The 72089-nt window shown below is 47.9% G+C and overlaps 1 protein-coding gene across 6 annotated transcripts; it reads left to right on the forward strand.

The window, feature by feature from the left end:
* Positions 1 to 22997: 22997 nt before the first annotated feature.
* On the forward strand, positions 22998 to 51242 carry WT1 (WT1 transcription factor). Of its 6 annotated transcripts, none has more exons than XM_085884135.1 (9): positions 22998 to 23711; positions 30752 to 30889; positions 32601 to 32712; positions 33308 to 33394; positions 35883 to 35967; positions 45142 to 45268; positions 46920 to 47009; positions 49154 to 49246; positions 49585 to 51242. In XM_085884135.1, the coding sequence occupies exons 1-9, from the start codon at positions 23222 to 23224 to the stop codon at positions 49704 to 49706; spliced, it is 1344 nt and encodes a 447-aa protein (XP_085740261.1). In that variant the 5' UTR covers positions 22998 to 23221; the 3' UTR covers positions 49707 to 51242. The 6 variants fall into 6 exon arrangements, with proteins under 6 accessions (XP_085740261.1, XP_085740263.1, XP_085740262.1 ...); XM_085884137.1 differs by having other exon boundaries at positions 23407 to 23711; positions 33308 to 33388; XM_085884136.1 differs by having other exon boundaries at positions 23407 to 23711; positions 33311 to 33394.
* The last annotated feature ends 20847 nt before the right edge of the window (positions 51243 to 72089 follow it).

Raw genomic sequence — 72089 nt, forward strand, 5'->3', positions numbered from 1 at the left:
GTATCCAGTGTCCCTTGAGAGACAAAATTCTTCTTTGCCCTGCGGTGAGTTCCAAGACATCCACCGGCAACATCAAGGACGGTGGTCTTGAAGGTAATCCATAACTCTTCAGGACCCCCCAAAGCACCCAGACACCCCAAATGTCCACTCAGCCTGTTCGCAAACTCCTCAGCTACTCTCTCATCCTTGAGCTTGCCAACATCCAGCCTAGGCTGGGATGGTACCATTCTCCAGGATTTAAGGTGCGGCTTTGGAGTTGCTACAACAAGCCGGTGGTCAGTATTGAGGAACTGACCACTCTGGTAGACCCTTCAGTTCTGGATCATCCTCCAGCGACCGTCAACGAGGACATGGTCAATCTCCTTTGCCACACCGCCAGCGTTGGAATACCAAGTCCAGCGATGAGCTTGTGAGCACTGAAACCATGAACCAGCCACCCTCAGTCAATGACTTCTTGCAAAGTCAAGGAACTTCGTGCTATTCTGATTCATAGTTCCTGACACATGGGGACCAACACTTGTCTCAATCATCCCTATCAGTTCCAGTCGATGCATTGAAATCCCCCAAGACTCGAAGTATATCTCGTCTGGGGCACTGATCAACCACAGACTCGAGTGTGGCGTAGAATGCGTCCTTCACGGTGAGGTCACTCGCCTCAGTCGGAGCATAGACAGAGACCAGGGAAATGACACCTAAGGAGTGACGAATCCTTAGTCTCATTATGCGCTCCTTGACCGGTGTTACCTCAATTATCATTGGGGTCAGCTTATTGCACACAGCTACAGCAACTCCTTGAGTATGGTAACCATCAGAGCGACCAGACGAATAGTTGGTGTAACCACCCACCATTATCTCGCCGCAATCCGGTCTCCGAACCTCAGAGAGAGCTGCAATACCGATGTCCAAACGCTTGAGCTCAGATGATAACAGAGGCAGGTGATCATCCTCTCTTAGGGATAGGACATTCCAGGCACCCACCCGAAGGGACCGCCTCAGGTTAACCCAAGGAGACCGCCGTCTGGTGGATGACACCTCAGCACCACTCTGACACACTCTACTGCAATCTGACCCAGGGAGGTTACCCCATGGTTTCCCTCCTTTCATCAAAGATTGAGGGTCCCGAAGGCTTTGCCCCAATCCCGTCATCTGGTGAGCTGCCCTGCGAAGGGAAGCTGCACAGGAGGTACTCCCACGGAGTTGGTTTTCAGATTTTTTTGCGTTTGTGTGTTTTGAGGAATGAATTGTTTTACGGTGGCCGGAGTGCAAATCCTGCCCCCAACCTCCTAATAAAAAAGTAACCCAACTGCAGGAGGACGTCCGCAGACACAGTTGGGCACTAGATATGGATGGCCGTTGGCTCACAAGGAGCTCCTCCGCCCTTTGACAGGTTTTGATTTTAATCCTGCTGGGTGTCCATATCCAAACACCCTCCTCACCAGAAAACCTGGTGGGGGAGACGGTTTCGTCGCCGACAACCCGACCATGGAACAGGTTAGTACAGGTTTACATGGTACCTGTAGCAGGTCACAGATCTGACCTGACCTGACAGTAGAATCTGTTGGGTACGGTAGCAGGTCGTAAGTAAGTCAACCCCCGATAAGCATCTGCTCTTTGTCTCTTTCCTGGCATTTTGATTGATTTTCTTTGAAATTTATTCTTTCATTTACCTCAGAAAATAAAAAGTTATATCCATTTTATTAATTTTATTATTAATAAATCATCTGTCGATTTCCAACCTGTCCATGTTTGTTCTTTCCTTCCATTTGTCTGGCATTGTCCGAACCTAGAAAGACTGGGAGGTAATTCCCACAGATTTGATCAAAAATCGTCCGCACGCACAAGCGGTTAAAACACTCGGCCACCCTAATTAAAATCTAATCAGATAACATTGGTGCTTTGCAGAGGGCGCGCTCCCCGCTTCGGTAACCACGAGACCTCTAGTTAAACGGAATAATTAGACCGTGGACACTGGAACTCGTGGTTAGCTGGGTGGCGTTCGTGGTTTTGAAACAACACTCCGTACCACAACATTAATATACATATATATATATATATATATATATATATATATATATACACACATATACATATATATATATATACATATATATACATACACATATACATATATATACATATATATATACATGCACATACACATATACATACACATATATATATATATATATATATATATATATATATATATATATATATATATATATATATATATATACATATACATATATATATATATATACATATACATATATATATATATATACATATATATATTGTTGCGGTTCTCGGAACCGTATGCATACAACAGATAGTTGTCCTGAGTCAGTTATTCCATTAATATACGGGCAGATAGATCCCTACCTTTTGTGTAGTGGGACAGCAGGGAGTGCGTTGCGATGGGCTATTAGCTCGGATTAATAAATCATTTTTCCCCTTTTATTTTATTCCCTCCTTTTTCTGAGGTAAATTAATCTCGCTTGCTACCCTCGTTTTGCTGGCCACAGCGTACCACAGTCTACCCGCTGTATTCGGAGTCTCGTTTTCAGAGGCAAAATCCCGCTATAGAAGCCGCATCGGCATACACCTTCCCAAACCTTGACACGCGCGCCGTGGGCAGGCCAAACTAGCGTCTGGCCGAACCCCGCCCAGAAAGGTGGACTACTGAAGGCCCGGTCCAATCGGGATGCTCGGATCGGACGATGACGTCAGTTTCGCCATGGCTTCGCCCCGAACTCCGTGATCTATAAAGTACGGAGCAATCCTTAGAGTTGGGGCGAAGTTGGTTGTTGTAGATCGAAAGGAAGAAGTCGGTGGGAGTTGGTTAAAAGAAGGTCGAAGGCGTGAGAAGTCGGTTGTGAAGTAGAGAATTGAAGGAATTGTTGTGAAAGTGTTCCTGCTGCTTGGCTCTGCGTACGTCTCTCCTCGATGGCCCACCTCCTGTTCTGGTCCCCATCGACACGACCTCGACCAAACCTCTTACCTGGTCCTGTCTGCTGCTCCATTCCTGGCCTTGGACACCGCTCTTCTCCACTCAAGCTCCTGCTGCAGATACGATCACCACACGTGCGGCTGCGGACCGAACTGCACAGCTTTTTCAGGTGCCGCATGACGGAGCATCCCTTCCCCCGGAATGCTCAGATACCAAAAACTGTGTCCTCAACTCCCTCCATCCCTGGCTACAAAAGTCCTTTGCCTTTCATTGGGTTTATATTGTCTGAGTGTGTGTCTGAATGTGTTGGCGCCTGTCCGTTAGATAAGCCTGTATAAGATCTTCATTGTTGTGATTGTTATTGCTTTTATTAATCTCGCATCATGTCTGCACTGTCTGCTTTTGTAAGTTGCTTGTATAATTGTCGCACCTCACGCCTCCCTCATCTTTCCATGCATTACATCCCAAAAAACCTTTTGTTGTTCCACATGCTTTTCCTCGACTTATTGTGAATAAATAATGATTGTAGAAATGTTCCCAGCTCGTCTTTGTCTTTTCCTCCATTGGTCCAGCATGGTTCGGATCTAAGTTTAGCCGGGTCTTTATTCCCGATAATCCGTTCCTTCTCGCCGGTACATCCTTGGCAGTGCCGCTCGGCATACATCCAATCCGGAAAGGTAGTCGGTAGTTGGTAGAGTGATCCGGTTCGGGCAAGGCGTACTGAGGGCGTGGTTCCCCGGTAGTTGAAACCGTGTGGTTAATTAGGTAACTTGATTCTAGACAGGAGGACCCTACGCCACGCGGTCGAGATATTGGCGTCCATGGTCGGTTAAGTGACCCGCCGCGTCACGGAATTAGCCGTGAGCGACGGCCTACAATTCCGGGGCGTCTGGTGGGAATTGACGTAGTTTCCCATACCTCGTGGTCTTCTCACCCGACCCCGCCGGCCTGCAACAATATATATATATATATATATATATATATATATATATATATATATATATATATATATATATATATATATATATATATATACACACGAGGTCCGTCTAAAAAGTAACTGGACTGAGCCTGCTGTGTGCTCCACTTACACAACTTGAATGAACGGGTTGCGTCACAGTCTTTCGCAACATTCCAGCAATATATATGATTGATGATGCTTGACCGCTCATTTTGTGATTTTTTTTTTTACTGATCGTGCTTTAAACGTTGTCTAGTCTGAGTCATCGCGCTATGAGTCGTGAGCAGAGAGCCAATCTGAAGTTTCTTGCCAAGTTTGGCAAAACACCTTCTGAATCCTTCGCAATGCTGCAGCAAGTCTACGGGGAAGAAACGATGTCACGTACACGTGCATTTGAATGGCACAAGAGGTTCAAAGAGGGATGGGAGAAGGTTGAAGACGATCGATGGTCTGGAAGACCTTCAACGAGCAGAATGGTGGACAACATCGAGCGTGTGAAGCAGATGGTGCGCGCAGATCGTCGACTCACGGTGCAGATAATTGCTGAGGAACCTTCCATCAACAAGGACACTGTCTGGAGCATCATCACTGAAAATCTCGAAATGCGCAAAGATGGTCCCCAAGCTGTTGTCTGAGGACCAGAAACAGCAAAGAGTCTGTAAAGACATTATAGAGCGCCTCGAGGAAGATGCAGACCTACTCAGGAGAGTCATTACTGGTGATGAATCATGGATTTTCAAATACGATCCCAAGACAAAACGGGAGAGTCGTCAGTGGAAAAGTCCAGCATCACCAAGAGCAAAGAAAGCAAGGATGTCAAAGTCGAAGGTCAAGGTGATGCTCATCGCGTTTTTTGATATCAAGGGCATCGTCCACTTCGAGTTTCTATCACAGGGTCAAACAGTGAATCAATACGTGTGCAAGGAAATCCTCCGGTGCCTCATGAGATCAGTCCGGACAAGAGGAGGGATCTGTGGGAGAACAACGCCTGGGTGCTCCACCATGACAACGCCCCTCCTCACAGTGCCCTGAGTATCCGACAGTTCCTGGCGGTAAGGAACGTGCCAACTCTGGAGCAACCCCCGTATACGCCAGACTTGGCCCCTTGTGATTTTTTTTCCTATTCCCCACGCTCAAGGGGGTGATCAAGGGGACCCAATTTCCTGATGTGGAGGCCATCAAAAGGGCCGTGACGACGGAGCTTCGGAGGATTCCAGAAGAAGCCTTCCGGGGGTGCATCAAAGTGTGGAAGAAGAGGATGGACAAGTTTGTGAGACTGGAGGAAAACTATTTTGAAAGGGACAAGCTGTGATTTCAATATATTTTTTGGAATAAAATTTCTGTGAAGTCAGTCCCGTTACTTTTTAGACAGACCTGGTGTATATGCAGAGACGGACCTCTGTGAATATGTATGTATGTATTGTTGTGGTTGACCAAATTCGCAAACCACCATTCAGGTCCCTTAGGTGAGATATCTCGGTAAGTATATGTGTAGTTAGGCCCAAACCCGTGGTCTAGAGGGAATAAATGTCATTTATGCGTGCTGCGACTCTTCAGGATAGCCGTTTTTCTTTTACTATCTTTATTTTGGACCAACCGCCATTATTACCACCAACAACCACGTCTCAACAGTCATCACAACATCAACCACCCACCACAACGCCGCTTCACCACAACAGCCACGACCTTTACCGTCACACCTCGCAACCGTCGCATCGCCACCGTTCTTGCGCCGCTTGTGGGTACCGGTATTGGACTCGTGCAGGGCGCGCGCCGAACAGCGTGTACAAAACCACGGACTTTCCGCAGAAAAACGGATCAAAAACGACTCATGCCCACTTTTGTTCCATCCAATCGGTGAGCGAGGGGCGATTTGGCCCCGCCTCCAGGGCGTTGGAGGGCGGTCGCTATATGCAAATTCATGGATCAAAAAGCATTCACGCCCACTTTTTCTCGGGCCAATGGGGAGCGAGGTGAAAGGACGAAGGCAGGGGGTCAAAGGCGAAGCCACGGGGCTTATATAAGCGACCGCGTTCGTCAGTCAAGTCAGTTAAGACTTCGCAGTCGGTGGAGTTGGGAAGAAGAAGCAGTAGGTGTGCGTTGGGAGGAGTGCAGTTGGGAGTTCGCGGAGTCGGAGTGAAGAGGACGGAGCTGTGGAGAGGCGGCGGCGGCGAAGGCAGACGAGGGGGTGCTCGCGTCGGTGCGGGGAGCTGCACACCAGAGAGGCCAGCAACGCGACCGAGGTGGAGGAGGAGACGCTCGCCGCGGGACCCGAGACAGCGTTAAATCCTCCTTTCCCCGAGCATCAGCAACCCCCTCCTGTTTCCCCCCCGCGCTGAGATAGTGCGACAAAAGGGGGCCCCCTTCCCACCCCCTACCAGACACTGTCCGCGAGGCCCGCGGAGTTGAGGCACCACCGCCGCTCCGCGTCTCATCACCAGACGGGTAGGCCCGACACGGTCTCGGCCCCAGGCCCGCCTACCCCCTCATCCTGGAGGGTGGTTCTCTTTTCTTTTGCTTTGGGAATGTGTGTTGTCGGCGCCGTCTGTGAAGTAAAATTGTATAAGTGTTGCTGTGTGCTCGCGTAGTCGGTATTAGATCTGCATTGTCGCATTTGCTTTTTGTCTTCTTCTTTTCTATGTGCTTTTGGTGGAATTGTATATGTGTGCTTTCCGTTCATCGCGAATAAATGTGCTTTATGTTGAACTCTTTTCCTGCTTCGCTTCGTCATTTCTTTCATTGAATCCTCATCTTGCTTCACGTAAAGGGTTGGTAGTGGGCTGAATACGCCCGATAATTAATCGAACCGTCGAGGCCGACGATAACACCGCTCGGTTATCCCGATAGTACGGAACGGGTCGCTTAAGTGGCCCGTGTCCGAAGTCGACCTGCGGCGAGGTGCGATCGCCCGGTCTACCCTCCGTGTGGGTACTTAGGTAGGTCGAATTTGGCGAGCAACCCTATCCCACGCGGGGGCCGATTGGCTCGATCGCGGTGAGACCGAAAGGTCCACCCGTGACTGGTTCTCGGCGTTAGTCCGAGAGGGTCACGACTGGATTGTCCGTCCGGTGGGCGACGTGCCGTGATTCGAGTTACGTGGCCGTCAGCACGCCGGCGGGCGCGAATCCGTAACACTGGTGTCAGGTCGTGCGATACAAATCCATCGCCCTCCTCGCGGCACTGGTATAGGAGAACAGGAAAACGGGCTCTCCTGTCTCCAGCTAAATTCACGGGAATCGGTCCAGGGGTGAGAGAAGCGACCCCCGATTCCCTCCAAATTACGAGCGAGCGAAATTAACCCTTCAAGAGAAGCAAGATGGCGTCTCAAGGCGAGCGGGAGCCGGGGGTATTAGAAATGGATGTAGAATGTGTAGGATCCATGGCCCAGGATGGAATGCCCGTGCAGGAACATGAACTCGTCCAACTGAACCCAGAGCCCGAAATAGGTGCGGCAGCGGCCGCGGTGTATGACACCTCCCCTCCCCCTCACCACCAAAACCCTTCCCCGATCCCTGCCGAAACGACTCACCCAAGCGCACCCGACATGGCCCAGCTATTCGCCATGCTGGCGGAAATGACAGCGAAGATAAATGCGAACATGAACGAAAAGATGGATACAAATACAAATGAAATGAAAAACGAAATGAAAGGCATGAACGAAAAGATGGATACAAATACAAATGAAGTGAAAACGCCGATGGATGCGAATACACAGCAAATGAGGGAAGAAATGAAAGAGCTGCGGGGTGAGACGCAGAACATGGGCCGATGCCTGCAGGCGGGCATGAAGGCCGTGACCAGGGAGCTGGGAATGGCGACTCCACGTGTGGGAGCAAACGAGCTGGAAGGGGGTGCAACGGCTGACAGGCCCGCGGTGGAGGCGGGTAAAAAAATAATTCGGGGGGCGTGTTGGGCGAGGGTCGTGACAGAAGAATCGACGGTGACCGAAAGGGAAAAATTAAATGGGGAGACCAAAACGTGTGAGACGAGACACGAGGTGACGACAACGGAAATAATAGTTGAGACTGTGGTGAATTGAGGTGAATTGAGGGACATGACGCGGGATCACATGTTGTGCGTCTCGCGTATAAGGGGAGGTCTCTGCGGCACGAGTGGTTGTCCCCGGGGCATTGCCATTTACATCGGCTGTTCACTTGATGCTCGTTAACTGAAGGTGCTCATTGACTGGTGAGAATGGAGATTATATCGAACTCCGTGCTTACGCGAATTTATTCTGCAATGATTAATCGCACATGTATACGTTACTGCTTATGTACTCCTAGCTGAACCTGTATTCCCCGGTGTGCCCGTAGAAGCGGCTCCAATCAAATGGAATAAAGCCTAAACTCTGAAGGTTCATCTCTCGCTCTCATTTCAGAGACAAGAGAGGTAAAGGGTGAAGAGTTGGCAGAGACACGGGAGATGGGAACGATAGAGGGAAGACTGCACGATGAAGACGGGGTAAGTGACGCACACACACACGGAGGTAGTGGAGGATAATGGGGGTGAGCTCGCGGAGCGTGTAGGGACCCAGTGCGAGCACCTGGATGGCCTCCTCCAGGAACGAGGGGAGGGAGTATGCCCCCTTGAGGCGAGTCACGACCAGGTGAGTTCGGTCGTGCTTTGCGAGGTTGAGAGGACGGGTGCTGTGGACGGGTGCACGGAGAGCTTGGGGGGTATAGAGGCCCCGGAGACCCTTGTGGGGACACAAATCCCCAGTATGGTTGTCCCTGTGTGTGTGGTGCAAGGTGTGAGTGCGTCCCCGTGTGTGGAAGCGACCCCGTGTGTGAGTGGTGTGGTGGCGATGGTGCCAGAGTACGTGCTTCCCAGCACGCCGTGTGTGGATGAGGCACCGTGTGTGGAAGAGGCCGTGTGTGTGAGTGAAACGGCCAGAGTGAGTGAGGCACCGCGGGTGAGTGCCCCCGCGTGTGTGAGTGAGGCACGGTGTATGGATGAGGCACCGCGGGTGAGTGCCCCCGCATGCGTGAGTGAACGGCCGTGTGCAAGGTCGCTGTGTGCAAGGGAGACCGTGTGTGTGAGAGAGCGGTATGTGAGGGAGATGTCGGTTGGCATGCGGGAGCACGCAGCCGCGTCTCCCGGTGTGAATGTAATGGAATGGAGTGTGAGCGTCGTAACACGCAGGTGTGCGTGTGTTGAATGGCGACGACGACGGCGACAGAAGAAAGAAAGCCGAGTTGCGGCTGTAGTTGTTTCGGGGACCGTGCCGGGTTCACCCAGCAGTGAGCACGAGGTCCGTGCTGTACAACGCACGAGACCACCACGTGCTCGCTTGCGAGAGTGAAGTCCCGGTCCGGAAACGCCAGCGGTGGATTTGCCGATCCCGCGGACGGACAAAGTTTAGGCAGGATAACGGATTTGGACCGGACGGGTTCTCCACGCGATCGTGTGTGTTAAGCTCCAACGGGCAAAGCACATGTGTTCGCGTGGGGAACCCCTCGAGACGTGGGGCTTGTTTTTTTTTATGCGCACGGTGACGCCATGGCTGCACGTGGGGTTGGAATCCGGCAGGAGGGGTATCCCTGCCGGATGGTGCCGTCCAAGGAGGGACGAGGAACACGTGCAGCTGCATGACGTCACGGGCAGGTGCAAAGTGCGCGAGTTGCCGCGCTGGTGATGCGCATGGAAAAAAAAAAAAAAAAAGCAAGCCTCACTTTCGGGTGCACAGGATTCCTGGGCAAGGGGTGGAAGACCCCCTTGACCTGGGCACAGGATGGAAACTAGTTCGGGGGAAGGGTTAGCTTAGTTAGACCGACTTCATGGGGCAGGGGTAAGTCCTCATGGAGTCCGTGGAATGGATTAGGTAGAGGGATTTAGTGAGCTTTAGGTTGGGAAATAAAATGAATGATTTGGAGACAGTGACAGACTATGAATGTGTAGGGGGGACGTAGTTTAGCTACGTAGTGTTAAATGGAACGTGCTGTAGTTTAAGGGACGACGTGGGAGCACGAGTTAGTTAGGGGATGTAGTTAGAAGGATGGCAGAGTTCAGCGGTGTGTGTGTTGAAGAGTTGGAGAGTTGTGAAGCATGTGCTTGGTGAGTGAGTGAGGCCAGCGGGTCTGTGTGAGTGGAGCGAATGGGGAATGCATGGTGCGATGAGTGATTGGGGGGGAGGAGTGACTCCCGCCCAAGGGACCCCGGGGTCAGTATAAAGTGAGTTAGCTGGGTTAGTTAAATTAAAAAATGGAGGTCGTTTTGTTGTTGGTGGGAGTGTAGGCTCGAAACCCATTTGGAGGTGTGCAGGAGCCCTGTTGACGGGCTTGGGAGCGTGGCTGCGAAAGGTGAGTATCGCTGAGTGGGTACCCCGGGCACCAGGCTAGTCGGCCGCGGTAGGCCAAGGGCCCATGGGGGGCCGGGATAGCGTAGTGGGCACGGGTGCGCCCGCTTGGTGCGGGGGCCCGGGGCGCCATTAGCCGCGTGGGCAGTGTGGTGGGCAAGGGTGACCCTCGGAAAGGGGCCTGGGAAGCCAGCCTGCCACGTGTGCATTTCAGGGGAGGTGCCATGGGGGGCACTCCCCGGTGTTAGGGAGCTGGTAGGCTCGGAGGCAGTGTAGTGCCCGGGGGTGCCATAGCGGGAGATTCGGCAGAGGGTCGTGCCTGCCAAAGGGAGCCACGTGTCCCAGCCAGGAGACAGTGTGAGGGCACGGAGAGAAAATTGGGGGGGCGAGGCCCGAAATTGTGAGGACACCAACACAGGCGACGGGAATCTGGGTTGTTAGAACCAATAGTTTAAGCGAGAGGCGCTTGTTGAAAGCCCCGGGGTAGTTTAACAGTTAAATGGTTAGGGTAGATTAGGAAGTGTACCCCTCCGCACCATCCATCCCCTCGCTGTCGTTGTGGGCCGCTGGACCCACTTTGGTTATAGATCGCCGAACTCTGGGGAGGCCATCCTGAGGCTTCGTTGGGCCTCGGCACAGGACGTTAGCTCTCCCTTATTCCCCTCCGGGAAGGGAACGTAGGGGTTGGGAGTAGGCTAGGTGACAGGATAGGTTAGCCGAACAAAGACGATAAAGGGGGTTAGGGGACGATTTATAGTGGGGAGTTTAAAAAAAAAAAAAAAGTAAAATAAAAAAATAAGTTGGGGCTAAATTGGGGTTTGACAAATTAAGGGAGTGGGTATGTACAGTGACAGGCAAAGGCGATAGGTTGGGAGGGAGACAGGTAGGTAGGTCCGAGCCCGCCTTCCAAGTGGCCAGCACCACCGCACTCCCTCCACCAACCTTCACGGAACGGCAAAGGCTGGCCAACTTCATCGGCTGGCCGTGTTTTGCTTCAAGGCGGAGGCCGGCCAACTTCATCGGCAGCTGTTGTTTTGCTGCAAGGCCTGTGCCATCGGCTGGCCGTGTTTTGCTTCAAGGCCTGTGCCGGCTGGATCGTCTGCAGCTGCTGTGCTGCAAGGCCTGTGCCGGCCCACTTCATCTGCCGGCTGGCTGTTTTTCTTCAAGGCCTGTGCCGGCCAGTTCATCTGCGGGCTGTGTTTGCCTGCTGCCTTTGCCATGCCATGCCCACTGCCCCCGTTCACCAGCCCCGTTCAATTTTTGCTTTGCCCCCCCCCCCTGTTCATTGCCATGTGTGCCAGGATCAAGGCAACAGTTTGCAAGCTGCAAGAACTGCCCTGTTGGCAGCTACAACACGGGCCTGCAGTGGCGGCCCGTGCACCATGTTGTGTTCATCCATCCATTCGTTGTGCTCATTGCGTGTGCCACTTGAGCTGGCACGGAGACTGAATTTGTGCAGCCCATGCACCGTTGTGGTTCACTGCGTTCAGTTCAAACCATTCATCCATCCACTCGTGGTGTTCATTGCGTGTGCCACTTGAGCTGGCACGGAGACAACGGTTGCGCAGCCCATGCACCGTTGTGGTTCACTGCGTTCAGTTCAAAAGGGAAGGCCTTGGACTGCGTGTGAGCAGCCAGACACGTTCCCTGTCACCTGCATTGTTTTGAGCCAGAGACTGCATGCGAGCAGCCTGGCTCCCTGCTAACTGCTTTCTTTTTGCAGAGTTCATTGATCCTGGGCCATGGTTTAGTGTAAAATTTGTAAGTTAAGGTTAAGATGTACTGTAAATATGAGTGCGCCCCCGGCATGTCTGTCCTAGCGCCGGCAATTTTATTTAAGTCGTCCGTGTGAGTGAGTTTGTTTAGGTAGTTACGCAGCCCTCAGGTTATTTATTTTGGGGACACGAATACCATGAATGTCGCACTCAGGGATCCGTAGGTAAAATGTACTAGGGGAAAACTACACATGATGGCACACGAAAATTTGACGACTCGGGACGAGTCTGTAAAAAGGGGAGGGGGTAGTGTTGTGGTTGACCAAATTCGCAAACCACCATTCAGGTCCCTTAGGTGAGATATCTCGGTAAGTATATGTGTAGTTAGGCCCAAACCCGTGGTCTAGAGAGAAGAAATGTCATTTATGCGTGCTGCGACTCTTCAGGATAGCCGTTTTTCTTTTACTATCTTTATTTTGGACCAACCGCCATTATTACCACCACCAACCACGTCTCAGTCATTACAACATCAACCACCCACCACAACGCCGCTTCACCACAACAGCCATGACCTTTACCGTCACACCTCGCAACCGTCGCATCGCCACCGTTCTTGCGCCGCTTGTGGGTACCGGTATTGGACTCGTGCAGGGCGCGCGCCGAACAGCGTGTACAAAACCACGGACTTTCCGCAGAAAAACGGATCAAAAACGACTCACGCCCACTTTTGTTCCGTCCAATCGGTGAGCGAGGGGCGATTTGGCCCCGCCTCCAGGGCGTTGGAGGGCGGTCGCTATATGCAAATTCATGGATCAAAAAGCATTCACGCCCACTTTTTCTCGGGCCAATGGGGAGCGAGGTGAAAGGTCGAAGGCAGGGGGTCAAAGGCGAAGCCACGGGGCTTATATAAGTGACCGCGTTCGTCAGTCAAGTCAGTTAAGACTTCGCAGTCAGTGGAGTTGGGAAGAAGAAGCAGTAGGTGTGCGTTGGGAGGAGTGCAGTTGGGAGTTCGCGGAGTCGGAGTGAAGAGGACGGAGCTGTGGAGAGGCGGCGGCGGCGAAGGCAGACGAGGGGGTGCTCGCGTCGGTGCCGGGAGCTGCACACCAGAGAGGCCAGCAACGCGACCGAGGTGGAGGAGGAGACGCTCGCCGCGGGACCCGAGACAGCGTTAAATCCTCCTTTCCCCGAGCATCAGCAACCCCCTCCTGTTTCCCCCCCGCGCTGAGATAGTGCGACAAAAGGGGGCCCCCTTCCCACCCCCTACCAGACACTGTCCGCGAGGCCCGCGGAGTTGAGGCACCACCGCCGCTCCGCGTCTCATCACCAGACGGGTAGGCCCGACACGGTCTCGGCCCCAGGCCCGCCTACCCCCTCATCCTGGAGGGTGGTTCTCTTTTCTTTTGCTTTGGGAATGTGTGTTGTCGGCGCCGTCTGTGAAGTAAAATTGTATAAGTGTTGCCGTGTGCTCGCGTAGTCGGTATTAGATCTGCATTGTCGCATTTGCTTTTTGTCTTCTTCTTTTCTATGTGCTTTTGGTGGAATTGTATATGTGTGCTTTCCGTTCATCACGAATAAATGTGCTTTATGTTGAACTGTTTTCCCGCTTCGCTTCGTCATTTCTTTCATTGAATCCTTCGATTCGCGATTCGAGTTACGTGGCCGTCAGCACGCCGGCGGGCGCGAATCTGTAAGAGTATATATATTGTTGCGGATTCGCGCCCGCCGGCGTGCGAACGGCCACGTAACTCGAATCACGGCACGTCGCCCACCGGACGGACAATCCAGTCGTGACCCTCTCGGACTAACGCCGGGAACCAGTCACGGGTGGACCTTTCGGTCTCACCGCGATCGAGCCAATCGGCCCCCGCGTGGGATAGGGTTGCTCGCCAAATTCGACCTACCTAAGTACCCACACGGAGGGTAGACCGGGCGATCGCACCTCGCCGCAGGTCGACTTCGGACACGGGCCACTTAAGCGACCCGTTCCGTACTATCAGGATAACCGAGCGGTGTTATTCGTCGGCCTCGACGGTTCGATTAATTATCGGGCGTCTTAGCCCACGACCAACCCTTTTACGTGAAGCAAGATGGGGATTCAATGAAAGAAATAACGAAGCGAAGCGGGAAAACAGTTCAACAATAAGCACATTTATTTCGCGATGAACGGAAAGCACACATATGCAATTCCACCAAAAGCACATGGAAAAGAAGAAGACAAAAAGCAAATGCGACAATGCAGATCTATCCGACTACCGGGCACTCGGCAACACTTATACAATTTTACTTCACAGACGGCGCCGACAACACATATTCCCAAAGCAAAAGAAAAGAGAACCACCCTCCAGGATGAGGGGGGTAGGCGGGCCTGGGGCCGAGACCGTGTCGGGCCTACCCGTCTGATGATGAGACGCGGAGCGGCGGTGGTGCCTCAACTCCACGGGCCTCGCGGACAGTGTCTGGTAGGGGGTGGGAAGGGGGCCCCCTTTTGTCGCACTATCTCAGCGCGGGGGGAAACAGGAGGGGGTTGCTGATGCTCGGGGAAAGGAGGATTTCACAAAATCTCGGGTCCCGCGACGAGCGTCTCCACCACGACCTCGGTCGCGCCACCGGCCTCTACCTCCGCAGTTCCCCGAATCCGACGCGAGCACCCCCTCAAACGGCCTTCGCCGCCGCCGCCTCTCCACAGCTCCGTCCTCTTCACTCCGACTCCGCGAACTCCCAACTGCGAACTGCTAACTGCGAACTGCCAACTGCGAACTGCCAACTGCTCCTCAACTTCCAACCGAACTCTTTCTTCTCTTCCAACTCAACTCCCTCGACTGACGAACGCAGTCGTTCTTATAAGCCCCGTGGCTTCGCTCTTTCATCTTTGACCCTCTGCCTCCGACCTTTCACCTCGCTCCCCATTGGCCCGAGGAAAAGTGGGCGTGAATGCTTTTTGATCCATGAATTTGCATATAGCGACCGCCCTCCAACGCCCTGGAGGCGGGGCCAAATCACCCCTCGCTCACCGATTGGACGGAACAAAAGTGGGCGTGAGTCGTTTTTGATCCGTTTTTCTGCGGTAAGTCCGCGATGTTTTTGAACAGGCTGCTCGGTGCGCGCCCCGCACGAGTCCAGCATCGGTGCCCACGAGTGGCGCGAGATGACGGTGATGCGATGGTGGCGAGTTGTGACGGTAAAGGTCGTGGCGGTTGTGGTGAAGCGGCGTTGTGGCTGGTGGTTGTTATTGTGAAGCGGCATTGTGGTTGGTGGTTGTTATTGTGAAGCGGCGTTGTGGTTGGTGGTTGTTGTTGTGATGGCTGTTGAGACGTGGTTGGTGGTGGTAATAATGGCGGCTGGTCCAAAATAAAGATAGTAAAAGAAAAACGGCTATCCTGAAGAGTCGCAGCCCTCATGAATGACATTTATTCCCTCTAGACAACGGGTTTGGGCCTCACTACACATATACTTACCGAGATATCTCACCTAAGGGACCTGAATGGTGGTTTGTGAATTTCGTCAACCACAACAATATATATATATATGTATATATATATATATATATATATATATATATATATATATATATATATATATATATATATATATATATATATATTGTTGTCAACTTTTTTCTCTATCGTTCCCATCGTTTTTTTTTCGGTTTCACAGACGGCGCCGACAACACATATTCCCAAAGCAAAAGAAAAGAGAACCACCCTCCAGGATGAGGGGGGTAGGCGGGCCTGGGGCCGAGACCGTGTCGGGCCTACCCGTCTGATGATCAGACGGGTAGGCGCTCGCCGCGCCATGAGCGCACAACATACAGGTCCTATAGATCAGTTATGTCGGTAAGTACATGTTGCCAGTTAGGGTCCTGTCCCTTATCCAATGGGTAATTAAATGTTCCTGCGCTGTGGAGTTATGATATATATATATATATATATTGTTGCGGGCCGGGGTCTGGCGGAGAGACGACCACAAGGTGGGGGAATTTACGTCGACTCCCACCAGACTCCCCGGAATTGTAGGCCGTCGTTCACGGATAATTCCGTGACGTGTCGGGTCGCTTAACCGACCGTGGACGCCAATACCTAAACCGCGTGGCGTAGGGTCCTCCTGTCTTGAAACTAGTTACCTAATTAACCACGCGGGGAACCACGCCCTCGGTATGCCTTGCCCGAACCGGATCACTCTACTGACTACGGTAGCGTACCAACTACCAACTCTACCCACTACCTTTCCGGATCGGATGCAGCCGAGCGGAACTGCCAAGGACTTACCGGCTTGAAGGAACGGATTATCGGGAATAAAGACCCGACTAAACTTAGATCCGAACCATGCAGGACCAATGGAGGAAAAGTCAAAAATGAGCTGGGAACATTTCTACAATGATTTATTGAAACTAGGCGAGGAAAAGCATGTGGCACAGGAACAAGGTTTATTGGGTGTGTTATGCAGGGGAAGGTGAGAGAGATGTAGTGCAACAATTATACAGCAACTTACCAAAGCGGACACAGAGCAGACTTAGGCGAGAATAATAAAAGCAAGAATTACTATAATCCAAGATCTTGTACAATTTTACTTAAAAGACAGGCGCCACACTCTCAGACACACACCCAGACAAAACAAACCCAACAAAAAGAAAAGGGGACCCTTTTGCAGCCAGGAAGGGAGGGAGTTCAGGTCGCAGTTCTCGGTACCTGAGAGTTTCGGGGGAAGGTGTGCTCCGTGGTGCGGCACCTGACAACAGTCGGACAGTTTGAACCACAGCCACCCGTGTGGAGTTCGGGTCCATGGAGGAGCTTGAGTGGAGAGCGCGGAGTCCAGGGTGGGAACGGGGCAGCAGACAGGACCCGACGAGAGATCCAGTCGAGGTCGGGTATGTGCGGACCAGCACAACAGGCGGGTCGCCGAGGTGAGACGTAGGCAGATACTCTGTAACAACGACCCCTTCAACAACTGCACACTTCCAATCCTTCTACCGCAACCTCCTTCGACCTTCCCAACCAACTAACGAACCCACCGAACACGAACCAACCAAGCACTAAGCACTTCCAAATCTATTTCCTTCCTTTCTTTCTCTCAAATCCAACCACGAACTCCTTTTCATCCCATACCACTCTACTCTGAGGATTGCTTCGTATTTTATAGATCACGGAGCGAGGGGGTGGAGCCATGGCAAAGCCGACATCATCGTTCATCCTGATTGGATCGGGCCATCATGCGGTCCGCCTTCCTTGGCGGGGTCTCGCCAGAGGCCGGCAAGGCCCGCCCACACCACGTGTCTGGGTTTGGGAAGGTGAAAGCCGAGATGGAACTGCCACAGCGAACGTCAGGATTCTGACTCGGAAAACGAGTCTCTGGGTAGGCACTCGTCACGCTGTGGTAAGCGAGGCGAGGGTGCGAGGCAAACAAGATGAAGGTACCGTGGTTCAAATAAAAGGGGAAATAAAATAAAAGGGGAAAAATTATTTATAATCCCAACTGAAAGCCCATCGCAACACACTCCCCCGTGTCTGCCCACTACACACAAGGAAGGGATCTATCTGCACGTATACTAATGGCATAACTATCTCGGGACAACTGTCTGCTGTATGCATACGGTTCCTCGAACCGTAACAATATATATATATATATATATATATATATATATATATATATATATATATATATATATATATATATATATATATATATATATATATATATATATTGTTGCCAATCTGGAAGCCATGAGCGCACAACATACAGGTCCTATAGATCAGTTATGTCGGTAAGTACATGTTGCCAGTTAGGGTCCTGTCCCTTATCCAATGGGTAATTAAATGTTCCTGCGCTGTGGAGTTATTTTAATAATCAGGTTTTATTTTCGTTTATTACACCACCAACAACTACAACAATGCCAGCATCGTTTCACCTCATCTCGCTTCTTCCCACTGATGACATCGCTCACATGCATGCCAGCACGAACGTGGGTGGAGTTCACGAAGGCCTGACGTCTCTCTTGCGAATCCTTGGAAAATCGGGGATGGGGCGGGGAATCAAAGCGCCCGACACGCCCCCTGACCAATGATGGAGAGACAACGGAGTTCCCCGGCGAATGAGGTGCGCGGAGGGGTGAGACGCGTGCCCCCCGCCCTGCCGGGGGGCGAGTAGAAATAACCGGGACAGGCGGTATAGGTGGTCTGTCTGGTCTTGGTCGTCATCTTCTTCCTCCTCCTCCACCACACGATCGAGCGCTCGAGAAACACCATCCCCCACAAGGACCGCAAGGGTTGGGCGCCGTGTCTCTATCGGCGAGCTTGAGAGACACCATCCCCCGCAAGAAACGCAAGGGTCGCTCGCCGGTGCCTGGATTCGGCTCGCCTCCCGCTGGCGCCGGACCGAGTCAGCTCAAACACCACACGGGTGGACAGGTCCAAGACAGACCCTGGTCTTCAGCCTGACTGTCCTCCGGGCTCGAGGTCCAAATAAAGACCACTTCGGTCCAATTTTTTGGGTGTGTGTCCGTGGGCCCGTCTGTTAAGTAGTGAACTGTATAAGTGCTCTTGTTGTACATACCTTGCATACCTCCATTTATTAATATTCGGTTTAACTCTGCCCTTATTTGCGCCCGTCATCCCCCATCGTAAATAAACATCCCCATTTGTGAAATGTTTCAGCTCGTTTGTGTCTATTCCTTCATTGGCTTTGCGTGCTGCGTGTTGGAAAATTAGCCAGGCCGTTGCCGTTGTAACGGGATATTTGGGACCGATGGATCTCGATGATCAAACCGCTCGGATCGCACACGGAACGATTACGCTAAGCAGCTCGTTCCGTATGAGCATCGTCGAGGGTGAATTTCACCGGTACTTTGGACCACGTGGGGATTTATGTAAATTGAAATTGCCAATCGACCCTACCCCACGTGGTCTGTCTATTGACGACCTTCGGTCCAATCAGGGACCCGTACTTTTCCGGAGTTTTCTGAAAAGGTACGATCTGAATTCCGGGCGATCGATCGAGCCAACTCTGCAGCTCCATCTACTGACTCTGCAGCTCCATCGTGCTCGCGGCCGACGCCCGGCCCCGTAACAATATTGTTACGGAAATGGCCCTTACTATGCTACTAAATATAGGATTAGCCCAGATCCCCCATTAAATGTATGTTTAGCCAGGTTGTTCGGTAAAATACAGTAGTACCTCTACTTACGAATTTAATTCGTTCTGGGAGTAGTTTCGTAACCTGGAACCTTCGTAAGTAGAACGCCTTTTGAATGTAAATGCGCTAATCCGTTCCAAGCCCCGCAAAATTCGGACATTTTTTTTTAATAAATCATAAAAATGCATCAGAACATGAAACAAATACATGTTAAAATTAGATTACCGCACAATAAACATAAAACGAGAGGCATATAATGTAAAAAACAAAGAATAAAGGAAATAATAAAAATATTCATTTACCTTTTAACTGCTATTCTCGTTACTTTTTGCCCTCTTTGTTTACTGGTCCTTATCAGCAGTGTTTTTTGCCTCGCGTTTCGTGAAGAATTGATCCAATGACGTCTGCTTTTGCCGGCTTTTAACAATCCGTCGGAAATGCGCGAGGCAGACATCGTCATAGTGCGCGATAGCCCGACTTGTGAACACTTTTTCCGGGTGATTCTTTTCAACAAATTCCGAGACTTCCTGGAATTTTCCTAAAATGTCTTTGATTTGGGCTGATGGAATAATGGCTGCCTCCTCCTCCTCCTCCTCCTCCTCCTCGTCGTCCTCTTTGAACTTCTCCTGCACCGCGGTGTGTTGCATCACCTCCAATTCCTGCAGCTCCTTCGTCGAAAGCTCCTCGTTGTGCTCCTGAATCAGCTCGTTGATGTCCTCGTCATCCACCTCAAGACCCATGCCCTTTCCCAGCGAAATAATTTCGCCATGGCGAAGAACAGAGTGAAGTCCAGTCCTCCTTTTAAACTTCTCGAACCACCCACGCGATGCCTTAAACTCCTGGTGTAGTCCTTGCGCCGAATTTCCCTCGCCTGTATCCTCCTTCACGAGGTCAGTGAAGATGGCGGTTGCCTTTGCGCAAATTATGGCCTCTGTCACTGTCACCAGCGATCTCTTTCTCCTTTATCCACACGAGTAACAACCTCTTCATCTCATCGTTCACTTCCGACCTCCTCTTGGAAATGACAGAGAGGCCTTTGGAAGGAGCCGTAGCTTTTAGGGCTTCCTTTTGTTTTATTATCGTGCCGATCGTAGATATATTACGGCCATATTTTTTTGCGAGATCAATCAAACGCATCCCCTTTTCATACCTTTCTATTATCTCTTGCTTTGTTTGTATGGCCAGAAAAACTCTCTTCTTCTTCTTCTTTTCTCCTTGTCCACTTTTCTTCATTGCTTTCTTGGGGTCCATTGTGAATAAAAGTTACTGTAATCCACACGCGTACTGTACTGTAACACTGTCCGAGCACTTCGTAGCGGGACCATAGACTGTATACAGTATAACTATATTTACAGAGCGGGACGGGGACACGAAGAGCATGCTGGGATACACGCATACGCAAAGGGTTGCCAGGCAGATTTTAGGCGATAGCCAATGGCAGAGCAGCTACAAGTTTGTTTACGTTCGGGAAACTTTGGGAGCAGCGAAAAGCAGCGCGTACTGTACTGTATTTTTGACTTCGTATCCTGAAACGCCTTCGTAACTAGAGGCAATATTTTCCCGTTCAGGCACTTCGTAACCTGAAACATTCGTATGTAGAGACATTCGTAAGTAGAGGTACCACTGTAGATGTTACATGTGTGTCGGGAGGTGTCCCAGGCTGTTATTTGTTTGTGCAGTGGTGGTGGATCGAGAGCTTCTTCTTCTTCCTTCCTCTCTCCGGACAATAGTCCCCGCCCAGCGCTGTGAGGGGGAGTGGCCAAAAAGAGGAAGTGAAACCAAGGGGAGGAGTTTGTCGGCTTCGTAAAGGGGCGCGCCCCGAAAAGAAAAGGTGGAAAGAACTGAGAGGACGGAGTTGGGCGAGGGGCTTCGAGGCGAGCAGAAAAAGGAAAGCGAGTGGTGATTCTGCCGGGAGAGAAACTGGACCGGGGTGCACCGGGTCTGCCTTCTCTGACCTGGAGAAGCGAGCCAGGGCCGAAGGAAAGCCAGGCAAAGGACTACATGAGGTCTGTCTGCCCTCGGCTGGATGAGAGACGACTGGAGGGAGTCGTGATCTGCTGTGTAGGGGACGGCTGTGTCTGTCTGCGATCTGCTTCGTGAAGGAGGCCTGGTGAACAGGCCAGGCCTGGACTTGTATGCTGGACCTTGTGAGAAACCAGCTGAAACCCATCATCGACCTGACGGTCTGGTGCAGTTGACTTCGTGGGGTCTGAATGCGTGGAGGCCGCGCGCGTGGGCGGTGCGACAAAGGAGGATGAGCGCCATCTTGCCATGCGGCGTGCTCGAGCTTGGGGCTCGAATCCGTGGACATCGGCTTGTTACGAGCAACATTCGTGCTTTGACACTTTCCTCTCGTCCATGAAACATCACCAAGTACTCTGTCTTGTCTGCATGCTGGCCGTGTCTTGTCTGCATGTCGTTTAAGGCTTATCTCGGTAGGGACCCCTTCGAAACCCGTAATCCATATCTCCCGAGTTAATAATGGGTTATAGATTAATTAAAACATTGTCGTGAATGTTTTGCTTGTGTTGCGTTCCCCGATGTTCCCCAATAAATCTGGCTCATTTGTATGAAGTTGCCGCTTTGAATTATTTTGTGTCGCGTCGAGGAACGATCCGCTCGATTGGTATATAAAACCAAAATGGTTACAGACTGGCAGAAAACGCTCAGTATCTGACAAAACCAGTCTGTAACCAGGGTCTATTTCCCCAAATGGTAAGGTCGAGGGGTACGTTGGTATCGCGATTGAAGACGCGTGACCCGAGGCCTGTGCCGAGCCAGCCAGTGTTGTAAACCCCGGAGATGGCGGTGTTGAGGGTGGCGCCGAATCTGCAACATTTAGCTATCAAGAGTCAGGTGCGAACCCCCCACCTCCAGATCTGCAACAATATATATATATATATATATATATATATATATATATATATATATATATATATATATATATATATATATTTACACGGTATATATACACACACACACATATATATATATATATATTTACACGGTATATATACACACACACATATATATATATATATTTACACGGTATATATACACACACACATATATATATATATATATATATATATATATATATATATATATATATATATATATATATATATATATATATATATATACACATACACATACATACACACACATATACTTCCACAGCATATTTACACAGGAAATATATATATAAATTTTTTACACAGTAAATATATATTTACACAGTAATGCTTAGAATGACCGCTCCGAGCTTTGGAGGTGGTTGGTGGTTCAAATCATGGCCTAGTCATAGCGAAGACCTTTTTTAAACGGTATGTGCCACTTCCTTGCGTGACGTTTAGCCTTTAAAAGGTTAGAGCACGGACAAACAACGCTGGGAAGGCAATAGCAAGCCACCGAGTGCAACCATTGGTTGGTTTGCACCAACAGCACCATCACTCTGTAAAAGGTATATGGAAAAGGAAATTAAATAAAAAAACACATGTTCTCACTCAAACCAACACACACACACACACACACACACACACACACACACACACACACACACACACACACACACACACACACACACACACACACACACACACACACACCTCTACATATGATGTTTGTTACTTTCACCTTCAATTGCAACTTCCCATGATGTTAGAACGTAATACCTTTAGCACATCCTCACAAATAGTAGATGCCGCCAACAACTTCATAAGTTATTGCTTCACCTTCAATTAACCACCACTTTGTAAAACCACCACACACACCACTTCGACAAACTCCCTCCCCCATAAATAAACTATATATGTATATATACATTGGAATGTATTTTAAAATATTGGTGAGTCATTGTCGGTCTACTCGCACTACCCCCACCCTGATACCCCCAACGAAGGTCTGACCGGCTCAAGGAGGTGCATCAGCGCTCGTGGGGTCCAGATGGGCCGCCCCGTTCGGACCGTTCGCCTCGCCCCCTCCCAGCCCCGCTCCCCGCCGATGCATCCAGGGGCCGCATTGAATATTAACGTCATCCCGGTGGACGCTCCGGCTCGCTCCCTGCGTTCATTGTGTCGGGACGACCGTCCGCACGCAGATCCGAGTCGGACGGAGGAGGGTGCAGGAGAGCCTGGAGACCTCGGGAGGGGTCCCTCGAGCAAGTGCAGTCACCATGAGTTCCGAGCTCCTGGACATTAACACTTTTCTGCCTTCTCATGCTGCGGTCCTTTCGGGTGGTGGAGGACCCGGTGCTTCCTTACCCGTCGCGAACAACCCTCAGTGGACGCCGATGTTGGACTTCCACGGGCGCTCGTACAATCCCATGGCGACGCTGGGCCACCACCACCGTCACCACCACCATCACCACCACTCGTTCATCAAGCAGGAGCCGAGCTGGGCTGCCCTTGAATTGCATGAGGAGAGCTACTGCGGAAACTTCACCGTGCACTTCACGGGACAGGTGACCGGATCCAATGGTTGTCGCTACGGACAGTTCGGGGCAACGTCACCGGTACCCCCTCCACCTCCACCGCCTCTTCCACCACCGCCGGTCGCCCCGGCGGTCGCTGCGGCTCCGCAGGTCGTGACCCAGCCCCGGATGTTCCCCGCGGGGGGCTACCTGAACTCGTGCCTGGAGGCGCAACCCTCCGTCCGTCCGCAGGGTGAGTTATCCGGATGAAATTTGAGCGCCTCCGCGAACCGTTTACCGAAGACCCTTCACCGCACGTGCACCCATCGAGTCGTGCACATGCACACACGTCACATAATTGTACCTTCAACGTTAATTGTGACGTCATCCACGCACGAAGATCGCTTCATTTAATGACAATAACACGGTGAAACAAACGGGGCAGGTAAATATTCCTCCAGATTTATACAACTTTGCAATATGGCGATAGTTTATAAAATCGCTACTAATAAATTATAAACTTATAACATCACCTTCTAATAATAATAATAATAATAACAATCAATATATTGATAACACTAAAGACAAATAAATAAATTACCGACGGGACAACGACCCCACGCATGGTCCCGGCCCCCCGCAGCCCCAGGTACTCGGACGTGTCGAAAAGTCTGTCCGACGACAATGAAACACATGAAGGTTGGGAAGTTTTATTTACTTATTTATTTATCCGTTAACTTGCCGGGTGATCCGTGACCGGTTCATGAGTTCCAGCGCAAACATGTTAACGATTTGTCGTTGGTGTCGCTGCGCTCTCACTCTCCGTTGGCTCGTTGCTTATGTATTACCTGTGTTTGTGTATGCATTACCTGTGTTTGTGTATGTATTACCTGTGTTTGTGTATGTATTACCTGTGTTTGTGTATGTATTACCTGTGTTTGTGTATCTATTACCTGTGTTTGTGTATGTATTACCTGTGTTTGTGTATGTATTACCTGTGTTTGTGTATGTATTACCTGTGTTTGTGTATGTATTACCTGTTTGTGTATGTATTACCTGTTTGTGTATGTATTACCTGTTTGTGTATGTATTACCTGTGTTTGTGTATGTATTACCTGTGTTTGTGTATGTATTACCTGTTTGTGTATGTATTACCTGTGTTTGTGTATGTATTACCTGTTTGTGTATGTATTACCTGTTTGTGTATGTATTACCTGTTTGTGTATGTATTACCCGTGTTTGTGTATGTATTACCTGTGTCTGTGTATGTATTACCTGTTTGTGTATGTATTACCTGTGTCTGTGTATGTATTACCTGTTTGTGTATGTATTACCCGTGTTTCTGTATGTATTACCCGTGTCTGTGTATGTATTACCTGTTTGTGTATGTATTACCCGTGTTTGTGTATGTATTACCCGTGTCTGTGTATGTATTACCTGTTTGTGTATGTATTACCCGTGTTTGTGTATCTATTACCCGTGTCTGTGTATGTATTACCTGTGTCTGTGTATGTATTACCTGTGTTTGTGTATGTATTACCTGTGTTTGTGTATGTATTACCTGTTTCTGTATGTATTACCTGTTTGTGTATGTATTACCTGTTTGTGTATGTATTACCTGTTTGTGTATGTATTACCTGTTTGTGTATGTATTACCTGTTTGTGTATGTATTACCTGTGTTTGTGTATGTATTACCTGTTTGTGTATGTATTACCTGTGTTTGTGTATGTATTACCTGTTTGTGTATGTATTACCTGTTTGTGTATGTATTACCTGTTTGTGTATGTATTACCCGTGTTTGTGTATGTATTACCTGTGTCTGTGTATGTATTACCTGTTTGTGTATGTATTACCTGTGTCTGTGTATGTATTACCTGTTTGTGTATGTATTACCCGTGTTTCTGTATGTATTACCCGTGTCTGTGTATGTATTACCTGTTTGTGTATGTATTACCCGTGTTTGTGTATGTATTACCCGTGTCTGTGTATGTATTACCTGTTTGTGTATGTATTACCCGTGTTTGTGTATCTATTACCCGTGTCTGTGTATGTATTACCTGTGTCTGTGTATGTATTACCTGTGTTTGTGTATGTATTACCCGTGTTTGTGTATGTATTACCTGTTTCTGTATGTATTACCTGTTTGTGTATGTATTACCTGTTTGTGTATGTATTACCTGTTTGTGTATGTATTACCTGTTTGTGTATGTATTACCTGTTTGTGTATGTATTACCTGTGTTTGTGTATGTATTACCTGTTTGTGTATGTATTACCTGTTTCTGTATGTATTACCTGTTTGTGTATGTATTACCTGTTTGTGTATGTATTACCTGTTTGTGTATGTATTACCTGTTTGTGTATGTATTACCCGTGTTTGTGTATGTATTACCTGTGTCTGTGTATGTATTACCTGTTTGTGTATGTATTACCTGTGTCTGTGTATGTATTACCTGTTTGTGTATGTATTACCCGTGTTTGTGTATGTATTACCCGTGTCTGTGTATGTATTACCTGTTTGTGTATGTATTACCCGTGTTTGTGTATCTATTACCCGTGTCTGTGTATGTATTACCTGTGTCTGTGTATGTATTACCTGTGTTTGTGTATGTATTACCTGTGTTTATGTATGTATTACCCGTGTTTGTGTATGTATTACCCGTGTTTGTGTATGTATTACCCGTGTCTGTGTATGTATTACCTGTGTTTGTGTATGTATTACCTGTGTTTGTGTATGTATTACCTGTGTTTATGTATGTATTACCCGTGTTTGTGTATGTATTATCTGTGTTTGTGTATGTATTACCCATGTTTGTGTATGTATTACCCGTGTTTGTGTATGTATTACCCGTGTTTGTCGATCTATTACCCGTGTTTGTGGATCTATTACCTGTGTTTGTGGATCTATTACCTGTGTTTGTGGATCTATTACCTGTGTTTGTGTATGTATTACCTGTGTTTGTGTATCTATTACCTGTGTTTGTGGATCTATTACCTGTGTTTGTGGATCTATTACCTGTGTTTGTGGATCTATTACCTGTGTTTGTGGATCTATTACCTGTATTTGTGGATCTATTACCTGTGTTTGTGTATGTATTGCCTGTGTTTGTGTATGTATTACCCGTGTTTGTGGATCTATTACCTGTGTTTGTGTATGTATTACCCGTGTTTGTGTATGTATTACCTGTGTTTGTGTATGTATTACCTGTGTTTGTGTATGTATTACCTGTGTTTGTGTATGTATTACCCGTGTTTGTGTATGTATTACCCGTGTTTGTGTATGTATTACCCGTGTTTGTGTATGTATTACCCGTGTCTGTGTATGTATTACCTGTTTGTGTATGTATTACCTGTTTGTGTATGTATTACCTGTGTTTGTGTATGTATTACCTGTTTGTGTATGTATTACCTGTTTCTGTATGTATTACCTGTGTTTGTGTATGTATTACCTGTTTGTGTATGTATTACCTGTGTTTGTGTATGTATTACCTGATTGTGTATGTATTACCTGTGTTTGTGTATGTATTACCCGTGTTTGTGTATGTATTACCTGTGTTTGTGTATGTATTACCTGTGTTTGTGTATGTATTACCCGTGTTTGTGTATGTATTACACGTGTTTATGTATGTTTTACCTGTGTTTGTGTATGTATTACCCGTGTTTGTGTATGTATTACCTGTGTTTGTGTATGTATTACCTGTGTTTGTGTATGTATTACCCGTGTTTGTGTATGTATTACCCGTGTTTGTGTATGTTTTACCTGTGTTTGTGTATGTATTACCTGTGTTTGTGTATGTATTACCTGTGTTTGTGTATGTATTACCTGTGTTTGTGTATGTATTACCCGTGTTTGTGTATGTTTTACCTGTGTTTGTGTATGTAATACCAGTGTTTGTGTATGTATTACCTGTGTTTGTGTATGTATTACCTGTGTTTGTGTATGTATTACCCGTGTTTGTGTATGTTTTACCTGTGTTTGTGTATGTATTACCCATGTTTGTGTATGTATTACCCGTGTTTGTGTATGTATTACCCGTGTTTGTGTATGTATTACCCGTGTTTGTGTATCTATTACCTGTGTTTGTGTATGTATTACCTGTGTTTGTGTATGTATTACCTGTGTTTGTGTATGTTTTACCTGTGTTTGTGTATCTATTACCTGTGTTTGTGTATGTATTACCTGTGTTTGTGTATCTATTACCTGTGTTTGTGTATGTATTACCTGTGTTTGTGTATCTATTACCTGTGTTTGTGGATCTATTACCTGTGTTTGTGTATGTATTGCCTGTGTTTGTGTATGTATTACCCGTGTTTGTGGATCTATTACCTGTGTTTGTGTATGTATTACCCGTGTTTGTGTATGTATTACCCGTGTTTGTGTATGTATTACCTGTGTTTGTGTATGTATTACCTGTGTTTGTGTATGTATTACCTGTGTTTGTGTATGTATTACCTGTGTTTGTGTATGTATTACCTGTGTTTGTGTATGTATTACCTGTGTTTGTGTATGTATTACCCGTGTTTGTGTATGTATTACCTGTGTTTGTGTATGTATTACCCGTGTTTGTGTATGTATTATCTGTGTTTGTGTATGTATTACCTGTGTTTGTGTATGTATTACCCGTGTTTGTGTATGTATTACCTGTGTTTGTGTATGTATTACCCGTGTTTGTGTATGTATTACCTGTGTTTGTGTATGTATTACTTGTGTTTGTGTATGTATTACCTGTGTTTGTGTATGTATTACCAGTGTTTGTGTATGTATTACCTGTGTTTGTGTATGTATTACCTGTGTTTGTGTATGTATTACCCGTGTTTGTGTATGTATTACCCGTGTTTGTGTATGTATTACCCGTGTTTGTGTATGTTTTACCTGTGTTTGTGTATGTATTACCAGTGTTTGTGTATGTATTACCTGTGTTTGTGTATGTATTACCTGTGTTTGTGTATGTATTACCTGTGTTTGTGGATCTATTACCTGTGTTTGTGTATGTATTACCCGTGTTTGTGTATGTATTACACGTGTTTATGTATGTTTTACCTGTGTTTGTGTATGTATTACCCGTGTTTGTGTATGTTTTACCTGTGTTTGTGTATGTATTACCCGTGTTTGTGTATGTTTTACCTGTGTTTGTGTATGTATTACCCGTGTTTGTGGATCTATTACCTGTGTTTGTGTATGTATTACCTGTGTTTGTGTATGTATTACCTGTGTTTGTGTTTGTGTATGTATTACCCGTGTTTGTGTTTGTGTATGTATTACCAGTGTTTGTGTTTGTGTATGTATTACCCGTGTTTGTGTTTGTGTATGTATTACCAGTGTTTGTGTTTGTGTATGTATTACCCGTGTTTGTGTTTGTGTATGTATTACCAGTGTTTGTGTTTGTGTATGTATTACCAGTGTTTGTGTTTGTGTATGTATTACCCGTGTTTGTGTTTGTGTATGTATTACCAGTGTTTGTGTTTGTGTATGTATTACCAGTGTTTGTGTTTGTGTATGTATTACCCGTGTTTGTGTTTGTGTATGTATTACCAGTGTTTGTGTTTGTGTATGTTTTACCTGTGTTTGTGTATGTATTACCAGTGTTTGTGTATGTATTACCTGTGTTTGTGTATGTATTACCTGTGTTTGTGTATGTATTACCTGTGTTTGTGTATGTATTACCTGTGTTTGTGTATGTATTACCTGTGTTTGTGTATGTATTACCCGTGTTTGTGTATGTATTACCTGTGTTTGTGTATGTATTACCCGTGTTTGTGTATGTATTACCAGTGTTTGTGTATGTATTACCTGTGTTTGTGTATGTATTACCTGTGTTTGTGTATGTATTACCCGTGTTTGTGTATGTATTACCCGTGTTTGTGTATGTATTACCTGTGTTTGTGTATGTATTACCCGTGTTTGTGTATGTATTACCTGTGTTTGTGTATGTATTACCTGTGTTTGTGTATGTATTACCTGTGTTTGTGTATGTATTACCTGTGTTTGTGTATGTATTACCTGTGTTTGTGTATGTATTACCTGTGTTTGTGTATGTATTACCTGTGTTTGTGTATGTATTACCTGTGTTTGTGTATGTATTACCTGTGTTTGTGTATGTATTACCCGTGTTTGTGTATGTATTACCTGTGTTTGTGTATGTATTACCCGTGTTTGTGTATGTATTACCAGTGTTTGTGTATGTATTACCTGTGTTTGTGTATGTATTACCTGTGTTTGTGTATGTATTACCTGTGTTTGTGTATGTATTACCCGTGTTTGTGTATGTATTACCTGTGTTTGTGTATGTATTACCCGTGTTTGTGTATGTATTACCTGTGTTTGTGTATGTATTACCTGTGTTTGTGTATGTATTACCTGTGTTTGTGTATGTATTACCTGTGTTTTCATCGAAATCGAATATTCTATGCATTTCCTACTCCGTATGGATCCCTCGGGCTGTTTCGCCAACGTCAAGCGAGTCATCACCGACACACTGAACATATCCCAAGTACACTCATCAGCTTCGGTTGACCGTCAGGCCTGACCAGCCGGTTCGTGAAAGACTTGTGCCCAAAGATTTCCCTGGCCGTCCCCACGAGAAGGTGGGAATCGTCGGGGCCGTTAAAGAGGGAGTAGAGGGGGTGCACGTCGTCCGTTGTGGACACTTGATTTTAACGATGTGTCGGCCGACTTGTAAACGCGCAAACACCACCTCCTCCCCTATATTGAATTCCCATGGTGTTTCCCAACGAGCCCGTGGACCCATTTACAAGGGGTGTGATCCAAGGCCGGCGACACCTTTCACGTCCCCATGGGGAAACGTCTTGAGAAACGAGATAATAAATATCAGCGCAAAGTAGGAAAGCGCAAGGTGTGGGGAAATTACACCAATTGCAGCTTTTCACTCTTTATCCCTCAACCCCCCCCCCCCAATTTTGCGAGCTATAACCTTCACCAGGGCTGATCAATAAGTCCGTGACCAAATATATGAAAAAATGGCCAGGAACTTGATGGCGGACTCGTTCGATGGAAACGTTTAAAGTTATTGGCGGGAAAATGAAAATCAAATTCGTTAATTGTTTATTGTCAGGATTGTCACGGCTCATGTCTGTCGGTCTTCATCGGTCTTCATGGGCTCTCAGTTCCAATCACAGGTGTCAAGGACGCAAGGTATGCGGACCGCCGTGCGAAGCGAAGAAAACCGTGTTGTTCCGACGAAGGGCTCGTGCCCGAAACGTCAGATCGCCCGCTTGTGCTTGTTTTACCGATACTTGTCTCCCCCGAACCCCTAAATTGTTCCTTCATTCCCAGTCCCTACAGGATACACTGCGGCCCTGGCGTTCGACGGCCCCTTGGGCTACGGGCAGAACACCGCGCACCAAGGAGCGCAGTTCAGTCCGCACTTCTTCAAGCACGAAGACCCCATGGAACATCATCAAATGGCCTTGGGTTTGTATATCAGTCGATCCCTCTGATTGAAGCACCACCGAGCCGTCTCTTTTGTACCTTTACCGGACAACTCGGACACACGTTTACGGGACAGTCAATTGTTCACGAGGTCCGAACAAGAAATCCTTAGCCTCACCTGTGTGAAGTCAATTGAAGGAGTTAATGAAGGTTTTCTTCTTTTTTATTTTTCCATAAAATCCCATCATTGTAAATAACAATTTCAACATTTAAACTGATCACTCCCTCAATTGCTCCCCCCCCCCTAATTTTGATTATTTTAAAATTTAATTACATCTTAGCCTCCCGACTTGTTGATCATTGCTCCAGGTACTTTTGTAATAATTGCTCGATGCATGGCATTATGATTCGAACACCGACGTTATTAATTAATTGTAATGATCTCACATGTACAGGTAGAGTAACAATGCTGTTGTAACGCTGGTTCGATGGGCTGGTAGTGATGCGTAGTAGTCGCCACCGAGCTGTCAAGTCGATCGTGGGTTTGAATGTAGACCCGGCTATAAACTGCCATCCTGGTGGTCGTATGGCAGCTTAGCTGCCAGGGTAGCTATCATTTCTTGAAGCGTGACTGTCACTGATGCAGTGCCCCTCTACCAGTACACACACTGGAACTGGTACTCATTTCGCTGACCTCGGAAGGATGACAGGCTGAGTCAACCCCACTGGTGTATTAATTCAGCGGCCGACGAGGCTTGAACTCAGGACCCTAGGATCCCAAGCCGCCACCCGAACCACTGAGCCAACACCAGGCTCTGCCATCCTGGTGTTTCACATGCAGGATGATTCATCAATGGCTGTGTCGTCCCTCGGATGGACATTAAATCGGACGACCCGTCTGCCATCACTGGCCGTTGGTGGACGTTAAAGAACCCACAGTGTGTTGTGTGAACGGGAGGCGAGTTATCGCCGGCACCCTGAACAAATTACAGGTTCCTGCTCTGAAGGCAATGGCAAACCACCCAACATATCGCTTCCCAAAAGACAGCTTGGGCAGAAGCGACGTTTTTTTTTAGAGTATGGTATCTTTATAATGATGAGGATCTGTTGTTGCGTCTTGCAGCTAGGCTGCCGGCTCGCTGTCATTTCTTGGAAGCGTGGCTGTGCCGCTAATGCTGTGCCCCTCTACCGGTACACTGGTACTTATTTTGCCGACCTCTGAAGAACGACAAGCTGAGTCAACCCCACCTGGTGTTAATTCAGCGGAAAAACGAGGCTCAAACTCAGGACCCTACAGTCCTAAGCCAGACACCCTAACCACTAACCACTAACCACTGAGCCAACACCAGGTTTATGATGAGGATGATAATACTCTATGCAGGATTCAACGTGAGCGTAAGGGTGATGTGTGAAGCTCCCTTCATGGAGGTACAGAAAGAAAGAAAGAATTTTTTTTTATTTTTCTTCCATTACTCCGATGGTGAAACAACATTTTGGATTATTTTGGTTTTGAGTTCGGTACCTACTCTGTGTATCTAAGTACGAGGCTGTTGCTATGCGACAAGGCCAACCTCGTAGCTATCCGTCGTACTCACGGTACCTTCTCATACCGTTGGGAGGAAGAATGCTCACGATGACCAGGTACAAGGTTCGCACCTGAGAACCAGTCAAATGGTGTATTTTCTCTCTGCCTTTCATCCCGACCAACTGACCCACATATCTCACCCTACCCACCCTTCTTACCCTCTCACAGCTGAACAGCAGTACTCTGTGGCTCCTCCCCCTCCCTTGTACGGTTGTCACAGCTCACCTGACGCGGTCTGCGCACCTACTCCAGCTGTGCATCTCAAAAATCCTTTCGCCAGGTGTGCTGCGCAGTACACATCACCATTGTACAAACAGCATCATTAACATGACGACTATCATCACCTCAACCACCAACGTTAACACTATAATCGTTCTAATTATTATGATTATTGGTATTATTATTATTATTATTACTATTATTATTGTTATTATGACTATTATTATTTAATTTGATTATGAGATTTGATTTTCCTTCAGGGTTCGTGGTTGCATTTTAGATTATGTGCAAAATCCGACATTCACCATAGATAGCACATTCATAACTCGCGCTACACGTTCCCTGTCGCTCTGTTATATTGTTAGACTTATAAATGACAAGTCACTGAAAAATCGTCTAAAGTTTCCGAACGACTGAAGGAAACGAACTCGGAATGATTTAATTTCCGAATGATTATTTGGTTGAAAAGTGACCACTGCCCCTCCGTGATCGGACGATCTCCCCGCTGGCGAAAATGGGGACTATGGATGATCCGAGTGAGTGTGAAGTGGATTGCTTCCCACGTTTGTAAATGCCTGCACGAGTTTACAACTTGATGACATGGATGGATGTTGGAAATGTAAATTAATTTTGTGTTCCCTCCGGCCTGGCCACAGTAGTTGCCGTGTCTGTTGGACGCTGGCGGACCCCGCCTTTGATGGTTTGCCATTGCCTTCAGAGCAGGACCCTGCCCCCAGGTGGAGGTGAACTTTGATGTACACTTAAGGGTTAGGCTGGAAGTCCCTTCTGCTTGAAATAAGAATCCATCACATGATTGGCCTTGCTTTATGTTCAAATCATCACATGATTGGCCCTGCTTTATGTTCAAATCCCATCACGTGATTGGCCCTGCTTTATGTTCAAATCACATCACGTGATTGGCCATGCTTTATGTTCAAATCATCACATGATTGGCCTTGCTTTATGTTCAAATCCCATCACGTGATTGGCCCTGCTTTATGTTCAAATCATCACGTGATTGTCTCTGCTTTATGTTCAAATCCCATCACATGATTGTCTCTGCTTTATGTTCAAATCCCATCACATGATTATCTCTGCTTTATGTTCAAATCTTCACATGATTGGCCCTGCTTTATGTTCAAATCCCATTACATTATTGTCCCTGCTTTATGTTCAAATCCCATCACGTGATTGTCTCTGCTTTATGTTCAAATCCCATCACATGATTATCTCTGCTTTATGTTCAAATCATCACATGATTGGCCTTGCTTTATGTTCAAATCCCATCACGTGATTGTCTCTACTTTATGTTCAAATCATCACATGATTGGCCTTGCTTTATGTTCAAATCCCATCACGTGATTGTCTCTACTTTATGTTCAAATCATCACATGATTGGCCTTACTTTATGTTCAAATCCCATCACGTGATTGTCTCTACTTTATGTTCAAATCATCACATGATTGGCCTTGCTTTATGTTCAAATCCCATCACGTGATTGTCTCTACTTTATGTTCAAATCCCATCACGTGATTGTCTCTACTTTATGTTCAAATCATCACATAATTGTCTCTGCTTTATGTTCAAATCATCACATGATTGTCTCTGCTTTATGTTCAAATCCCATCACATGATTATCTCTGCTTTATGTTCAAATCCCATCACATGATTGTCTCTGCTTTATGTTCAAATCCCATCACCTGATTGGCCCTGCTTTATGTTCCAATCCCATCACATGATTGTCCTTGCTTTATGTTCAAATCATCACATGATTGTTTCTGCTTTATGTTCAAATCCAATCACAAGATTGTCTCTGCTTTATGTTCAAATCCAATCACAAGATTGCTTCTTCTTTTTGTTCTAGCCCATCACGTGATGGCCTTCAATATCACGTCGCACGTTAACGCCTGATGCACAGATTGCATTCAAAAATCGAATGCGGATTCGCTGTTCCACCAACTTTCATCTGCAATTTTAAAATGATTTTTATAATAAAGATTTCAAATTAACATTTTTAAATGCATTTAATTCACCGTAATTTTAACCGAATCCGAAACCTACCCCCAAAATTAATCACCAATTTTAACTCTAATATGAAAGCTAACTCCATGACTATATGACACGACATGTCCATTTCCAAGTTTATACAGAGCATGATCAAAACAAAGCGATAGATTCAACACAAAAAAATCCAAAATATTCATTCGCCTTTAACTTCTCGAAACAAAAATGTTGTCTATTTCATTGTTGTGATTACCATTGTATCACAACGGAAACGAGAGGTTTGTTTTTTTGGGGTTTTGTCTGTTATCGTTTATTTTACAATCATACAATAAAGGGAACCTCATTTCGAACTAATCCGAAAGTTTAACGACAGTTTTGGTCACGAGGTGATGAAGTTTTGACAAGGCGGTCGGGTTATGATTATGATTATGACGACACACAGATTATGACGATTAACACAATTCACGTTTCACACTTGATGTTAAATGCACAAAAAAAAAAAACGATCCACGAAGGATTCGCTATTGGTTTTGTTCTCTCAGCTCAATTTTAACGATTTTGTGATGATTTGTGGACACAGAATGAACATATAATGGGGGAAATCAGAACGACACTCATTGAGCGCGTACCTCCTCCAAGCTGAGCAGTTTACGTTTTGTATCCGACTGAAAGGCCGAATCATCTGAATCCGGACCCGAACCAATATCGAATCGGCTTGTTCTTGACATACACGCCGAGCTGTCCACAAAGTTTTGTCCGAATCCGTCCGTAACTCTTTGAGTTGTCCTGCTATCTATCGCTTTGGTCCGATTTTTCATTCGTGAACATTCAATGAAAAAATTCTCGTATCCGAAGCCAGGTCCGGATCTTCACCAAAATCGAAGCAATTCGTCCTTGTCACACACCCAACCTGTCCACCAAGTTTTGTCCGAATCCGTCCGTAACTTTTTGAGATATCATACTCACGGGCAGACAAACAAACAGAGGTGCAAACATAACCACCGTCCAGTTTCGGTGGTGGCGGTAAAATTACTGTGTGTCTAGTTTGTTCATGTTGATATGCTCTGGAGATATATGTATATACACACACACACACACACACACACACACACACACACACACACACACACACACACACACACACACACACACACACACACACACAACACATGTTCAGAAAGAACGGACAGGAGTGATGATCTTGTTGCCTGCCGTGTCTTCCAACAGCCACTCAGCACCTTACAACACAGACAGCACAGCCGGTCAGTTCTACTACAGCACTGAGTACCGCTTCTGGCCAAAGACCGTAAAGGTGATCATTACAAGCTTTAGTGTTGCATGCTGCACAATCAAAAACCACCCTGACTAGTTTCTACCAAAATATCGTCTGGGCAAATGTACATTATACCCGAGTATATTCTAGACTGTTCCACATTATACCGGAGTATATTCTAGACTGTTCCACATTATACCCAAGTATATTCTAGACCTGTCCACATTATACCGAGTATATTCTAGACTGTTCCACATTATACCCAAGTATATTCTAGACTGTTCCACATTATACCCAAGTATATTCTAGACCTGTCCACATTATACCGAGTATATTCTAGACTGTTCCACATTATACCCGAGTATATTATAGACTGTTCCACATTATACCCGAGTATATTCTAGACTGTTCCACATTATACCCGAGTATATTCTAGACTGTTCCACATTATACCCGAGTATATTCTAGACTGTTCCACATTATACCCGAGTATATTCTAGACTGTTCCACATTATATCCAAGTATATTCTAGACCTGTCCACATTATACCCGAGTATATTCTAGACTGTTCCACATAATAAAAAAATAAAAAAATGACCGTTTTTACAGCCATTTTTCCCTGCTGTGCAGGGGTTTGGCTTTTTCTTGAGCCAATGTTTTATGGCCGGATGGCCCTTCCTGACGCCAACCCTGGTCGCCTCTTACGACACACAGAGATATGGTACACCTATTCTAGCCGGGGCATACACCGGGACCAGTACACTGGTACTCATTTCGCCGACCTCGGAAGGATGACAGGCTGAGTCAACCCCCTGGTGTTAATTCAGCAGCCAACGGGGCTTGAACTCAGGACACTGGGATCCCAAGCCGCCACCCTAACCACTAAGCCAACACCAGGCAATACTGTTCCACATAATACCCGAGTATATTCTAGACTGTTCCACATAATACCCGAGTATATTCTAGACTGTTCCACATTATACCTGAGTATATTCTAGACTGTTCCACATAATACCCGAGTATATTCTAGACTGTTCCACATAATACCCGAGGATATTCTAGACTGTTCCACATTATACCCGAGTATATTCTAGACTGTTCCACATTATACCCGAGTATATTCTAGACTGTTCCACATTATACCCGAGTATATTCTAGACTGTTCCACATTATACCCGAGTATATTCTAGACTGTTCCACATTATACCCGAGTATATTCTAGACCTGTCCACATTATACCCGAGTATATTCTAGACTGTTCCACATTATACCCGAGTATATTCTAGACCTGTCCACATTATACCCGAGTATATTGTAGACTGTTCCACATTATACCCGAGTATATTCTAGATTGTTCCACATTATACCCGAGTATATTCTAGACTGTTCCACATTATACCCGAGTATATTCTAGACCTGTCCACATTATACCCGAGTATATTCTAGACTGTTCCACATTATACCCGAGTATATTTTAGACTGTTCCACATTATACCCGAGTATATTCTAGACTGTTCCACATTATACCCGAGTATATTTTAGACTGTTCCACATTATACCCGAGTATATTCTAGACCTGTCCACATTATACCCGAGTATATTCTAGACCTGTCCACATTATACCCGAGTATATTGTAGACTGTTCCACATTATACCCGAGTATATTCTAGACTGTTCCACATTATACCCGAGTATATTCTAGACCTGTCCACATTATACCCGAGTATATTCTAGACTGTTCCACATTATACCCGAGTATATTCTAGACCTGTCCACATTATACCCGAGTATATTGTAGACTGTTCCACATTATACCCGAGTATATTCTAGATTGTTCCACATTATACCCGAGTATATTCTAGACTGTTCCACATTATACCCGAGTATATTCTAGACCTGTCCACATTATACCCGAGTATATTCTAGACTGTTCCACATTATACCCGAGTATATTTTAGACTGTTCCACATTATACCCGAGTATATTCTAGACTGTTCCACATTATACCCGAGTATATTTTAGACTGTTCCACATTATACCCGAGTATATTCTAGACCTGTCCACATTATACCCGAGTATATTCTAGACCTGTCCACATTATACCCGAGTATATTGTAGACTGTTCCACATTATACCCGAGTATATTCTAGACTGTTCCACATAATACCCGAGTATATTCTAGACTGTTCCACATTATACCTGAGTATATTCTAGACTGTTCCACATAATACCCGAGTATATTCTAGACTGTTCCACATAATACCCGAGGATATTCTAGACTGTTCCACATTATACCCGAGTATATTCTAGACTGTTCCACATTATACCCGAGTATATTCTAGACTGTTCCACATTATACCCGAGTATATTCTAGACTGTTCCACATTATACCCGAGTATATTCTAGACTGTTCCACATTATACCCGAGTATATTCTAGACCTGTCCACATTATACCCGAGTATATTCTAGACTGTTCCACATTATACCCGAGTATATTCTAGACCTGTCCACATTATACCCGAGTATATTGTAGACTGTTCCACATTATACCCGAGTATATTCTAGATTGTTCCACATTATACCCGAGTATATTCTAGACTGTTCCACATTATACCCGAGTATATTCTAGACCTGTCCACATTATACCCGAGTATATTCTAGACTGTTCCACATTATACCCGAGTATATTTTAGACTGTTCCACATTATACCCGAGTATATTCTAGACTGTTCCACATTATACCCGAGTATATTTTAGACTGTTCCACATTATACCCGAGTATATTCTAGACCTGTCCACATTATACCCGAGTATATTCTAGACCTGTCCACATTATACCCGAGTATATTGTAGACTGTTCCACATTATACCCGAGTATATTCTAGACTGTTCCACATTATACCCGAGTATATTCTAGACCTGTCCACATTATACCCGAGTATATTCTAGACTGTTCCACATTATACCCGAGTATATTCTAGACCTGTCCACATTATACCCGAGTATATTGTAGACTGTTCCACATTATACCCGAGTATATTCTAGATTGTTCCACATTATACCCGAGTATATTCTAGACTGTTCCACATTATACCCGAGTATATTCTAGACCTGTCCACATTATACCCGAGTATATTCTAGACTGTTCCACATTATACCCGAGTATATTTTAGACTGTTCCACATTATACCCGAGTATATTCTAGACTGTTCCACATTATACCCGAGTATATTTTAGACTGTTCCACATTATACCCGAGTATATTCTAGACCTGTCCACATTATACCCGAGTATATTCTAGACCTGTCCACATTATACCCGAGTATATTGTAGACTGTTCCACATTATACCCGAGTATATTCTAGACTGTTCCACATTATACCTGAGTATATTGTAGACTGTTCCACATTATACCCGAGTATATTCTAGACTGTTCCACATTATACCCGTGTATATTCTAGACTGTTCCACATTATACCCGAGTATATTCTGGACTGTTCCACATTATACCCGAGTATATTCTGGACTGTTCCACATTATACCCGAGTATATTCTGGACTGTTCCACATTATACCCGAGTATATTCTAGACTGTTCCACATTATACCCGAGTATATTCTAGACTGTTCCACATTATACCTGAGTATATTGTAGACTGTTCCACATTATACCCGAGTATATTCTAGACTGTTCCACATTAAACCTGAGTATATTCTAGACTGTTCCACATTATACCCCAGTATATTCTAGATCTATCCACATTATACCCGAGTATATTCTAGACTGTTCCACATTATACCTGAGTATATTCTAGACTGTTCCACATTATACCCCAGTATATTCTAGATCTATCCACATTATACCTGAGTATATTTTGGACTGTTCCACATTATAACCGAGTATATTTTGGCCTGGCCCACATTATAGTTGAGTATATTCTCGACCATAATCGAAAACAGTTTTACCCCAGTTCATGCGTTACATTGGTACAAGTTTAATGTTTATATACAAGTTTCAGCTTTGTTCAGTCAATGTGGGTTTAAGGTTTATTATGTGAGTTTACAGTTAAAATGGTTACAAAGACTTGCAGTAAATAACCTCAGTGAGGTAAGTGCATCTCCGTAGAAAACATGTATGGCTGTATAACATAAAATAAAACATTCATGGTCTGTGCCACTGGACTGATTTCATCACTTGTTGGCGAGTCATCAGCGACAGCGTAAACAGAAATGTGGACCACCGAGGCCCCCAAACATGTTAACTGCCATTGCTATTGCATGTAGTACATGTTTGGTCCACATTCGGTCCACATTTTTGTTTACGGTGGCTTCGGTGGTCCACATTTTGGTTTACGCTTCTGCTGATGACTCACCAACAAGTGATGAAACCGGTCTGCTGCCTGAGAGGCGTGTAGTATTTAGATTCTCAAGTATGTGTTACTTGTCAATGTTTTGCAGCTGTAGTGGAACCCATGTAGGGGTTGAAACAGGAAAGGGCTAACCTTGTGTTGCGTTTCATTGTTACATTGTGTACCTTTCTTTGGCGGGAACAGCATGGGGGTAATTATGGAAATCCTAGCCACCTGGCAGTAATTAATTCTGTGAAATCTAATTGGTTATTCCCTCCAATTACGAGTGAGAGACATGATTGGATCTTGATATATTGTTGCGGTTGCATGCATTCAACAGATAGAGGTCGCAAGACAGTTATTCCATTAATATACGTGTAGATAGTCCCTTCCCTTTTGTCTCGCGGGAAAAAGGGGGCGTGCATTGCGAGGATCTCATAGCTAGGTTTGTTTACATCATGTATTCGTCCTTTCATTTCTAACTTCGTTCCTACTCTTCTTTGCTGGTTATTCCTGAGGTAAATCTGAGCCACGTGTGCCCTTCGCTGTGAGATGGGTCCTCAGCAAAGGGCCAGCAGGCATTACACCCAGTCCCACACCCCTCCGTAGAAAACACAGCCTGCCAAACGCACGCACCGGTCATTTCCACTCAATGGACAGGAAACACAAACAGCACGACGCCCACGCTGCACGGACCATGTACCGAGGCCGATAATAGAAAGGCAATCCCACGCCACGTTGCACAGGATGCGAGTGTGCAAGGCGCAAGCGGTGCGTTCCTTTCAACCCATTTCTGGACTAATTATATCGATCGGGTTTCGCCCTACGCACACGATAGAATCTGGCGAACATGAGTGCTGGCCATGTGCGTAATGGCAGATCAGAACGTTAGATGTTGTACGGAACGTGCTCTCAAAGGCAGACCCGTGCGCCGCTTGCGACACTTTGTTATCGTGCAGAGCGGGGTACGAATGGACACATCTTACTGTCTGTGCATGGGTTTGCCATAACATCTTACCTTCTCGCCTCTACGGCCAGCGAAGCTGCGATCGGGTGGAGGCATGTTGTACAGCTCGGGCCACGTTGGCGCAGACGGAGCGGGCATGTTGGCCAGCACTGGTCGGGGGCGCCCGAGCGGGTGTGCGGGACCGACACCACTCTCGGCCGGTTATCAGGGCATTGCCCGGGAGTTCTTGCAGGGCGATTCATGGCGCAGAGTTCGGTGTGGGTAATTCGTATCATGTCGTGAGGTCGGGGGCAAGACATTTTTACAGCTCGGGGTAACCTTGCCGGAAGTGGAATCTTGCGGTTTCTGGCTATCGCGGCTGGACCGCGCAGGGGGTCGGGGCCAATCAGAGCGCCCGATTCGGGTGACGACACCGAGTTTTGAGGTGGTCGCCCGCCCCGCGCCATGGGGCCTATAAAGGTCCGAGCGGATCTTCCTCCTCTCTCTCTGCCCTGCCTTTCCCGCTTAAGCTGGACCTCGACTCCTCCTTCTGTCATCATCACTTCGACTCCGCCTTCTGTTATCGCTGGACTCCTCCTTCTCTCTCTCTCTCTGCCCTGCGTCTCTCACTCAAGCTGGACCTCGACTCCGCCTTCCGTCGTCATCACCCCGACTCCGCCTTCTGTCGTCATCACTTCGACTCCGCCTTCTGTCGTCATCGCTTGGCTCCGCCTCCTCTTCTCCACCCACACGACTCTGACTCCACCCTCCCAACTCAAACCCCTCCTTCATGCCGACTGTCTCGACGCGAGCTGCCCGAAGCAGGAGACGACGTGCCAGCTCTCAGGGGGGTACCATGCCATGGAGCATTCCCCCCAAACATATTTATGGTGCATTCGGGGACTACATATCAATTATATAAAGGTACCGAGAGACCGTAGCCTCAACCCCTCTCCTGTCTTGCTTCCATTCCTCTTCATCGGGTTTTCTGTGTGTGCGTGTGTGTGTGTGTGCGTGTGCGTGTGCGTGTGCGTGTGCGTGTGCGTGTGCGTGTGTGTGTGTGTGTCCTGGTGCCTGTCTATACAAGTAAAACTGCAGAAGATTGTTATTATTATTTTCGGGTTAAGTCTGCTCTGCGTCCGCTTTCATAAGTTGCTTGTTTATTGCTGCACTACACCTCTCTCCCCTATCTCTGCTTGCACACCCCAATAAATCTATTGATCGTACCACATACCTTTCCTCGCCCATTGTTAATAAATTATTGTTGGAAATGTTCCCTGCTCGTTTTTGTCTTTTCCTCCATTGATCCAGCATGGTCCAAATCCTACTCTAGCCGGGACTTTGTTCCCAACGATCCGTTCCTCTTTGCCGGTACGTCCTTGGCAGTGTCGCTTGGCTGCATCCGATCCGGTAAAATGATACAGTTCAGACAAGGCTTACTGAGGGCGTGTTCCCCAGTAATTAATTAGGCAACCCGGTTAACCCATAGATGGAGGACCCTAGGTTACGTGATTGAGTTATTGGCATCCACGGTCGGTTAAGCGACCCGCTGCGTCACGGAGTTATCCGTGTGCGACGGCCTACAATTCCGGGGAGCCTGGTGGGAGCCGAGATAGCTTCCCCCTAATGGTCTTCTCACCTGACCCCTAGCCCGCAACAATATATATATATATATATATATATATATATATATATATATGTATGTATATATGTATGTATATATATATATATATATATATATATATATATATATATATATATGTGTGTGTGAACAAGAAACTGGTTTCTAACCTGCTTTTAACTCGTGCTGAAAAAGGTAATGTTCTTTGTGGGGAATGCAACTAAATATCGAAAATAATCCCCATCAAAATTATACCATTTATCTTCTTGTGTTGAAATTCAACATCAATCTGCATCCTCCTCATTCCTGTCTCTCTGTCTCTCTGTCTCTCTGTCTCTCTGTCTCTCTCTCTCTCTCTCTCTCTCTCTCTCTCTCTCTCTCTCTCTCTCTCTCTCTCTCTCTCTCTCTCTCTCTCTCTCTTAGACAATGGATCCACAGTTTAGTGAGGATATACTTTTCCAAATACATGTAATTAATTCCTTCAGCTTTTTAAATACCTGGTTCAATGACCATCCAAATCATCATCTGTGCAATCCCTCAGGTTTTGACCATTTTAGCACAGAACCTCTCCAAACAGTGAGTCCACAACCTTAGTTTTGTCTGAAGGTCATGCATTTAGGGAGGGAGGGAGAGAGAATGAGGGGGAGAGAGAGTGAGGGAGGGGGTGGGGGAGTGGAGCAGAGAGTGAGGGAGTGAGGGAGTGGGGATGGAGAATCTGAGTAATTTATTCAGTTTACTGACTGCTTGATTCAGTGATCATCAGGATCATCACCTGCAGCCATCCAGGTTTTGTCCCATCAATCCCAAAACCTCACTGACCCGTGGATCCATTGTCTATGAAGGTGAGAAAGAGAGAAGAGAGAAGAAAGAAGAGAACAGATTGATGTTGAATTTCAACACAAGAAAATAAATGGTATAATCTTGAAGGGGATTATTTTCGATATTTAGCAGCATTCCCCACAAAGAACATTACCTTTTTCAGCACGAGTTAAAAGCAGGTTAGAAACCGGTTTCTCGTCCGCATTTGACCTGAGTTAACGGCTGTCGATAAATGTCAACGTGAAATTGAGTCAAACACGGTTTAATAACCTGAATTGATTCAAATTTCGTCATGCACCACATTTTCACGACAAACATGGTATTTGTTTCATCAATGAATCGTTTATTTCCTGATGATGCATGAAATGTTCACCGTCAAAGCTCCGGATGGGACTTCAGCAGCCCATTGTTCTGTTCGGAAGGCAAGGAGGAGTGATGGCTTTTGTCGTGACGTTTTCCCATAAATCGGAAGGATTGACAAGGTAGACATGGACACAGTCTCCACATGGGCAGAACAAGTCCTGTCTGGTCGATTTGCACTGTCTGCAGGCTAACGATCATTATGTCTACCTATCCGTTATGCCTACTTAACTGGGATTCGATTATCTTAATCTGCCGATACATAAGTACTCTCACCCCAGTTGCTCCTCGTCTTGGGATGAACCGCTGATGCCACGCACCCTCTCCACATCTCCTTCCCTTTTCGGGGACCATTGACCTGCAGGGAATTTGAATCAGACCAGAGGGGGTGTACCAGCCCGAGGGTGTCTCGAAAAACGTCGTAGGATTTCAACACACAACCGTGTGCTCCACAATGCAGCCCCCCCTATTGGTACCGTAATCATGATCTTCTATCCCCACTTGCTGTAGTTATTAACAGGAAAAACACTGACAGGTCGTTTCGCATGTGGAACCAAACTAACCAGACGTAGTTAAGTTATCTCATCGAGGATAAAGTTTGGAAACACCATTTATCCTAAAATTTTATTCCTGCGTCTACTCTCAACTGCCTGGAAGCTTAAGCTGAACTATTCGATCTTTGCCTTAATGACAGTTTTCATTGTCTTAGCACAAAGCTGAATGTATATGATGATGCTGTGCGGAAATTTCACCTCATTTAATGTGATATCAGAAAGTCCGTGTCCTAAAATATCAGTGGAAAAATGAAACGAGTCTACATCAGGATGAAAAATACATAATTTTTGCACAAATACTGTAAATAAAAATAAAATAATAAATATATCAGTTCGGTTCATCAGTCATTGTCATTGTCATTGTCAAGCAACAGACGTACTGAACGCTCTCTGAATGTGAGACCAAGTGTGGGAATTGTTTTCAGACACTAAACAAACTCTGCTTGGGATTTGGTTCAAGGATGGAAAAAATCAGTTGTTGGTGGACAAAATTATTTTATATTCCGGTGATAATGTACTGCTGTGTAGAAGAGGTTGTGAAGCACAATCCGTGTCCCTCCCGCAGGACCCTCGACGCTCTGCCCAGGGTCGCAGTCGGGTGGACAAGCGGCCCTACATGTGCAACTTCGTCGGGTGCACCAAACGCTACTTCAAGCTCTCTCACCTGCAGATGCACCTTCGGAAACATACAGGTGTGTGCCTTGTTTGATGCACCTTGTCGATGAGCGGGTATGTCATAAGGGGTTTTCAGAGAGTGGGTGTGTTATGTGACTGTGTTATTTGCTGGTGGGGTGTGTTATGGGCTGGTGTTGTGTGTGTGTTGTGTGGGGTGGGTGTGTGAAAAAACAATTCCCTGATGAGGATAAAGTTGCTTTAGCAACTACAGGTAACGTCATTACCATGAGTTCCAATAATTTATAATTTTAAACTTTCTTTGGAAATATGTTGGAACTGCTAAGCTTTGAAGAAACGAAATGTTTTGCACTATTATCTATAATTTACCATTTTGCATTCTTCATGAAATTCTGTCGTTTATTACTTCCACCACCGAAGGTGAAGGAGGTTATGTTTTCACCTCTTTCTGTCTGTCTGTTTGTCTGTCTGTGTACAGGATATCTCATACCGGATCCGGATCAGACTACTACAAATTTTTAAGTGATTCTTCACCATTGAGAGATGTGGCCAAAGATGATATATCGCACAATATCTCAAAAAAGTTGTGAACGGATTTGGAGGAAACATGGTGGACATGTTGGGTGTGTGACGAGGAAAAATGTATTCAATTTTGGTGAAGATCCGAATCCGGATCCAGATCTGATAATTTTTAAAAGTGATTCTTCACCATTTAGAGATTGAGCCAAAAACGATATACAGTAGTACTATATAGCATGATATTTCAAAAATGTATTGGGCCTGATATGTTCTCATAGATCAGGCATTACGTGGCGGAGGTATTCGCCCTACCGGGTGCCCTTCTAGTTTGTATTATGAGTTACGAGGAAAAGTTCCCGTCCCCAGTGACGCGACAAAGTTAAATTAATGCATCAATTTAAATTATTTCATGGACTTTTTTTTTTTGAAAAAAAAGTGAATCTAAAATTTTATGGATGCCATTCCAAAAGTGAATGTTGAGTTTTGACTGCGTGCACAGCTTTTCAAACGCAGCATGGGAAGCGGTCACTGTTAACGGCAGACAGACAAATGCACAGACAGACACCGCAGGTCGGAATATAAAATAGATGATACGGATATTGATGGCAATCGTTAAAAGAAAGTCTTTCACTTTACCATCGGCTTCGATTTGATAGTGGAAGATACGGGAGAGATTCTTTGATACCGCCTCCTCTTTTTGAGTTACTCGCCGGACTGGAAACCTCCATGGTGTTAAATCATCTTGCCGTGCGCATCAACCTTTCATCATGTTCCCGTGAAGGCGGAAACATTACTTGACTCTTTGTCGGTGAAGTCAGAGCTGGAATATGGTCAGAATAGCGGCACACAATCGCTTATTCTTAGCGAGAGATCTTGTGGGGTATTTAACACACACCGACTAATAGCAGACAGGACAGCTTAACGTCTTTTGGACAGACGGCGCACTTTGTGATCCAATTCCCTCCCTCTGAAGCATCAACAGTTTCTAATCGTGTCGGCAATCAAACCCAGAATAGACAGCTCATGGGTGAGTGCGCTACCTGCCATCGCTACCTGAGTGGTTGGCCCCCTCATTGCACATAATTCTTTGCACATTGATTGGAGTACCTCGAAAAATGGTCACTGTATTGAATCATGTGATCGCATCTGCTGGTATATGTGGTGACCTTCCTTTCCTCATCACCCCCACAGGAGAGCGGCCGTACCAGTGTGAACACACGGACTGCGGGCGGCGTTTCTCCAGGTCGGACCAGCTGAAACGGCACCAACGGAGGCACACGGGTAAAGAACCATGCGAAGGCGGCAAAGGATACAATTGGACGAGGGTCTACAGAATTGGTCCATTGTAAACACCATTTGGGAAGGGAAAGAATATTTGATTATTGGACTTGTACATTGTGAAGGAGAGCGGGGAAGATGAGACAAGGGGGTGGGTGGGGAGGGTATAGATAAAATATAAATATCATTCGCTGTGCCCTTCGGGTGATATCACGTCCAGTGTGAAGGGAAAAGACCCTGATGGTGACCTTTACTGCCAAAGAGATTGTGAGTGAGATTCAGATTCAGAGGTTTATTATGCTGTTTGCTTGGATTGATCTGTTCCTCAAATATTTAATAATTAATTAGCAATGTGGAAGGGGTCTTTGTGCATCGACCATTCCTTTGTGGTAGCCTTGACGTTCACACACATCGTCACAGAAAGAGGACAAAGCACACTATCTATCGCCAACAGATACAGGGAGGCTTGGGGGGGGGGGGGTGGGCAAAATGTGGTGACTTCAGTGGCCTGTTGTCAACCCATTATCATTTCACTATCTTCACAGCGATGTAACAAGGTACTACACAGTAGGTTTTTGCTAGCAAGTGGTACTGCACACTGTCCTTCGAACGAGATATAAATTTCACTCGTGCGGTCCAAACAATGCAAAAATATGAAATTCTCAACGAGTGAAAGAGTTTTCAATATGGTTAACGGAGTTGTTTCTCAAAAATGAAAACTAATTTGTTTTGGGTTGTGAGCAGTTTGAAAATAAATGGTTGACCATCTTCAATAACAGGGGCTGGTGGGAGAGCCTAGGCCCAAGAGGTATGCACACTCACCTTATAGGTGAGCTGACAGGATGGCCTCGAGGTACGCACACTCGCCTCCAAGCAGTCTGGCTTGGGTTTGAATCCTGACTCAGCTATAAACTGTCATCCCGACATTTCACAGGAAGGGCGATTCGACAACGTGTGTGCCGTCCCTCGGATGGGTGTTAAACTGGCGTCCCATCTGCCAGCATTCGTTTGTGGACGTTAAAGATCCCATGGTGTTCTTCACGAAGAGTATGCGAGCTGTCACTGGCACCATGGACAAATTCCAAATTCCTACCCTAACCACCAGAGGGCGTATTGCATCCGTGGCACAGCCGCACCCTCAGCCAATGATGCTACCCCGCAGCATTGTGCTGCATACGAATGAACGAACCTTAGGGCTGTCTAGCCTGGATTCGAATCTGAGACACAGCTACAAACTGTCATCCCCGTGCATCAACATGTGTGCCGCCCATCGGAAGGGAAGGATGTTTCAAGACTCATTTACCAGTACTGCTTGGTGGTGGGTGTCGAAGCCTCTTTCATGAAGAGGAGATGAGCTATTGCCGGCATCGTGAACCTATTACAAATTTCTGCACAAGACACCTTCAGATGAATGTCAGGTGTGGCTAACTGTTTTGTGAAAGACTTGGGCCGTAAACCTTCCCCAGCCGACCTCCCAATGTCAAAATAATTGGAGCCATTAACGTAGTAGCAGTAGTAGTTGTAGTACTAGTAGTGCTATAAGAAGATGATGAAGTAGTAGTTTATTCATTAATATAAGGCTTGCATGTTGAAAAATCTACTTTGTGTGGGGATGGGGATGTGTATGATCAATGATACAGTTAGTGACTAATTACCTCCACCACCGAAGGTGAAGGAGGTTATGTTTTCACCCCTTTCTGTCTGTTTGTCTGTCTGTTTGTCTGTTTGTGTACAGGATATCTCAAAAAGTTGTGGACGGATTCGGATGTAACTTGGTGGACATGTTGGGTGTGTCGCAAGGACGAATCAATTTGATTTTGGTGAAGATCCGAGAATTATTTAATTTTTAAAGTGATTCTTCACCATTGAGAGATCGGGCCCAAAACGATATAGTACTGAATAGCATGATGTTTCAAAAATATATTGGGACCGATATGTTCTCGTGGATCAGGCATTACGTGGTAGAGGTATGCGCTCTACCGAGTGCCCTTCTAGTTGAGATATATTTTTGGGTGATTTGTGAAAATCAAATACCCAAACAAACCTATGTTTACAAACTTAAAAAACATATATTTTTAAGCATTCTGTGGTTGCAAATGACTTCACTGTAAATAATCGAGTGATCACTTTGGGTGTTCATGATGCAGGAGTGAAGCCTTTCCAATGTAAAACCTGCCAACGCAAGTTCGCCCGCTCAGACCATCTGAAGACTCACACGAGGACACATACAGGTAAACCAAGTGCGTACTATTTTATTACCTTTTTGTTCCGCCAACCCCCCTCCTTCATACTTACACACCTTCAGCACGAGATTAACACTGAACTTGTGCAAAACTCATCAAATGTACCACAAATATACACTCCAGTCAATACCACAAGTACATTTTGAAGGAGTTCTGTGGAAAGTATAATTTTTTTTATTTTTTTTGAGATCTCTCATCATCGGCGCTGGAATACTTGAGAAAAGTCTCAAGTCGGATACTTTTACTGGCAAGGTTCAGAAAAATGTCCATGGAGCTTAAAACGTTGCCCCAGATCCCCCCCTGCCCCCCTCCCCCATCTCACCCGACCTCCACAGGCGAAAAACCATTTTGCTGTCGCTACCCGACCTGCGAGAAGAAATTTGCGCGTTCGGACGAACTGGTTCGCCATCACAACATGCACCAGCGGAACCTCACAAAAATGCACTACCCCATGTGACACCGCAGCAATAGCTCAAACTGTTAGCCAGTCAGGTCTGCAGGACACGTCAAAAGACCAAAGTTTTCCATTTGGAACCCATCCTCTCGTGTTAGCTGTATTTCTCTCCACGCTCATTGACCTGTCATTATTTGAGGTGTCGACAGCGTTCTCCAATAACTGAAGTTGTGAATTAGATATTTATTTCGTTTTACCTTTCTAGATAACTAAACAAAGCAAACATTGTATATTTCCTCACCTTTTCACATGAAATCGTTACTTGCATGACCTAAGCTGAGCTTAACTCATCCTGAGCCAATAATGATCGACTGTTTCACAGTATGTCCGCTTTGAGCCACAGAACCGAACCTTCTACGTCTTGTTTTTTTCTTTTTTTTCTCTATCTTGTGTTCCTACTAAAAACTTTGATTACATATTGGGACAATATAAATGAAATATTTGATATTTGCACTAGGTATGACTCCTAAAATTGATTAGATTACTCAAGTTGCATGAGATTCCTTTGATTGGAGATGCTGGGGGAAGGTGGTGACGTGAATACTGTATATAGACATGTTATCCTTTCATAGAAGTATTATAAATGCTGCACTGGTTCTGTGGCTAAGTTGACGCTCCATCCGGCTGGTCCAACATGAAGTGAGTCTGGAAGGAAGTTCAGCGTACAAGACGAAGAAACTACTGTATTTCAGCGTTGAGCTTCACCCCTTCAAATCATGTATGTGTTTTATACCGTGCTGTTGCTTTGTAAGGTGTATTCCGACTCGTGGAACGCATGACGCCATTCTATTTGAATGTTTTGCAGTCTGCCATATACCATATGTTATTACCTTTAAATAAAGGATAAAAAGAATAAAACTTTCCGATCATTTTTGGCCCAACATTTATGATCCAGCTCGATGTGCCCCAAAAACAAGTACGAGGGTTCATCCGTAGGCCCAGCATTATGGGTTGGGAGGATAGCCCAGAGGTATGTGCTCTCGCCTCTGAGTTGACCAGCCTGGGTTCGAATCTCTACCCAGCTTTAAACTGTCACCCTGGTACTTCGCAGATGGGGTGAAGCATCATTGTGTGTGCTGCCCCTTGGATGGATGTTAAACAGTGTTCTGTCTGCCAGCATTAGATGGTGGAGCTGGATAAATATCCAACGGCGTCCTTAATGAAGAGTTGGTGAGTTATTGCTGGTACCCTGGTTAAATTCCAAATTCCTGTTACCTTCAGTCGAGTGTCGGGCCTGGCCAGTCGGTTCGTGAAAGACTTTGAACCAAAGCGTTCCCTCGCTGACGCTGCAAGAAGGGGGGAATAATTGGTTCCATTAAAGAAATAGTAGTATATCCATAGTCCCAATGCTGAGGTGTTGTAATATCATAAAACAACAAAGGTAATGGTTCAATTAAGCTAGTTAAATGTGTGGGGTTCCCCAAGCATATTTTTGTGCCATTTGTCTTTAAATGAGAATCAGTCCATAAAGGTATATATTTTTCGACTGGCTCTGTGATGACTAAAATATCTGTAAAACCAATAAACTGAATCACTGCACACGTTTATCTTTCTCACTTGTACACACCTGGGTGAAGCAAAGCATATAAAAAAATTTTTAATTACAGAGGTCGAACTGCATGAATAATTGAACAGAGGATGGGACTGGCAGAGGATGGAGGAGAGCAGGCAGATGTGAGACAGAGATACTATAGAGTTCATGAAACATCTCACCCCACACAGTCTTGAGATAAATCTATCTATACTAATAAAAGGCAGTGTGTGTGTGTGTGTGTGTGTGTGTGTGTGTGTGTGTGTGTGTGTGTGTGTGTGTGTGTGTGTGTGTGTGTGTGTGTGTGTGTGTGTGTGTGTGTGTGTGTGTGTGTGTGTGTGTGTGTGTGCACGCGCTCGCGTGCACAGTACAGGGACAGCAGGCTAGATTAGTTGGTCCAGCAGGTCAGCCAGGACAGCACTGCTGATTGGTGACCTGACCATCCCAAATTATTCAAGATGGTACTAGCTTTGCCAGGTGGGCAGCGGTTTAGCAGATCTCTCTTCTCTCTTGAGGATCATGACCGAGTTCAGGACAGCTTCCAACTGCAGTTCGTTTGTAGTGATATTCCCAGGGATGGTTTTTAATAGATCTGTGAGGTTCTTCTTCATCATAATTCCCATGAGATTCTTCGTTATCACTGGTACAACTTTGGCATTCTTCAGCTTCCAGGATCTTTTCACTTCTTGCTCGAGGTCTTGGTATTTGGTCATTTTCTTGATTTCTGCATCGTTTGTCCAAACTCACTGGGATTGACACCTCAATTAGCAATGCCTTCTCTTTTTTTTTGCACCTCAGTATGATATCTGGTCGCCGTGCTCTGTTTTCGATGTTCACGCCTGATGGGATCATAAGGTCGTACTTGAGCGGTACTTCAATGTTTTCAGTGATTCCTTTTGATTCATTTTCCCACAAATTTTCCGGAACTGGAATATCAAAGTTTTTGCAGATGTGCCAGCAGATTACTTCACAAACTCTGTTGTGTCGTTGTGTGTACAGCTGTTCTGACACGTTATTATTATTATTATTATTTTTAAATCTTTTTTTGTGTTTGGTCATGAAGCATCACATATCATTATTTTTGCGAACCCCACCTCCACCCCTCACCTGTCATTTTTTTCTCTCCACTCCTCCACCCTTTTCTCTCACTCTGTCCTCTCCTCACTCCCCCCTCCTCATAAAATGCAGCACTCTCCTCCCACACCACTGTCGCTCTCTCACTGTCTCTGCCTGCCTGTCTGTCTCTCTCTCTCTCTCTCTCTCTCTCTCTCTCTCTCTCTCTCTCTCTCTCTCTCTCTCTCTCTCTCTCTCTCTCTCTCTCTCTCTCTCTCTCTCTCTCTCTCTCTCTCTCTCTCTCTCTCTCTCTCACATACACACACGCACCCCTCCTTCCCACAGTAAATAGCAATGTTTGGTGAGGTGTCGCTCTTTCTCTCCCCCCCCCACACTTTGTTGACTCGTCAGCTTAAGCGATGGAGTGTATCTGCGAGAATGGATTTCAGACATAATTTCGTTTCCATCTCCACTGTTATTCTCTGCAGAATCATTTTGATGAGACGGTATGAATCGTAATTAACGCTCCAATGCATGTCTGCCTTCCCTTCCCCTCACGCTGTCTTCCTTTCCCCTACCTCTCCTTGCTCCCCCTCCTTGTTCTCTCCTTTCCCCTCCACCTCTTCACTCTCATCCCTCTATCTCCCCTGTGCTGTATCATGTGATTGGGTTTTCGTGTATCATGACTCGCTCGCTAGGGGTGGCGTTGATGTACATCCGGTCAGGCAATAAAGCGGAGTCACTGCTATGCTCTCGCCCTCCATGTTCCGCTGCGCCTCGGACACCACATTTGGCTGACGAGGATGGTTGATTGACGAGTCACGGTGCATGGACAGGTGCCCGTTTTCGTCGGAGACGACTTCGAATTGTTTTCAGAACAGTTGGGGTGCTATTTCCACGCAAATGATGTGGTCGCCGAGAGCAAACAGAAGTCGATCTTGCTCGCCTCGCTATCGGCGGAACATTATCGACTACTGAGTGATTTGGTGGCGCCGGACAAGCCCAGTGATGACGGGCTGTCGTTTCAGGACATTGTGCAGAAGATGAAAGCACACATGGCGCCGGAGAAGTCATCACAGCTGGCTCGATACCAGTTCGATCGCCTCGCGAAAGGTACAGGGGAGTGCGTCGCTGATTCCGTGCAAGTTCACGGCAGAGGAGCGTCCAGCTCGGCTCAGAGATCGTTTTATTTACGGTTTGCGAGATGCGAAAATAGTTTCGGCGGTTCTACGGCTGAAGGGTGAAGCCATTACATTTACCTCAGCGGTCGACACTGCTACAGCTGTCGAGCAGACTCTCGGAGATGTTCGGGCCATCACCGGCCGCGGCATGCCGGATGGCCCGGGGGCCCACGCGGTGTCGTGAGCGCCCCGGGACGCACGCACGACCTTCGGTGCGGGTCGGGGTCAGACGTCGCCGCGCGGCCGCACGAGCGGCGAGGTAACCCCGCGGACGTGTTTGGGATGCGGAGGTCGACACCTGCGCCGTGTGTGCCCGTTTAAAAGCACCGTGTGTTTACGTTGTCGCAAGGTGGGTCATCTGAAGCGTGTGTGCCGAGGGGCGTTGGCCACCGTTAAGGTCATGGACGGCGATGTGCGAGGCGACCTGGGGCGAATGCGGCGGCCGTTGATGGGCCTTTTTTCAATGGGTCCTGCGGCGGCGCGCCCGATGACGGTGGAAGTCGAAGTGAACAACACGCCGATCACGTTTCAGGTTGAGACGGGAGCGGTGGTGTCGATCATCGGCGAGCAGACCACGCGTAGACTCAATGACCTGAAGCTTATCAGGTCCGACCTCACACTGTTCACGTACACCCAAGAGAAGATAACGCCAGTCGGGATGGCAGACGTGTCTGTGCGGTACCAAGGCCAGGTCGCCGCGCTTCCGTTGTACGTCGTGCGGGGGAGGGGTCCGTCTCTCCTTGGCCGAGACTGGCTGACCCGCATCAGGCTAGACTGGGCCGCCGTTCACCTTGTGCAACCCGTGCCGAGCCGGTGGGAGGATCAGTTGGAGAAGATTCTTCAAAGACATCAAGCTTTGTTTTGCGACGACCTTGGGAAACTCAAGGGCGTGGAGGCAAAGCTCTTCCTGAAGGAGGGGGTGGTTCCTCATTTGTGTAATCCACTACCGGTGCTGTATGCTCTGCGGGACAAGGTCAAGGGTGAATTGGATAGGCTGGAGGCCTGTGGAGTGATCGAACGGGTGTCGTAATCAGATTGGGCCACCCCGGTCGTCACGGTGCTGAAACGGAATGGAGACGTCCGATTGTGTGGGGACTTCAAGTCCACGGTTAACCCGGGGCTCAGCGTGGAGAAATATCCACTGCCCTCAATCGATGAGATATATGCACAATTGGCAGGGAGTCAATACTTCACGAAGCTTGATCTGCGTGATGCATATTTTCACCTGCCGATGGATCCCTGGAGTCGCGACCTTTTGACAATCAACACGTGTCAAGGGCTCTATTGATATACCCGACTCTGTTTTGGGATTGCTTCGGCCCCCGCCTTGTGGCAGAAAGCCATGGATCAGGTTTGCATTGGCCTGCCCACTCAAACCTACCTGGACAATGTGCTCATTGCGGGGAAAACGGCGGACGAGCATCTTGCGAACATTGCCTAAGTGCTGACGAAGCTAGAAGCGTGCGTCCTGCGCTTAAACAGAGACAAGTGCGCGTTCTTCAAGCAGCGCTTGGAATACCTCAGGCACATCATCACGCCGGAGGGGCTGTTGAAAGGCCCTCGGAAGGTGGAGGCGATTCAGCACATGCCACCGTCTCGCGACAAGACGCAGCTGTGCTCGTTCATTGGTATGGCCCAGTATTACCAAAGGTTCGTGCGTGGGCTTAGCTCACAGCTTGCGCCGTTAACGCGGTTGCTCAGGAAGGACGAGCGCTGGACCTGGGGGCCTGCACACCAGGCGGCGTTCGACCGCGTCAAGCGGCTGCTCACAGAGGATACGGTCCCCGTGCACTACGAGCCTGCGTGTCTGCTCTTATTGGCATGCGACAGCTCTGCATATGGCATCGGGGCAGTGCTCTCCCACAGGATGGATGATGGTTCTGAGCGGCCTGTTTGTTTTGCATCCTGGACCCTGTCCGCAGCAGAGCGGGAATATGCCCAGATCGAGCGCGAGGCTCTCAGCCTCGTCTGGGGTGTGCGGAGGTTTCATCAATACCTGCTGGGGCGGCATTTCACTTTGCAGACGGATCACAAACCACTTCAATTCATCCTGAGACCCGAACGCGGGGTACCGGTGGTAGCGGCCACGCGGATACAGCGGTGGTGTCTGTTTCTTGCTGCTTACGATTACGATATTCAGTTCCGGAGCACCGAAAAGCATGCTAACTGTGATGGGCTCTCGCGCTTGCCTTGCGCGGAGGGTCCAGCTGCGTCTGAGTCGGCCGACCGGGTCGATGTGTTCACGCTGGGCCAGGTCCAAAGCGGGCCGATCACGGCCAAACAGGTCGTGGTGGAATCGGCTCATGATCCAGTGCTCGCCTGTGTCGTCCAGGGGATTTCTACGGGGAATTGGAGCGATCTACCTTCAACGCCGGCATTTCAGCCTTTCGCGTCGCGCGCATCGGAGCTGTCGTTGGTCCAACGGTGCGTTATGTGGGGAATGAGAGCGGTGATTCCGCCGAAGTTCAGGCAGCGTGTTTGGAAGAACTGCATGTCGGTCACCTTGGCGTCGTGAAGACCAAGAGTCTTTCTCGTAGCCGTTGTGGTGGCCGGGGTTGGACAAAGACATTGAGCAGTTGGTTAAGCGTTGCACCACGTGCCAAACAGATGCTGATAACCCGCGTCGAGCTTCAGGACTATGGCCGACCCCAGGCAGGGCCTGTCAGAGGGTCCATGTAGATTTTGCGGGGCTGGTTAATGGCAAAATGTTTTTGATTGTGATCAATGCATTCTCTAAATGGCCGGAGGTTGTTGTGATGCAGCATCCATCAGCAAACATAACAGTAGAAAAACTGCGGACGATCTTTGCTAATAAAGGATTACCCGAGGTTCTGGTCTCTGATAACGGTCCGCAGTTCATCGCAGGTGTATTTGATGAGTTTATGCGTCAAAATGGTATTCGACATCTACGGTCCGCACCGTATCATCCTGAGACGAATGGGCAGGCTGAGTCGTTTGTTAAGATGTTGAAACGGGCTTTGCACAGGGGGGTGTTGCACCTGTGCAGACGGTGGTCGATGTCTTTTTGTTCCATTACAGGAACGCGATTCATCCTGTCACGGGTGATTCTCCTGCCATTTGTCTCTATGGACGGGCATTGCGGTCCAGACTGGATTTGCTACTTCTGGAGGGTCGGGGAGTGGGGTGGTGTCGCGTCCGACGCTGCTGCGCGGTTTTGATGTGGGACCAGACCCGTCGCTGGGGGGGGGGGTATTTGGGTGCAATGCTCTCCCATGGTGCATCTGGTGCCCCCCCCACTTGTACGCCACCCATTTATGCCCTGTTGCACCCTGTGAACAACTTAGTGTTTAAGGACGAGCGCCCACTGTGAACTTGCTGTTTAAGAGTTCACCTGTGTGAACTAAAACCCTTATTCCAGATGTTCAAAGTGGTGACTAACAAGGCCTTCTTGGATAAACTGTTCTATAATAATATCCTTCTTTGAATAACAGTCAAGAGATAAGTGTGCGCTTCCCAGCGCATCTCCAAAAGCAATTGGCAAGACAATACAGTCCAAGCCCACAAGATAAAAGATAATAACGCAAGCACCAACGCCAGCAGCCAAGACCTCGTGTCGAATGTCGATGTTGTGGGTGGTTAAATATACTAGTACGTGCTCGTAAAAAAAAAAATAATAATAAATAAATAAACCACACAGGCCGTTTCTTCCCTCTCGCGTGCCCGTACGTGTGTGACCCGGAAGTTCGAATATTATTCGCAGAAACGATTATTCGCAATTTATTTTTAATACCCAATTATTCAATTAGCGCCAACGTATTTTACCTTTTCGCAATGTCGTGGCAAGGAAAAACAAAAAGAGAAGAAAAGAGAGAGAAAAAAAATTTACTTCCTGGTTCAGAGCATACCAGCACTCTGATGTTCCCGAAATTTATACACCGTCTAATATGAAAACGATCATAACTTGGGCCATTCCGTTTATCTATAAATGCGCATAAGAAATCGAGAAATTATTAGAATACACGAAGTCATCACTCTCCGGAAGCCCGTACGTTGTAACCTGTAATGGGGAACGTGGCTGTGCTTCCCTTCCCCATCGGCCACGCCTACGCAACAACGTGTCTTGTGTGATGAATTAAAGGATGTGACGCGTGATCACGTGTCGTGCGGCTCGCACACGAGACAGATAAAACCGTGATGCTGCGCGGTCGGTGGGATTGTCCCTGGGACATTGTCATTTACGGCGATGGTTCACTTGGTGCTCGTTGAATGGTGAGAATTGAGAGTATACCGGACTCCGTGCTTATGCTGGCTAATTGCTGATTTATTTTGCGGTGATCGACTGCATGTGTATTCCTTTATGTGTCTGTAGAATCGGCTTCAATCAAGTGAAATAAAGCCTTATACTCCGAAGGTTTTTCCCTCGCATTCACTTCATCTTGTCATTGGTTGGTAAATAAATGGCCATAACTTGGGAACCACTTGTCCGATTAATATCAAACCTTAAAAAGGCACATCCTCAGGTCCCCAGCAATATACCTGGCAAGTTTCAATTAGATCGGACCAGAGGTTGTCGAGAAACAGCGGTCACTCACACACACACACACACACACACACACACACGCACACGCACACACACACACACACACACACACACACACACACACACACACACACACACACACACACACACACACACACACACACACACACACACACACACACACACACACTGCTGGAATTATATACATATATATATATATACATATATATATATATACATATATATATATATATATATATATATATATATATATATGTATATATATATATATATATATGGTGGATCATTTAGTTTTAAGGAATAGCCAATCAGTGTATTCGATATGGAGGTCCTATTGAGCAGGTTACCTGATTGGTTGTAAGTTAGGTATAAATGTAATATAGTCATAATATGATTCAGGAAAAGACATAAATTTACATAATTAAAGATGAAGTGCACGTGCATCACGTGACCTTCACAACCAGTCAACCCTCCATCTTACAAAAGTAATTTTATAATAAAAATTCAAAGTATGTGTGTTTGCAATCGTGCTTACATTTGAAATGATGCAGATAAAACCTGTTTTTGATGGATGGATCATTTAATAAATAAAACCGTCAACCATAAAATCTCGTGAGTCATGAGATGAGTGACGTGAGTCACGAGGGACGAATCACAGAGCACGAGCTCGCAGCAGGAGAAAAGGACATGGATGATGGGATATACGAAAATGGGCCAGAAAAGGAAAAAAATGCAAGGGATGAAAATAAAGATGATGATGAAAGACATGTTATGGGAGGAGTTGGAGGAGGAGGAGGAAAAGACGATCATGTCGATGAAATACCGACAGAAGCTGGCCAACCTGGCCAAGTCAGCAACGTTAGCCCTGCGGCTAGAGCCCCAGTGCAGGCAGCCGAGTTGCCACGCTCGGCGGTGGCCTCGGGGTCGGGTGTGACTGTCAAGCTGCTTCCCGATGATCTTGGAAGTGAGAGACCGAATCAAGTTGTTCTACAGCGGTACCCTGGCCATCTGTTGCAGAACAAGAGTCGCTCGTTTGTGTCCTCGTGGTACCAGACTAATGAATGGCTGGAATACAGTGTGCAGACAGATGCAGCATTCTGCTATCCATGTAGGAAGTTTAACACTGCACGCAGCCCAGTGGACTACTTTCACAGTGCGAGGCTACCGGAATTGGAAACATGCCGTTGAGAAAGGCAGGGTATTTTACAAACACGCAACTTCAAAGGAACATTTAACTTGTGTTTTGAGGTGGAAGGAGAATGAGAGGCGCATCGATTGTGGTAAGGAGATTTCCACACTCCTCAATGCTGACCGGCTAAATAGAAACCGGTACTATGTGTCCGCTTTTATAGATGTGGGATTTCTCACCGAAAATCAGATACCTTTTAGAGGGAGCCTTGATAATTTTGAGGATATGTCAGACGGGCACAGTGGGCACTTTCTCTCGCTTTTAAACTACACACAAAAAAGGCACCGAGCTAGGCGAAATAATAAAGCATTTCCCACGAAACGCAAGCTATACTAGTCCGGAAATGCAGAATGAACTGATCTGCACACTGAGTAATGTTGTGACGGATGCCATCATGGAAGAAGTCGGCACATCGTGGTTTACCATCAAGGTGGATGGGACGAGGGACCCCACTGAATGTGAGAACATATCAATCATCATTCGCTTTGTATCGGCATCAAATGAAGCAACAGAGCGTCTACTCACAATAGCTACATCCGACACTGGAGATGCAAAAACATTGACAGACCTAATAATTGCAGAGCTGACAAAAACAGGACTTGACACGTCAAAAATATTAAGTCAGGTGTACGACGGGGCTTCAGTACTGGCTGGGAAGCACGGTGGGATGCAAAAGTTGTTGCAAGAGATATTGGAAAGAGAGATCCCCTCTGTGCACTGCTTAAATCACCAATTCCATCTGGTAGTTGTCCACGCACTGGCAGCAGAGAAAGCTGTCACTGATTTCCTCGAGGTTTGTTGTTGCCTGTACAAATTATTCAGAAAGCCCACTGTTGCTGCACAGTATAAAGGTGAGCGGTTAAAACGACTTCTTGATCAAAGTTGGACGGGACATTTAGCCACCGTGTCTGTGATCATAGGATCTTTAAAGGATATCACATCCTTACTGTCGGAGATTGATGCAGAGCGCGCCTACGGTGCAGAGATGAGGATGGAGGCTATTGGGATTTTGCGGGAAGTCTCTGGGCCTGCCTTTATGTTCATTGCTATCTTTGTACAAAAACTGCTGATGTTGTTAGATGGCCCTAACAGACTCTTGCAGGGAGAGGACATGGACTTGCTAATGGGGTTGGAACTGGTGGCGAGTGCTGCAGAGTGCGTGAAGAAACTCCGCTCTGAGGATGAGTTCTCTGATCTGTGCAACAAGGCCAACGATGCTCACACTTCTACACCTGCACCACCAAAACGGAGACGCACAATGCATAAGAACTTGGAACAGTTTGTAGTTTTGGAGACTACAGGACAAAAACAGCGACAATGACAAGATGGAACTGCAGAGGGTTTTTTACAGCGCAATTGACACTGTGCTTGGCGAGATCGCTCAGCACTTCAGTGAGCGCAACACACAACTCGCCCGTTCACTCGCTGCCTTGAATCCTGAAAATGGCACGTTTTTGGATCCCCACTTGCTCCAGCACATCATGACATTAACAAAGTCAACCATCAGTGAAACAGAGTGTGTGGTTGCAAAGCAGTTTATTTCTTCACGGACAGAAAAGCAGCCAAACGAGAGATGGACAACACAAAAACTCCTCTCAACATACCACAAAACGCTGGAAGCCATGCCAAGTGTAGTGACTGCTATGAGACTTGGACTACCATTTGGTGCGTCCACTGCCATGTGTGAAAACTCATTCTCAACATTGAGGAATGTCTTCACTGACCATCGACGGTCCATGCGCCATGCACTCAAGGCACAACTGGTACGGCTGGCCTTCGAGAGAGACCTCACACGTAAATGCCTGAATGAATGGAAGGAGAAGGTCCTCACAAGATTCTACACCGAGACACGTCGCCTGCAGCTCTTCTGACAGCGAGTACAGTGGTATAAAAACTATACGAGCAGTTCAGATTGTGTGTGTGACTGCTGGTGATGCGTGTGTGGTTGTGGTTGCAGTGTGGTTGTCAGCACCCGCCGTGGTCGGCTGCTTTGTACTTCTGATGTTTAAGTTAAATGTTGTGTTTGGTGCTTTGCATATCCCATATCTAGTGCTTTGTGCATAACCTTACCTCTGTGTAATTGACTGCTTTAAATGCGGACCTTGTGGTATCTTCAGGCTGGTCGTATTTGCTGTTGATAGTTTAATGTGGTGATCGCAGGTCATAGCCCACTGTATCTTATTTCAAAGTGCACTGATTGTGCTGCCAACCTCCCCCGTTTAGTCATTGTATCTCTGGTATATTAATTTTTTAATGCCAATTCTTGACAACACCTTGTATAAGTGCACCTGAATTGGTGCCAATTGTCTAATCATTGAATATCTGCATTGTGAATGCACCAGTTTGTTACGGTTCTCCTGCATTCGAATAATTTTAGGCCAAAAACATCGGAACATATTGTTGTGGTTACCAAATTCGCAAACCACCATTCAGGTCCCTTAGGTGAGATATCTCGGTAAGTACATGTGTAGTTAGGCCCAAACCCGTTGTCTAGTGGGAATGCATGTCATTTGTGCGTGCTGCGACTCTTCAGGATAGCCGTTTTTCTTTTACTATCTTTATTTTGGACCAACCGCCATTGTTACCACCACCAGTCACAACATCAACCACCAACCACAACGCCACTTCACCACAACCGCCACGACCTTCACGTCACACCTCGCAACCGTCGCATCGCCACCGTTCTTGCGCCGCTTGTGGGTGCCGGTGTTGGACTCGTGCAGGGCGCGCGCCGAACAGCGTGTACAAAATCACGGATTTTGTGCTTCAAAAACGGATCAAAAACGACACACGCCCACTTTTTGCCGTCCAATCGGTGAGCGAGGGGCGATTTGGCCCCGCCTCCAGGGCGTTGGAGGGCGATCGATATATGCAAATTTATGGATCAAAAAGCATTCACGCCCACTTTTTCTCGGGCCAATGGGGAGCGAGGTGAAAGGTCGAAGGGAGGGGGTCAAAGATGAGAGGGCGAAGCCACGGGGCTGATAAAAAGCGACCATGTTCGTCAGTCCAGTGAGAGTAGGAGAGTCGAGAGGGAACAGAGAGTCAAGACTTCGCGGGCGGTGGAGTTGGCAAGAAGGAGCTGGTCGTCGTGTGCGTTGGAGTCGGAACGGAGGGGACGGAGCTGTGGAGAGGCGGCGAGGGCAGACGAGGGGGTGCTCGCGTCGTGCAGGGAGCTGCACCCCAGGGAGGCCGACAGCGTGACCTGGCCGAGGTGGAGACGCTCGTCGCGGGGCAATAAAAATCCTCTATACCCCGAGCATCAGCAACCCCCTCCTGTTTCCCCCCGCGCTGAGATAGTGCGACCAAGTGGGCCCCTTTCCCACCCCCTACCAGACATTGCCCGCGAGGCCCGCGGAGTTGAGGCACCATCGCCGCTCCGCGTCTCATCACCAGACGGGTAGGCCCGACCCGGTCTCGGCCTCAGGCCCGCCTCATCCTTGAGGGTATTCTTTTCCTTGGTTTTGGGTATGTGTTGTCGGCGCCGTCTGTGAAGTAGAATTGTATAAGTGTTGCCGTGTGCTCGGTAGTCGGTATTAGCTCTGCATTGTGTCTTCGCTTTTACATTTGCTTTTTGTGTAAATTGCATTGTGTTTTTCTTTTCTGTGTGCATTTGGTGGAATTGTATATGTGTGCTTCCCGTGTGCCGCGAATAAATGTGCTTTGTGTTGAACTGTTTCCCGCTTCGCTTCGTCATTTCCTTCATTGAATCCTCATCTTGCTTCACGTAAAGGGTTGGTAGTGGGCTGAATACGCCCGATAATTAATCGAACCGTCGAGGTCGACGATAACACCGCTCGGTTATCCCGATAGTACGGAACGGGTCGCTTAAGTGGCCCGTGTCCGAAGTCGACCTGCGGCGAGGTGCGATCGCCCGGTCTACCCTCCGTGTGGGTACTTAGGTAGGTCGAATTTGGCGAACAACCCTATCCCACACGGGGGCTGATTGGCTCGATCGCGGTGAGACCGAAAGGTCCACCCGTGACTGGTTCCCGGCGTTAGTCCGAGAGGGTCACGACTGGATTGTCCGTCCGGTGGGCGACGTGCCGCGATTCGAGTTACGTGGCCGTCAGCACGCCGGCGGGCGCGAATCCGCAACACTGGTGTCAGGAGTGGGATACAAATTCATCGCCCTCCTCGCGGCACTGGTATCGGAGAACAGGAAAACGGGCTCTCCTGTCTCCGGCTAAATTCACGGGAATCGGTCCAGGGGTGAGAGAAGCGACCCCCGATTCCCTCCAAATTACGAGCGAGCGAAATTAACCCTTTAAGAGAAGCAAGATGGCGTCTCAAGGCGAGCGGGAGCCGGGGGTATTAGAAATGGATGTAGAATGTGTAGAATCCATGGTCCAGGATGGAATCCCCGAGCAGGAAATGTTGATTGTGCAGGAACACGGACTCGCCCAACTGAACCCAGAGCCCGGAATAGGTGCGGCAGCGGCCGCGGTGTATGACACCTCCCCCCCCCTCTCCACCAAAACCCTTCCCCAACCCCTGCCGAAACGGCTCACCCAAGCGCACCCGACATGGCCCAGCTATTCGCCATGCTGGCGGCAATGACAGCGAGGATGGATGCGAATACACAACAAATAATCGAAAAGATGGATGCAAACACAACTGAATTTATAAACGAAATGAAAGGCATGAACAAGCAAATGAAGGAAGAAACGAAAAAGCTGCGGGGTGAGACGCAGAACATGGGCCGATGCCTGCAGGCGGGCATGAAGGCCGTGACAAAGGAAATAATAATAGTTGAGACAAGGGAGGTAAAGGGTGAAGAGGTGACCGAGTTGGCAGAGACACGGGAGACAGAAAAAATAGAGGAGAGACTGCACGATGCAGACGGGGTAAGTGACGCACACACACACACGGAGGTAGTGGAGGATAATGGGGGTGAGCTGGCGGACCGTGTAGGGACCCAGTGCGAGCACCTGGATGGCCTCCTCCAGGAACGAGGGGAGGGAGTATGCCCCCTTGAGGCGAGTCACGACCAGGTGAGTTCGGTCGTGCTTTGCGAGGTTGAGGGGACGAGTGCTGTGAACGGGTGCACGGAAAGCTTGGGGGGTATAGAGGCCCCGGAGACCCTTGTGGGGACACGAATCCCCAGTGTGGTTGTCCCTGTGTGTGTGGTGCAAGGTGTGAGTGCGGAACCGTGTGTGGAAGCGACCCCGTGTGTGAGTGGTGTGGTGGCGATGGTGCCGGAGTGCGTGCTTCCCAGCACGCCGTGTGTGGATGAGGAACCGTGTGTGGAAGAGGCCGTGTGTGTGGATGAAACGGCCAGTGTGAGTAAGGCACCGCGGTTGAGTTCCCCCGCGTGTGTGAGTGAGGCACGGAGTGTGGATGAGGAACCGCGGGTGAGTGGCCCCGCGTGTGTGAGTAGTATGGTTTGTGTGAGTAGTGAGGCACGCGTGAGTGAACGGCCGTGTGCAAGGTCGCTGTGTGTAAGGGAGACCGTGTGTGTGAGAGAGCGGTATGTGAGGGAGATGTCGGTTGGCATGCGGGAGCACGCAGCCGCATCTCCCGGTGTGAATGTGATGGAGTGGACTGTGTGCGTCGTAACACGCAGGTGTGCGTGGGTGGAATGGAGGCGACGACGGCGACATGACAGGAAAGGAAGCCGAGTAGCGGCTGTAGTTGTTTCGAGGAACGTGCCGGGTTCACCCAGCAGTGAGCACGCGGTTCGTGCTGTGCAACGCACGAGGCCCCCACGTGCTCGCTTGCGAGAGTGAAGTCCCGGTCCGGAAACGCACGCGGTGGATTTGCCGATCCCGCGGACGGACAAAGTTTAGGCTGGTAAACGGATTTGGACCGGACGGGTTCTCCACGCGATCGTGTGTGTTAAGCTCCAACGGGCAAAGCACATGTGTTCGCGTGGGGAACCCCTCGAGACGTGGGGCTTGTGTTTTTTTTTTATGCGCACGGTGACGCCATGGCTGCACGTGGGGTTGGAATCCGGCAGGAGGGATATCCCGGCCGGATGGTACCGTCCAAGGAGGGACGAGGTACACGTGCAGCTGCATGACGTCAAGGGCAGGTGTAAAGTGCGCGAGCTCTGAGTTGCCGCGCAGGTGCTGCGCATGAAAAAAAAAAAAAAAAAAAAAAACAAGCCTCACTTTCGGGTGCAAAGGATTCCTGGGCAAGGGGTGGAAGACCCCCTTACCAGGGCACAGGAAGGAAACTAGTTAGGGGGAAGGGTTAGCTTAGTTAGACCGACTTCATGGGGCAGGGGTAAGTCCTCATGGAGTCCGTGGAATGGATTAGTTAGAGGGATTTAGGTGAGCTTTTGGTTGGGAAATAAAATGATTTATTTGAAGACAGTGACAGACTTGTGGATGTGTAGAGTTGACGTAGCTTAGCGACGTAGTGTTAAATGGAACGTGCTGTAGTTTAAGGGACGACGTGGGAGCACGAGTTAGTTAGGGGATGCAGATAGGAGGATGGCAGAGTTCAGTGGTGTGTGTGTTGAAGAGTTGGTGAGTTGTGAGGTGAGCGGGTCTGTGTGAGTGGAGCGAATGGGGAATGCATGGTGCGATGAGTGATTGGGGGGAGGAGTGACTCCCGCCCAAGGGACCCCCGGGGTCAGTGTAGAGTGAGTTAGCTGGGTTAGTCAAATTGAAAAATGGAGGTCGTTTTGTTGGTGGGAAAGTAGGCTCGAGACCCATTTGGAGGGGTGCAGGAGCCCTGTTGACGGGCTTGGGAGCGTGGCTGCGAAAGGTGAGTATCGCTGAGTGGGTACCCCGGGCACCAGGCTAGTCGGCCGCGGTAGGCCATGGGCCCATGGGGGGCCGGGATAGAGTAGTGGGCACGGGTGCGCCTGCTTGGTGCGGGGGCCCGGGGCGCCATTAGCCGCGTGGGCAGTGTTGTGGGCACGGGTGACCCTCGGAAAGGGGCCCGGGAGGCCGGCCTGCCACGTGTGCGTTTCAGGGGAGGTGCCATGGGGGGCACTCCCCGGTGTTAGGGAGCTGGTAGGCTCGGAGGCAGTGTAGTGCCCGGGGGTGCCATAGCGGGAGAATCGGCAGAGGGTCGTGCCTGCCAAAGGGAGCCACGTGTCCCAGCCAGGAGACCGTGTGAGGGCACGGAGAGAAAATTGGGGGGCGAGGCCCGAAATTGTGAGGACACCAACACAGGCGACGGGAATCTGGGTTGTTAGAACCAATAGTTTAAGCGAGAAGCGCTTGTTGAAAGCCCCGGGGTAGTTTAACAGTTAAATGGTTAGGGTAGATTAGGAGATGTACCCCTCCGCACCATCCATCCCCTCGCTGTCGTTGTGGGCCGCTGGACCCACTTTGGTTATAGATCGCCGAACTCTGGGGAGGCCATTCTGAGGCTTCGTTGGGCCTCGACACAGGACGTTAGCTCTCCCTTGTTCCCCTCCGGGAAAGGAACGTAGGGGTTGGGAGTAGGCTAGGTGACAGGATAGGGTAGCCGAACAAGGAGGATAAATGGGGTTAGGGGACGATTTATAGTGGGGGAGTAAAAATAAAAACAACAAAAAAATAAGTTGGGGCTAAATTGGGGTTTGACAAATTAAGGGAGTGGGTATGTACAGTGACAGGCAAAGGCGATAGGTTGGGAGGGAGACAGGTAGGTAGGTCCGAGCCCGCCTTCCAAGTGGCCAGCACCACCGCACTCCCTCCACCAACCTCCACTGAACGGCAAAGGCTGGCCAGCTTCATCTGCAGCTGCTGTGCTGCAAGGCCTGTGCCGGCTGGATCGTCTGCCGGCTGGCTGTTTTTCTGCAAGGCCTGTGCCGGCCAGTTCATCTTCTGGCTGTTTTTCTTCAAGGCCTGTGCCGGCCAGTTCATCTGCCGGCTGTGTTTGCCTGCAGCGGTCTTCTTCTGCGGGCTGTGTTTGCCTGCTGCCTTTGCCATGCCATGCCCACTGCCCAGGTTCACCAGCCCCGTTCAATTTTTGCTTTGCCCCCCCCCCTGTTCATTTCCATGTGCGCCAGGATCCGCAAGGCAACAGTTTGCAAGCTGCGAGAACTGCCCTGTTGGCAGCTACAACACGGGCCTGCAGTGGCGGCCCGTGCACCGTGTTTGTGTTCATCCATCCATTCGTTGTGCTCATTGCGTGTGCCACTTGAGCTGACACGGAGACTACGTTGTGCAGCCCATGCACCGTTGTGGTTCACTGCGTTCAGTTCAAAAGGGAAGGCCTTGGACTGCGTGTGAGCAGCCAGCCACGTTCCCTGTCACCTGCATTGTTTTGAGCCAGAGACTGCATGCGGGCAGCCTGGCTCCCTGCTAACTGCTTTCTTTTTGCAGAGTTCATTGATCCTGGGCCATGGTTTAGTGTAAAATTTGTAAGTTAAGGTTAAGATGTACTGTAAATATGAGTGCGCCCCCGGCATGTCTGTCTAGCGCCGGCAATTTTATTTAAGTCGTCCGTGTGAGTGAGTTTGTTTCGGTAGTTACGCAGCCCTCAGGTTATTTATTTTGGGGACACGAATACCATGAATGTCGCACTCAGGGATCCGTAGGTAAAATGTACTAGGGGAAAACTACACATGATGGCACACAAAAATTTGACGACTCGGGACGAGTCTGTAAAAAGGGGAGGGGGTAGTGTTGTGGTTACCAAATTCGCAAACCACCATTCAGGTCCCTTAGGTGAGATATCTCGGTAAGTACATGTGTAGTTAGGCCCAAACCCGTTGTCTAGTGGGAATGCATGTCATTTGTGCGTGCTGCGACTCTTCAGGATAGCCGTTTTTCTTTTACTATCTTTATTTTGGACCAACCGCCATTGTTACCACCACCAGTCACAACATCAACCACCAACCACAACGCCACTTCACCACAACCGCCACGACCTTCACGTCACACCTCGCAACCGTCGCATCGCCACCGTTCTTGCGCCGCTTGTGGGTGCCGGTGTTGGACTCGTGCAGGGCGCGCGCCGAACAGCGTGTACAAAATCACGGATTTTGTGCTTCAAAAACTGATCAAAAACGACACACGCCCACTTTTTGCCGTCCAATCGGTGAGCGAGGGGCGATTTGGCCCCGCCTCCAGGGCGTTGGAGGGCGATCGATATATGCAAATTTATGGATCAAAAAGCATTCACGCCCACTTTTTCTCGGGCCAATGGGGAGCGAGGTGAAAGGTCGAAGGGAGGGGGTCAAAGATGAGAGGGCGAAGCCACGGGGCTGATAAAAAGCGACCGTGTTCGTCAGTCCAGTGAGAGTAGGAGAGTCGAGAGGGAACAGAGAGTCAAGACTTCGCGGGCGGTGGAGTTGGCAAGAAGGAGCTGGTCGTCGTGTGCGTTGGAGTCGGAACGGAGGGGACGGAGCTGTGGAGAGGCGGCGAGGGCAGACGAGGCCCGCGGAGTTGAGGCACCATCGCCGCTCCGCGTCTCATCACCAGACGGGTAGGCCCGACCCGGTCTCGGCCTCAGGCCCGCCTCATCCTTGAGGGTATTCTTTTCCTTGGTTTTGGGTATGTGTTGTCGGCGCCGTCTGTGAAGTAGAATTGTATAAGTGTTGCCGTGTGCTCGGTAGTCGGTATTAGCTCTGCATTGTGTCTTCGCTTTTACATTTGCTTTTTGTGTAAATTGCATTGTGTTTTTCTTTTCTGTGTGCATTTGGTGGAATTGTATATGTGTGCTTCCCGTGTGCCGCGAATAAATGTGCTTTGTGTTGAACTGTTTCCCGCTTCGCTTCGTCATTTCCTTCATTGAATCCTCATCTTGCTTCACGTAAAGGGATGGTAGTGGGCTGAATACGCCCGATAATTAATCGAACCGTCGAGGTCGACGATAACACCGCTCGGTTATCCCGATAGTACGGAACGGGTCGCTTAAGTGGCCCGTGTCCGAAGTCGACCTGCGGCGAGGTGCGATCGCCCGGTCTACCCTCCGCGTGGGTACTTCGGTAGGTCGAATTTGGCGAACAACCCTATCCCACGCGGGGGCTGATTGGCTCGATCGCGGTGAGACCGAAAGGTCCACCCGTGACTGGTTCCCGGCGTTAGTCCGAGAGGGTCACGACTGGATTGTCCGTCCGGTGGGCGACGTGCCGCGATTCGAGTTACGTGGCCGTCAGCACGCCGGCGGGCGTGAATCCGCAACAATATTAAATCTCGCTGAGATCAATTTGGTTAGTATGCGACGGCAACCTCAGTATAGATGTGTCAATGCTGCATGAATGCAATAGTATTCCGGGTTATCAAAATATTAAATATAATAATTGTGCCCCCCCATCCAGTTCATATGCCCCCCTTAATACTGAGTCCTGGCTACGGGCCTGTGTGGGACAGCGGGTAATGGTGCGCGATTATTTCCATGGGTCCAAATGGGTGCCGGCTGTGGTCTCTGTGGTGCTGGGGCCGGCGAATTGCATGGTGCGGACTGATGGTGAGGAGGTGTGGAAGCGGCACGTGGACCAAATGCATGATCGCTGTTCAGCGTCACCCCTCCCCCCCCCCCGTGCAGAGCGATGTGGGACCCCCACCTGTGATGTCGCCGTGGCCAGACGTTGTATCACCAGGGCCAGACGTGTCGACGCCCGCGGGGTGTTCACCTGATTCAGTCCTGCTCAAGGACGACGAGCAAGCTTGTCGGCCGGGGGCGGTTGTTGTTGCGGATGGGGCAAGTCCGGCGAGGGTGTCACGTCGACCGAGCCGGGAGGCGTCTGAGCCTGGGCCGTCTGGCGTCACTGCCCGCCCGAGGCGGGTCAGGAGACGGCCGCGGTACTTGGAGGATTTTGACTGTGGATTGCTTTCGTTTGGTCATGTTATAATTGTCATTTCATCATTTGAATTGTCATTTTACGATGGGAGGAGTGTGCTGTATCACGTGATTGGGTTTTCGTGTATCATGACTCATCCGCTAGGGGTGGCAGTGATGTACATCCGGATGGGCAATAAAGCGGAGTCACTGCTACGCTCTCGCCCTCCATGTTCCGCTGCGCCTCGGACACCACATCCCCCACCCCTCTCTTCCTCTTCCACCCTCTTTTTCTCTCCTCCTTTATGAATGCCATCAGCAAAGCAACGGATGGTATTTGTTAGTATACTAATGAAAGGGTGTGTGTGTGCGTGTGTGTCAGTGTCTCCTCCATAACTTCAACTCCAAAACTATAAAACCGAGCAGCCTGAAACTTTGCAGGCACACTAATAAAACTCCAAGGAAGTGCAAGAGTGAAATTTGGGTGTTTCGTTTCAGTAAAACACTCCTTTTGAAGAAAATTTAGGGGGTTCTCGTTGCAAAAAAAAACAAAAACAAAATAAGCCTGACCAAGATGGCGGCGGCCTGCTCGCCGCCATCTTGGTCAGCCCTCTGGTTTCTGGAGTTTTCAGCCGCCATTTTGTTCGGCCTATTGAAGCATGCCTTGATTTGGAAACACGATCGACTTTCACGGACTAATTAAAGTATGTAATCGAAATATTATGTCGGATTTGAGAATCCGATCTGGTGAACAAAATAAGTGTCGAAATCTGGAGAGAAATGCGAAACTTTTCACAAATGAGCGATTTTTAAAACAAATTAATGTATTTATTGAAGTAAAGCATTAAACTTAACTTTTGCAACTGTTCGGATGATTATATTTGTGATGTACTGTATAGAAGATGCTTAGCAGGCAGACACGAGCGGGGGAACAGTCGAGCCGGGCTGTGTTGCACAAGCGCGAGCATGGGCGTACTTTGCCCGCGGCTCTCCTTTATTCCGTATTCAGCACACTCACGAGCCGGGCGACTACTGCATTCCTACAACGCCTCAGGCGGCGCGCACACCTTATATCCCTGGCAGACACGATGACCACCACGACCACTCCTCCCCTCATCATGCCCCGCCCTGCATGCCCGCAGGCTATACCACACTCCTCCCTCCTAAAAGTATGATTATTAAATGATCACCATCATAATAAGCATAAACAGCACGAAGGACTACGGTATAACAGTAGACAAGGCACAAAAAAAGAAAACAGCGAAGCAGCACATCACATCATATAATGCGTGGAAGCGAGCTACTGGAGAAGCACAGCAGCACTACACAGCGAAAACGCCCCCAGGCGGCTCATGCTTACATGGCCCTTGGCGAGGTCGCGGCGACCTCCCGAGCGAGCAAACCTCCCCCGGCACCATCAAACGCCTCCGGCCCACTCCCCCCAGGCAGACCCGACGTAGATAAACATTCCGAGGCCGGAAGCCCGCTGTCTGGAAGCCGTGGCGCCAGCGCCAGCCTCGATCGACCTTGGCTGGGGGCGCTGAACAGCGCCGCTGGCTGGACGCACTCCCTGCTCCAAAACAACCCACGCACCACAATCAGTTGAGACGCCAACGCCCGTCTAAACGGCCTTGAGCGAACACAGAGAGCTGCGCCCGCAACCAGAGGTGGGGGTAACGCCGACCAGCGCACCAGTCTTGGCTCCGAGTCGATCTCCGAGATCCACACGGCAGTTAGACGACAGCAATTCCATTTAAACCACACTTCAATCATAGGCTCGTTATAAATCACTACGAACATCATGTGAACCATTGCAAACTCATTTTTCCGTACAGCGCGCTCTTTTGATAAAATCCCAGCACATGACAAAGCAACTACCCATGGCCCGGGACAATGGAAGGCCAACCCAACCTTTTTATTCGCCACCACCGCTCCCAAAGCCACCACATCACATTGATCATAACACAAATCCCATTGATTGATCTCCACCAAACTCACTCTCACACGGGAACTGCTGGCATTTATCTCAACAACGTTAAACCGCATCACTCGAGCAATGAAAAACAAATATGCAATGAACAGCAACCCACAACCCACATCACGAGTCCGTCTCTTGGTTGTCGACTCGATGTTGTGACTCGCGACTTCCTTTAACGCCACGGGCTCACCACAACCTGTCGAAGCTGCTCGAACAACACCGCACCTCGCACCATGCACGCAGCCGACGCGCGAGAGCCCATCG

Source organism: Eptatretus burgeri, chromosome 6, assembly GCF_056783735.1.
Source record: "Eptatretus burgeri isolate ZD-2024b chromosome 6, Ebu_testis_v1, whole genome shotgun sequence".
Classification (NCBI taxonomy): Eukaryota; Metazoa; Chordata; class Myxini; order Myxiniformes; family Myxinidae; genus Eptatretus; species Eptatretus burgeri.

Excerpts from the sequence above, each read along its gene's own strand:
- WT1 (XM_085884135.1), top strand. The coding sequence starts at position 23,222 with ATGAGTTCCGAGCTCCTGGACATTAACACTTTTCTGCCTTCTCATGCT. Across the intron at positions 32,713-33,307 it reads CTCAAAAATCCTTTCGCCAG|TAGTTGCCGTGTCTGTTGGA; the intron begins GTGTGCTGCGCA and ends GCCTGGCCACAG. Across the intron at positions 33,395-35,882 it reads GACCCTGCCCCCAGGTGGAG|CCACTCAGCACCTTACAACA; the intron begins GTGAACTTTGAT and ends GTCTTCCAACAG.